Source organism: Macadamia integrifolia, unplaced genomic scaffold (genome assembly GCF_013358625.1).
Source record: "Macadamia integrifolia cultivar HAES 741 unplaced genomic scaffold, SCU_Mint_v3 scaffold2374, whole genome shotgun sequence".
NCBI classification, from domain to species: Eukaryota; Viridiplantae; Streptophyta; class Magnoliopsida; order Proteales; family Proteaceae; genus Macadamia; species Macadamia integrifolia.
In genome coordinates, this window is record NW_024868669.1 from 41,425 (window position 1) to 113,513 (window position 72,089).

General features: G+C 39.6%; 1 non-coding gene across 1 annotated transcript; it reads right to left on the reverse strand.

Annotated features, from left to right (window-relative positions):
- Positions 1-33,558: 33,558 nt before the first annotated feature.
- Positions 33,559-33,665, reverse strand: LOC122066403. The gene has a single exon (XR_006136352.1). It is a non-coding gene; the product is annotated as a small nucleolar RNA R71 (small nucleolar RNA).
- Positions 33,666-72,089: the final 38,424 nt, after the last annotated feature.

Genomic DNA, 72,089 nt, shown 5'->3' on the forward strand with positions numbered 1-72,089 from the left:
TTAGAAATGGTGGAAGACCCGATATATGAGAATTGGATATGACATGAATGTATATTTAATATTCTATTCCTAAAAAAAAAGAAAGAGTGGATGCTACTCCTATGATCGGATTAATACAAGTTCAAGGTTTGTTAGAATTGTTAGAACTATAGCTCCAACCAAAGGGGGTAGATGTAATTTTTATCAGTCCTTGATTGATTGGAAACAAAATACCCAAAACGAGGAATAGTAATGATATGGGAGTAGTATGTACAAGGTTCGAGAGTGATCATCATACATAAAACTTTTAGTTTAAAGTGTTATTGAGATGTTACTTATCATGCATTGTGGATAGATGGGGACTTTGAGATTTGGTGATCGAAATTATGTGCCAAACAAGGCCGAGTTGAAGCACAAAATTTTGGATGAGGCTCATCGTACTCCCTATACGGTGCACCCTAGATATACTAAAATGTATCAAAATTTGAAGACCACATATTGGTGGAACAACATGACGAGAGAAATTTCCCATTATATAGAGAAGTGCTTAACTTGTCAACAAGTTAAGGCTGAACATCAAAGGCCACTTGGGTTGTTGCAACCACTACCTATTCCAGATTGGAAGTGGGAGCACATCACTATGGATTTTGTTATAGGACTTCCGTGGACACCTAAGAAGCATGAAGCAATATGGGTTATAGTGGACAGATTGACCAAGTCAGCTCATTTTCTACCAGTCCAAATGACTTATGACATGGACAAGTTTGCCCAACTCTATATAGACGAGATTGTAAAATTGCACGGTACACCAGTATCCATTGTGTCAGATAGAGATCCTCGGTTTACTTCCAGATTCTAGTAGAGTCTACAGAAAGCTATAGGCACAAAGCTGAATTTCAGCACTGCTTACCACCCATAGGTAGATAGCCAATCTAAGAGGACTATTCAGATTCTCGAGGATATGTTGAGGGCTTGTGTACTCGAGTTACAGGGAAGCTGGGAATAGCATCTACCACTAGTAGAGTTTTCCTATAATAATAGTTACCAGGCTACTATTGGTATGGCACCATATGAGGCACTCTATGGTAGAAGATGCAGGTCAGCCATACACTAGGATGAAGTTGGTGAACGAAGTATTTTGGGACCCGAGATAGTTCAAAAGACTTGTGACAAGATTGCTTTGATCCGTGAACAGATCAAAGTTGCACAAAGTAGACAAAAGAGCTATGCAGATAATAGGTGAAGGGACTTTGAATTTGAGAAAGGTGACTTGGTGTTTCTTCGTGTGGCAACCATGAAAGTGTGATGAGGTTTGGGAAGAAGGGCAAGTTAAGCCCTAGGTACATTGGACCATTTGAGATTCTAGAATGAGTCGGTAACCTAGCTTACAGGTTGACTCTCCCACCTACCATAAAGAACATCCACAACACATTCCATGTATCAATGCTAAAGAAATATGTTCATGATCCTTCACACATATTGAGTGATGAACCACTCGACTTGAAAGTGAATATGACCTATGAAGAGAGTCCAATTCAAATTCTTGATCGGAAGGAGCAAGTGCTTTGCAATCGATTGATACCTCTAGTCAAGGTGCTTTGAAAAAATCATACAATCGAAGAAGCATCTTGGGAGTGAGAACATGACTTGCGAGTCAAATATCCTAAGCTATTTGTAGATTGAGGTTTGTTTTATTTCATTTAAGTATTTATTTATTTTTTTTCTTCCAATTTGCGAGTCTAATAAATTAGAGGCCCATAACCCACTAGTTCATGATCAAAATTGCAAGGTTAGGATATTCTTTCACATTTGTCTTACTTTCAGTTTCACTTTTGGTATAAGTTAAACTAACTTTAAGAGAGTTATACAACCAAATTTTGAGGGTGGAATTTATATAAGGTGGGGACGATGTAAAACCCCAGATTTTAGAAACTCTTAGTCCTAACTGTAGTGTTAAAAAAAAAATTCTTCCTAGGGGTAAAATGATAATTGTACTGGGCTATCATTTTCAAATTCATTATTTACTCAATGAATGTAATTTAAAATAAAGTACTATGTTTAATAATAGATCATCTGCAAAAATTAAATGAGTCAGATGCAAAGGCTTACACCTTAGCATAAGTGATATTCTTCCTTCAACCTCCAGCTTTCTCATGATCTTTGAAAATCGCTCCATAGCCAGAGTAAATAGATACGGTGATAAAGGGTCTCCTTGCTTCCTCCCACAAAATACCCTGATGGACTTCCATTTACCAAGATAGAGAACAATGTGGATGTAACACAAGCCTTTATCCATCCAAGAATTTTTTTTGAAATATCATCTTGTCAATGACAACAAAGAAAAAATTTCTACTGAGAGAATCATAGGCTTTGTGTAAATCTATTTTCATCATTGTAGAGGGTGTTGCTTTCTTCTGGTCAATTCCTCTTATAATATCATGACATAGTAGAATGTTATCCATCAGCAATCGACCTTCCTTTAATAAATGTTGATTGACACTCATTCACTACATCACCAATCACCATTTGCAACCTATTAGTAATAATTTTCGTAATTACTTTATAGATTGCAAAGAGATATAGGTCCAAAACCTACAAATGAAGATACATCCTTGGTCTTTGGAATCAGACAAACGAAGGTGGAATTAATAGAATAAGGCATCAAAGACTTCCTGAAGAACATTTGACAACCAAACACAAATCTTCCCCCACCAATTCCAAAAATGTCTTGAAGAACCTAGCACCAAACCCATCTGGACATGGGGCCTTATGACCCTTCATTGAAAATACCACTTTCGTAATCTCCTCATTGGTCACATCTCTCTTCAAACCAATTTTCTGATAAGAAGAAAGTACCCCATGGAAAGGTATACCCTCAGGGCAAAACCCCTCATCCACCCCCTCATATCTGAATAGCCCCTTAAAGAAATCAATAGCCTCCTTTTTTTATCGTCATTGGATCATTAACTACAGTTCCATCTCTACCTTTAATTTCTAGTATGCTATTCCGATGTTGTCTACATTTCATAGATTTATGAAAATGGGAATTATTCTCATCCCCCAACTGCAGCCATCTGATTCTAGACTTCTCCTTTAGAAAATTCTCCTCCACTCTTAATTTCTCCCATAACTTCCTTTTAGCCTCCTTCTCCATCACTATTGGGGTAGAGTCCCCCTGTGCTAAGAACAATTGTGCTTGTACCTGATTCAACTCCATGGTAGCCTCCTTAACACCTAAAAACACATCCCCAAACTGATTCGTATTCCACCCTTTCAATTCATTCTTCACATTTTTTCAGCCTGGCTGTAAATTTGAGCAGTGGATTCAGTTCCTCCTTGACTGGCCGTCCCCACCCGCTTTTCACCACTTCTCCATACTCCTTATTGTCAATCCAAGCACCAAAAAGCCTGAATGGCTTAGGACCAAAATTTTTTTCCTCCAACACATTCAAGCAGATAGGACTATGATCAGAAACTCCAGGATTAGCCTCTGAACATTTAAACTCACTGATCCAAGCATTATTCACAAGTAGTCTATCCAATTTACAACAAATCCTCTCACTTCCTCCCTTATAAATACTCCATGTGTACTTCTCCCCCTTCCACTTTTGATCCAGCAAGCCAGCATCATAGAGACACTTATTAAATTCATCCACCGCTCCCTGCCTAATCCCATCACCTCCCAGTTTCTCATTCTTCTCTCTAACTTCATTAAAGTCTCCCAACACTACCCATGACCTTGACATACCTCTAGAAATAAAGATAATTTCATTCCAAAATTCCATCCTCTCTGCCATAGTATTATTGGCATATAATGCAGTGAGAAAGTACTCCACCCCTATGCCCACAACACTTACTTTTAAATGAATCAATTGATTGCTTCTTTTCAGCTCTTCAACTTTAAGTATACTAGGCTCCCAACCAACCCAATTTTGACTTATTCCCCCTCCAGCACCATTATGGATCGATCTCCAACCTTGCTTCAACCCCAAAAAGATAGCTATTGTATTCTCGTCCCTAACTTTAGTTTCCACCAAGACCCCTATTACTACTTTCTTTTCTATAAGTAAATTCTTTACCATTCTTTGTTTTTCAGGGGCATTCAATCCCCTCACATTCCTCCAAAATGTATTCATATTAATGGATTCTTAAACCACTCCTCCTCACCTTCTTAGATCCCTTCCCATTCTCACTACTTTTCACCATACTCTGTTTACTATTCCCCTCCACCCGTTGAGAATATAATGAGATATGGTTTACTTTGGGTCACTCTTTCTTATCCTTTCTCTTACAATCAGACCCTTCTCCCAAAAGAAAATGGCCTTAATTAAGTTCAGAATCACTGCAAATAGGTAGAGAGAGTTTCATACCTTTAGAAGTACCTATCGCATCTGATATTCTTTCTCTATTGTTCTCCACCAACAAGGAGGACTCCTCCATCGTTCCATCTTCTTTAACAACATCCACATCAACACTAGGACTTTTTATCAAACAAGGTTCATGTTACACCCGTTCCCTAATCCGGTATAATTTGAAACTATTGTGATAGGCCTCAGATCGAAGATCGGAAGTAAGATCGGATTTTGGCTCGCGGCCACGCATTGCCGATGGGGTAGGGATCACCCCACATGTTCATGCATTGCATGCCTATCTAACTGGAGGGGGTTCGTACCTTTCGATCCCAGATGGTAAGTGACCCGACTCCCCACACTTGATTTTCAACACGCGTCATAATTACCGAAAGGCCTTGAGCATGTCTGAGGGTAGCCACCCATGCGAGGCCAACCATTGGATAGCAAGTTTTCAAGATAGCAGGTTGTCTTGACCACAAAAAACAAGCCACTGGAAGCAGTCTGGGTGTGAATCTGGTGCCTATTTTCATTGGGTACATTGGCTTCTGTCGAGGTTTTGATGCCCGTGAGTCCCGCCACTCACATAATAAATGATTCAAGATGATCCCAAATCATCTTCCACACCTTCCTCTTGATGTGAACACCTTATGGACCTAAATGTGTGGGTCCTCGTGTCCTGAAACTCATTTTAACCCGATTGGTTCAAAAGAGGCCCAAACCAAACAGACCCTTAGGCCTTACTTAAGTTATAATTTGGGAAATGAGGATTCATTTCCTCCTTTCCCTTATGCCTAATGTAAGAGAGGAGAGAAAGAGGAGAGGAAGAAGAAGAAGAAGAAGAGGAAGGAGAAGGGGATTGAAGGCCTACCTTGGTGCCCACTACCGCCTTGTTGCCGAAATTACTACCAGAGGTAAGTACAACCTCCCATGACACTCCCTCTCTTCATTTTGACCTAGAAAAGCTAGGAATGGATGGACTCTTGGTGTACACACCATGTTATGGTTGTAGGATGGGTGTTCCACCCTCTCGGTGTTGTTGTCGAGCTCGAACCAAGCCCAGTGAGCTCCGGCAACATGTAATGCCAAAAGACCAACTAGGGTTTTGATTTCGATCGACGTATCTCCCAAATGGCTTGATGGAATTAGGATTTTATTGACTTAGAATGATGCTAGAAACATCCCCTACAAACTCCATGGAACAAATCCTGGAAATCAGGCCCAAGCCAGAAAGCCCCAATTCGAGTTGGACCTTTATGTGTCCACTGAAAATATGGCACAAGAAGCACTGTAGCTGTTTTCAGTGGAAAAATGAGCCTAATGTGCTCTTTGTCACCTCCACCAGAAATAGGAATGATATTTTTGATGGAAATGCCCTATTTTCGGTGGGTGTTTCTGGTGACAGTACTGTCACGTAAGAATTATGTCTGTACCCTTTGGGGGTGACCTATATGGGTTCCTCCTGATGTTTTTGATGTGTATTGATGTATGATTCCATTGTGTCTAGGACAGTGACACACACATGCCCTGAAGCTAGAATTGAATTGATCGATTGGTGGCCATACTTGAACCCAAAAATAACCGATCGTAAAATAGGTAAGGGATGGACTGTGCTTATTTTTGGATTGATTATTATTTATTTGATTTCTCACATGCTTAGAATTATATGTTTAATTGAAATTATCATTTTACCATCATGATATGAATTGTATGGAAATGTATGATGGGATCTGGTGTGGCCAAGGTGGTACCGGTACCGTGATCGTCGTGTGTTTGGATGTGTGTGTGTGTGTGAGACGAAATTCGACATGGTCGAGGTGGTACTAGTGCCGTGATTATCGTATGTATGTCACATTTATGCATTAATTATATGCATTAGAGTTAGTTGTAGTCACGGGTTACACTTTGTGGCCAAGGTCTCGCTGGTATCATATACCCCGGGACTACATTTGGAAATGGATACGCTTCGTGGCCGAGGTCTTGCTGGTGTTGCGTAGTCCATACTCAACTGTGATATGTATGCTAGATTAGGTAAACGATCTTGGATTACACTTTGTGGCCAAGGTCTCCCTGGTATCGTGTACCCAAGACTGTACTTGGAATGGATTACACTTTGTGGTCGAGGTCTCTCTGGTATCATGTAATCTATACTAACTGTATCATTATGAAGGCACATAGTATATATGTGGTTAGGTATCACTCCTTATGCTATGCACCCTTGTCAATAGGGGTTGAGGTGTTAGATAACCCATTGTGGTATGTTTGATGAGATTTTTCGAAGTGCCACTCCTGCGGTATGATGTGATTGTTACCGGAGGAGGGAACCTATCCGGCATGGCCGATGTGTTACTGGTGCCGTGACTGCCAGGAGGGGGTTATAAGGGATTTTCTAGGTGACCCATGGACGCATACGGGGGCCAACAGGCTTCTAATCATGGCTAGGGTTTGTATCACTGCATAGTCGATGTCGTTTCAGAGACGAGGGATACAAACTAATGCGTCGTAGCAGCATTTACCAGACTTAGTTTGTATTGTTAGGTGGATAATAAATAAATGAACTGCATCACGAGCATCATGGACTATGTGTTTAATTTCCACAATCTTGCATCATAAATTATTACTGCTATTGTCTTGCTTGGATGTGCTTGACCCCACCCCTCACTGAGCAAGTAGGAAAGCTCACCCCACGTATACATCCCTTTTTAGATGATGATGTAGGTATCGTGGTGCCCATGGCGGGTGAGCCAGTATCTTCTAGGTCGGAGTATGGTGTGAGCGACTGGTGGATACCAGGAGCGGAGGAGCATGATCAGGACTGTGCTTGCAATCACTGTGCTTATGCCGCACTGTGAGATTGTACATCACCTTTTGATACTTTTGGATATAGTTGTGGATTGTATATATATTCTTGAGATTATATTATATGTCACGGATGAATGTAACAGAATAACTCGGTTATTGCATTTATATTACCATTAGATGTTTTCCCATTTTATTTGTAATTCTGCTATTGTACTCTGATTCCACTACTTTTATTGACTTGTGATGTGAGATTGTGAAACTATTAAGGTACTGCTATCAGAGATCCTGGTAGGTTTGTAAGACAGGTACGTGTCTTACCCACACCATCGGTATTCCTAATGGTAAGTTGGGTCTGTTGGGAGTGGGGTGTGACAGTTGTAGTATCAGAGCGCGAAGCTCTGCCTTAACTCACAATCTCAGCTAAACCATGATTTTGGGGAAACCAGGATTTAATAAAAATCTCAAGACAACAATAATAGCAATTGCACATTAGGAGACAAGTATATGTGTTAAAGCCATTTCATTACAATAAAGAACTTGAATACACAACTTACACTTTTTATAAAAATTAAAGTACTGAAAGCAGAAAATCCTAACTAGCCTAATTCTAGGAAATTAAACAATTGAAGCAAATGATATAATGAAAAAGTTCAACTAAACCTAAAAACATCAGACTCAAATAAAAAAAGAAAAATGGAAATCCTAAACGCTATAGTGACAAACATGCCACTATTTTTGCTGCTGCTGCTGCTGGTTTTGTTCTTGGCTCTGAGCCTTTTTCAGACCATGCGTTCCTAAAGGAGGCACCGAAATGTTGAGGTGGAAGACCATCGCCTGCATCTATGCCTCTAGGGAGGCCACTATATTGTCCATATGATAATAGATCCTATCCATGCTCTCGAGGTGGCTGTCCATGCTCCTCATTAATGACATAGTGGTATCCAGATGGGCCATAACGTCATTGAGACCATAGGGCCTTGCACCCCTAGTACTCTGGGATGTAGAAGCTACCATCGAACCCATATCCTAGGGATCAGGTGGTGGAGCCCCACCAACCCCAGCAGCTTCTCCTCCTACCTCACCTACACCACCACCCTCTACCTCCATAGGCTGCTGACCCTCTCCTGGAATGCGTGTCACCTCCTGTAGATCTATAGTCATCTTCCTCAGAGAATCTTGGTTGAAGTCTGTGACCTCTTCACCCAAGCATGCCTCGCCCTCCAAGTCCACCCAAAGTGATGGAAGATTTCAGTCAATATCCTCCCACAGCATAGGTTCCCTACTCGGTGATCCTACCTTTTAGACCGAGTTACCATGGTCCACATTAGGAGGTAAGGCATGCGTATTTGCACCCCCCATGTACACGCAGTATGTCACGTAGGCTTGCAAAGCGGATACCTCATTATAATATCCACAGGTGGGGAAGACATTCAGCTGAATCACATAACAGATAACCTTTGGAGTGGCAAAGTAGTTGACTGAAAGGTTCCATCTTGTGGCTTCCTTGGTCAGCATGTCATTGATCTCCTGGAAGGTATTAGGACTCTGAAATTCATATGTCAGAGTCTGAGGTGGGCAGTACACTAGATCACCTGCATTGCTGTTCATCAAAATATTTGCCAGCTGCCCCATGTCAAAGGAGATCTCCACCCCCTTCACATACGAGGTGATCCGCATCTCTTCGGTACCCCGATTCATGTATTCCATGTTGGAGTAGAATAGGCTGACCAGGGTGGGGTAGTAGTATCAGTTGGGTTTTAGGATGCGGCACCACCCTATCTCCTCAAATCGTTGATGAAGATGGAATGTCCAAAAGTCGTTGGTCCTCACATAGACTCCTAGGTCGACATTGTGGTGCTCAAAGAACTCCCAATGGTCTCGCTCAACCACAGAGCGGAACAGGATTGGGTTGAATTGCTCAGCGGCATCTTGCTTCTCTTGTATAAGAGCACATCGGGTACGTACACGGCATCCAGACATTATTGCAAGATGATCCCTAAGGATTTAGAATGGAAAACCTAGTTAAATAGCTTCATGCAAAACTCACAGAGAAGAAAATCACAAAAGCTAGGTTACAGAGAGAGAAAACATACCTTGGATGCGAATGCGGCTCCAATCGATCGCAAAATAGCATGAGGAAGGTAGGGAATGGGTAGCAAAAGACTCCTTGGCTATTTCCACACCTTTCTCACAAGAGCAAATAGGATTTTGAGTGAATAACCCAAGGCCCAAGCCTATTTATGACCAACTTGTTGCCACCGGAAACAAGTCACCGGAAATACTGTGTATGCTTCTAGTGTATGTTTTCGGTGAAAGGGAAAAGTTGATTTTAGCCTCTGTTTTGCCCATCGAAAATACCACTGATATTTTCGGTGGGTTAATCCATATTTTTGGTGGTTTGACTCCCTGTTTCCTGTGGATTCAATTAAAAAATAAATCATGTTAAATTTTGAAACCAAAGTTTTTGTTTGGGTCCTTGATGGTGTGCCTCTTTGGGATGTGTGCGCGATCGGATTTTAATATGTGTGGATCCCACTTATGCATGCCCTAACCCTAATTTTGACTATGGTATATGTGTGGGACCCACTGTGTATGCGTGTGTTCCAATTACATGCAACCTTGTTTATGCATGTGTACTAATCAGATTCCTTCATAGGAATCATGTCGCATCGGAACACCTGATCCCAATCCCGATCCCGATCCCAATCACGCCATCACCTCCCGCTTCCCCTACACGGAATTGAGATAGACCCCACAATACACCTCCAGCTCTGCCTGTACTTACAGCCCAGGATGTGGCATCCATCATGAATAACATGTTGCAGGAAGTGGAAGAAAGACAAAATCAGTTTATGACCGGGATCTATAATAGAATCCAAGCGGCATGGAGGCCCACAATGCACTACCTGCACCTCCTACTCCACCGCCACCCATTTGAATACCCACTAGATTGGCTACCCTTCAAACATTAGGTGGGGCATAGGTTCATGGGCATGTGCAAGATTCGATGTCAGAACAAGCTCAAGCCCATGTAGAGGGCTGGACAGATTTGAAAAAAATGATGGAGAAGTTTCAATGGCTTAGGCCATGTTTCTCCAAGGTGGGGCAAGACCTGTTGTATCCATCAAGATGGATTAGTGGAATGGAGAAGGTTTTTAGACTGATGGGCTACACTAATGAGCAAAAAATTTTGTGTGCGGGCTATCAGTTACAAAATAAAGCAGATAATTGGTGGAGCACCACCGAGCCTATTATGAGGGTTAGTAAACCAAACCTTACTTGGTCAAACTTGAAAGGGGCCTTCTTTGAGAACTATTTTCTGGAAAGCTTCAAGTATAGGAGAGAGAATGAGTTCTCTCAGTTGGTTTAAGGTTCCTGGTCTGTGCTTGAGTATCAGCAACGCTTCGAGGAGCTATTCCATTTTACTCTTGAGCATCTCAGAGGTGATAGAGCCAAAGAAAAGAAGTTTGAGAAAGGGCTGAGGCCAGGTATTGGGTCAACCATTGTGGGGTTAAAACTACATACCTATGCTGAGGTGGTCCAAGTGGCCAAGTCTATTGAAGACATGCAAAGGGATAACTACACGACTCAGCAAGGAATGGGAAAGAGGGCAACGGGATCTACTGATTCTAGAGGAGGTAGCAAACCTTTCTGAGTGCCTTACGTCAACCCAACTCCAGTGCAGTTTAGGAGGCCTGATGCTAGTTAGACTTCCTAATCCTCTTGATCTAGTACAGTATCACAGTCTTCGGGATCAGGCCAGAGATGTTTTTATTGTGATCAGCCGGGCACATGGCAAGGACCTGCCCCCACCGAAGGCCAGGTGATGCACCCTACACTATGCCATGTAGGCCCTGGCAGACATATTCAGCCCCTAGGCCAGCACAGCCCCTACAGAGTCAGAGACAATAGGGCAGAGTGTTTGCTATGACTACAGAAGATGTTGAGGCTGCACCCGGTGTAGTGACAGGTACATTGTTCATATCATTATTGCCTGCACATGTGTTATTTGACTCAAGAGCCTCGCATTCGTTTGTGTCGTCGGTATTTGTGAAGAAGATGGGAATTCCTCCTAAGGGATTGACTCAATGTTTGGCTATGAGCACCCCTACAGGAAGTGTAGTGGGTTTGAACTATGTTTATGAGCCTTGCCCAGTGACCATAGGTGATCATGAGTTGAATGCTCACTTGATTGAGTTGGATATGACCGACTTCAACGTGATTTTAGGAATGGACTAGTTGTCCATATACAGATCCAGTGTTTTATGTATAGAGAAGGCTATCATTTTTAGACCTCATGATGATGATAAATTTGTGTTCTAAGGGGATAAGCCTAAGAAACCCAAGAAAGTTATTATATCTGCACTCCAGATGAAGAAGCTACTGGATAAGGGATGTCAAGGCTACTTAGCATCTATGATGGATACTAAGATAGAGATTAGGCCATTGACCGAGCTAGATGTGGTGAGGGAATTTTCAGATGTATTCCTGGATGACTTGACAGGTTTGCCCCTGGACTGAGAGACAGAATTTACAATCGACCTACTCCTCGGTTCGGCACCTATGTCAAAGGCCCCTTACCGCATGGCCCCCATAGAGTTGAAGGAATTGCTGGTGCAATTTCAAGATCTTTTGAAGAAGGGATTCATTAGACCTAGTGTGTCTCCATGGAGAGCACCGGTCTTGTTTGTCAAGAAGAAAGACGGAAGTATGAGATTCTGCATCGATTACCGGGAGTTTAATAAGCAAACCATCAAGAATCGGTATCCTTTGCCAAGGGTAGATGATTTATTTGATCAGTTGCAGGGTGCTAAGGTGTTCTCTAAGATCGACCTTAGATCGGGCTACCACCAGCTTAGGATCAAGGATAGTGATGTCAACAAGACAGCCTTCAGATCAAGGTATGGACATTATGAGTTCTTGGTAATGTGATTTGGGTTGACCAATGCACCGGGTGCGTTTATGGATTTAATGAACTGGGTATTCCAGGATGTCTTAGTCAATTTTGTGATAGTGTTCATTGATGACATTTTGGTCTACTCTAAGAGTGCAGAGGAACATGCTATTCACCTGAGGTTGGTATTGCAACGGCTGAGAGAGAAGCAACTCTATGCCAAATTCGACAAGTGCGGGTTTCAGTTGTCACAGGTGGCATTCCTAGGCCACATTATTTTAGCCAAGGGTATAGAGGTTGACTCAGGCAAGGTGAAGGCAGTATTAGAATGGGAGACTCCTAAGAGTGTAGCAGATATATGTAGTTTTCTGGGATTGGCCGGATACTACAGGAGGTTTATTGAGAACTTCTCTCGCATTGCTACTCCAATGACCCGACTCACACGAAAGGGTGTAAAATTTGAGTGGCTTGATGCTTGTGAGAAAAGCTTCAAGGAGCTAAGGTAAAAGTTGGTATCAGCTCCAGTTTTGACTATTTCGATCGGTACAGGTGGTATGGTTGTTTATAGTGATGCCTCTAAGCTGGGATTGGGTTGTGTATTGATTCAGCATGGGAAAGTCATTGCCTATGCATCCCATCAATTGAAAGATTATGAGAAGAACAACCCCACCCATGATTTGGAGTTGGTAGCTATGATTTTTACACTGAAAATCTAGAGACACTACCTGTATGGCAAGAAGAGTGAGATCTTCAGTGACCATAAGAGCCTCAACTACTTCTTCACCCAAAAGGAGCTCAACATGAGGCAGAGGCATTGGTTGGAGCTGATGAAGGATTATGATTATACTATTCACTATCACCTAGGAAAGGTCAATGTGGTAGCTGATGCACTTAGTTGAAAATCCCAGTCACTAACTTTGGCATCACTGACCACCAATGAGTATCTCCTAGAGGAGGCCAGGAAGCTAGATTTGGAGTTGTTAGTAGAGGGTGTCACCTTGTCACTATCGGCATTGCTGGTACAACCTAGTCTGGCAGATAGGATCACTGTAGCTTAGGTTACTGATGTAGAGTTGTAGAAGCTGATAGCAGAATGCCAGGAAGGAACCCAAAAGGACCCAGATTTCTCGATGACTGAAAGCGGGATCCTCAAGTTCAAAGGGAAGTTGTGTGTGCCTAGTGATGGTGAATTGAGAGACACAGTTTTGAGAGAGGCACATAGCTCTCCATACTCCATTCACCCTGACAGCACTAAAATGTACAAGGACCTCAAAGGCTCCTATTGGTAGAAAGGAATGAAGAATGATGTGACCACGCATGTGTCTAGATGCCTCACATGCCAGCAAGTCAAGGCTGAGAGATAGAGACCCCATGGGTTATTACAGTCCCTACCTATTCTAGAGTGGAAATGGAGAATATTACCATGGACTTCGTCATGGGCCTACCTCGTACATAGAAGGGTATGGATGCCATTTGGGTAGTTGAGGACCGCTTGACCAAGGCAGCTCACTTTATCCCAATCAAGATCACATTTTTTATGGACAAGTTGGCCAAGTTGTATATCGATAACATCATCAGGTTGCATGGTGTACTAGTTAGTATCATCTTTGATCGAGATCCTAGGTTCACTTCCAAGTTCTGGACCTGTGTGCAGAAGGCCATGGGCACACAGTTGGCATTTAGCACTACCTTTCATCCTCAGACCGATGGTAGTCGAAGAGGACTTTTCTGACATTGGAGGACCTACTCTGAGCATGTGCCTTGGATATGAGTTATAGTTGGGATAAGCACATTTCCCTTATTGAGTTCTCCTACAACAACAGTTATCAGGCCACCATCGGAATGTCCCCATTCGAGGCACAATATGGCAGGAAGTGTTAGACTCCACTCTATTGATGAGGTTGGTGAGCAGCATATTTTGGGTCCGGACTTGATACATGCTACTAGTGAGAAAGTGAATATGATCAGAGAAAGGATCAAGGCAGCTCAGTCCAGGCAGAAAATCTATATAGATGTTAGGAGGAAACATCTAGAGTTTAACGTTGGAGACAAAGTCTTCTTATGGATCTCATTAGTTAAAGGGGTGATGCGGTTCTGCAAGAAGGGAAAGCTTAGTCCAAGGTTTATGGGACCATATTATGTACTAGAGAGGATCGGACTGGTGGCTTATCGGATAGCCTTACCGCCAGAGTTGGAAGGTACAGATGATGTCTTCCATGTATCTATGTTGAGGAAGTACATTTCTGACCCGACTCACAACTTGACTTACATACCCCATGAGCTAGATGAGGACTTTGCCTATGTGGAGTATCCGGAGAAGATTGTTGATCGGAAGGACCATGTTCTTTGCAATCGCACTATTTCCTTTGTCAAGGTGAAATGGATGAACCACCCCGAATAGGAAACATCCTGGGAGTGAGAAGATGAAATGATGAAGCAATATCCTGGATTGTTTGATTTCCCAGGTATGTTCAATTTTGAGGACAAAATTATTGTAAGGTGGGGGGGATGTTACACCCGTGCCCTAATCCAATATAATTTGAAACTATTGTGACAGGCCTCGGATCGAAGATCGAAAGTACGATCGAGTTTTGGCTCGTGGCTACACATTTCTGAAGGGGTAGGGATGACCCCACATGTCCGTGCATTGCATGCCTGTCTAATTGGAGGGGGTTCATACCTTCCAATCCCAGACGTAAGTGGCCCGACTCCCCACACTTGATTTCTGGCACACGTCATAATTACTGAAAGGCCTTGAGCATGTTCGAGGGTAGCCACCCGTGTGAGGCCAACCATTGGATAGCAAGCTATCAAGACAACAGGTTGTCTTGACCATCGAAAACAAGCCATCAGAAAGCAACCTGGGCATGAATCCAGTGCCTGGTTCCAGTGGGTACACTGGCTACTGTCGAGATTTCGATGCCCATGGGTCCTGTCACTTGCATCATAAATGGTTCCAGATGATGCCAAATCATCCTCCACACCTTCCTCTTGATGTGAACACCTTATGGACCTAAATGTGTGGGTCCTCGTGTCCCGAAACTCATTTTAACCCCGATTGGTTCAAAAGAGGCGCAAACCAAACAGACCCTTAGGCCCAACTTAAGTTATAAGTTGAAAAATAAGAATTCATTTTCTCATTTCCCTTGTGCCCAATGTAGGAGAGGAGAGAAAGAGGAGAGGAAGAAGAAGAAGAGGAAGGAGAAGGGGATTGAAGGCCTACCTTGGTGCTGGCTACTGCCTTGTTGCCAGAATCGCTGTCCGAGGTAAGTACAACTTCCCATGCCACTCTCTCTCTCTTCATTTTGACCTAGACAAAGCTAGGAATGGATGGACTTTTGGTGTACACACCATGTTAGGGTTGTAGATTGGGTGTTCTACCCTCCCGATGTTGTTGCCGAGCTCGAAGCAAGCCCGGTGAGCTTCGGCAACATGTAATGCCAAAAGACCAACTAGGGTTTCGATTATTTGATCGATGTATCTCCCAAACAACTTGGTGGAATTGGGATTTTTTTAGCGTAGAATGATGCTAGAAACGTCCCCTACAAACTCCATGGAGCAAATCCCAACGATCGGGCCTAAGCCAAAAAGCCCTAATTCGAGTTGGACCTTTCTGTGTCCATCAAAAATATGGCATAGGAAGCACTGTAGCTATTTCTGGTGGACTTTTTTTGGTGGAAAAATGAGTCTAATGTGCTCTCTGTCATCTCCACTAGAAATAGGACAGATATTTCCAGTGGAAATGCACTGTTTCCTGTGGGTGTTTCTGGTGATAGTACTGTCACCTAAGAACTGTGTCTGTACCCATTGGGGGTGACCGATGTGGGTCCCTCTCGATGTTTTTGATCGTACTGATGTATGATTCCCTTATGTCTAGGATAGTGATGTGTACATGCCCCGAAGTTGAAATTGAATTGATCGATCGGTGGCCGTACTTGAACCCAAACACAATCGATCGTAAAACAGGTGAGGGATGGACTGCGTTTATTTTTGAAATGATTATTATTTATTTAATTTCTCACATGCTTAGAATTATATGCTTAATTGAAATTTTCATTTTACGATCATGATATGAATTGTATGAAAATGTATGACGGGATCTGGTGTGGTTGAGGTGGTAACGATACCATAATTGCCGTGTGTTTGGATGTGTGTGTGTGTGAGAGACAAAATCTGGCGCGGCCGAGGTGGTACCAGTGCCATGATTGTCGTATGTATGTTGCATTCATGCATTGATTATGTGCATTAGAGTTAGTTGTCATCACAAGTTACACTTTGTGGCCAAGGTCTCGCTAGTATCGTGTACCCTGGGACTACATTTGGAAATGGATATGCTTTGTGGCCGAGGTCTTGCCGGTGTTGCATAGTCCATACTCAACTGTGATATTTATGCTAGATTAGGTAAATTGTCTCGGGTTACACTTTGTGGCCAAGGTCTCTTTGGTATCGTGTACTCGGGACTGTACTTGGAGATGGATTACACTTTGTGGCCGATGTTTCTCCAGTATCATGTAATCCATACTAACTGTATCATTATGAAGGCATGTAATATATCTGGTTAGGATCACTCCCTATGCTATGCACCCTTGCCAACAAGGGTTGAGGTGTTGGATAACCCATTGTGGTATGTTCCGAAGTGCCACTCCCGCGGTACGATGTGATTGTTGCCAGAGGCAGGAACTTGTCCGGTATGGCCAATGTGTTACCAGTGCCATGACTGCCAGAAGGGGGTTATCAGGGGTTTGCTGGATGACCCATGGATGCATACGGGGACTGGTAAGATTCTAATCATGGCTAGGGTTTGTATCGCTACGTAGTCGATGTCATTTCTGAGATAAGGGATACAGCCTAATACGCCATAGTAGCATTTACCAAACTTAGTTTGTATTGTTAGATGGATAATAAATAAATGAACCGCATCACGAGCATCATGGACTATGTTTTTAATTTTTGCAATCATGCATCATAAATTATTATTGCTATTGTCTTGCTTAGATGTGCTTGACCCCACTCCTCACTGAGCGAGTGGGAAACCTCACCCCACGTATACACCCCTTTTTAGATGATGATGCAGGTACCGTGGTGCCCATGGTGGGTGACCCAATATCCTCTGGGTTAGAGTATGGTGTGATCGACTAGTGGATGCTAGGAGCAGAGGAGCACGACCAGGATTGTGCTTGTGATCACTATGCTTACGCTGCACCGTGAGATTGTACATCACCTTTTGACACTTTTGGATATAGCTGTGGATTATATATATATTCTTGAGATTATATTATATGTCATGGATGAATGTAACAGAATAACTTAGTTATTGCCATTATATTACCATTAGATGTTTCCCCATTTTATTTGTAATTCTGCTATTGTACTCTGATTCCGCTGCTTCTATTGGTTTGTGATGTGAGATGGTGAAAGTGTTAAGGAACTGCTATCAGAGATCCTGGTAGGTTGTAAGATAGGTACGTGTCTTACTCACACTGTCGGTATTCCTAATGGTAAGTTGGGTCTACCGGGAGTTGGGTGTGACAGTTCAGCCCCTAATTCCCTTCTCACAAGTCCCTCCTACGTGGCAATCGATATCACATGTGATAAACTAGTAGAACCTGTTACCGCATATGAGACAACATCGGGCGACTGCTCCATAATCGCATGCAAATCCACACACTTCTGGTCCAATACATGTTCTGATACCCTTGTCTCTTCCCTCAACAGAGAACCCGAACCACCCAAAGCGACCTCAGCCAATGTACAAGATTTAGTTCCCTTGACAAGCAGACTCCCTCTCATCCCCTCCTTCTCAACCGAGGACTCCTTCAAAACTAAAGTGCCCATAGCACGTCCAATCTCCTTCAAATTAGGAAAATCTCCCAACAAATTTGATTCCCTAGAATCCAGCCCAACCTCCAACTTCTCATTCGTCATAGCATGATTAGGATGATTTAGATCACTAAGGACACTAAGGATATTCGTCCTCAAATTCAAAGTCTAAACCTTATCTGACCTGTCACACATCCGCAACCCCTCATCAACAAAAGAATCATCCTTATCACCAAGAGACCCCCCTCCAAATCAGCCAATACTTCGAACGAATTCTGCACATGCAATCCATCACCCCCTTGTAGATTTAAATTTAAATTTTGATTTGAATTCAGCCTTCCTTCACTCACAATCAACGAATTTTTAGGCCCAGCCTTCTCAGCCAAGCAGTTGGCTACTGTAGCTAGAAGAACCCGCCAAATCTTTCACCCAGGCCCATTCCCTCATACGCTTCTCCCTCCTCCCTCCTTTTCTTCTCCACTCTAGCCTAAAAGACGGGCCATCTACCACCATCTTCCCCTTACACTGAGTAGCTGTATAACCAAAAACCTTACAATATGGACAACTAGGTGTCCTCCAATCATAAGAAATATTCTAAATAAACTGCACCCCCTCCCTATTAGTCACAGAGATTGAATCAGGTAACTCTTGAATAGCACTCACCTCCACACATAAGCTGGAAAAATAAATGTCACACCCGGTTCTCACAGAACCGGACCGGTGACCGAGTTAACTTCGGTTAACCCAAAACCTACCAAGATCATCTGATACAGTACCCCACCATAGCATACCAGCATCTAAGATAAGTGTTCAAAAGTTCAGCGGAAGACTTAAATTACTTGCAAATATCCCCAATATACTTGATACCTAAATTATAGTATATAGCTAAGTACATGTGGGCCCGCAAGCATGATATTTACACAAAAAGAATAACAATTTATATATCAAGTACACAAAGGGGAGGTCATCAAAAATAAAAAATCAAAATCCTGTACAGTGTCATTACTGTGGTCCCACAGCATAGCCCTCGCACATGCAATCAGCACCGTACTCATACTCCTCAGGGACCCACCAATCCTCAATAGGAAACTCGACTGTGGGGCTTGATTTCTGATCTTTAGGTGGGTGACCTGCAAAATCATCTAAAAGAGGTGTGCATATGGGTGAGCTCACTAGCTCAGTAAGTGAGAAGAAAGACCACACAAGCATTCACATCCATATTCACTATATGCAATGCAATTCATTTTAATCGTATCCACCTAAACAACATTACTAAGTCTTAGGTTATGTGCTACTCACAATCACAGTGCGGGTATACCCTGGGTACGAGTTGCAAACTCTATCCCACGATACGCCCATAGGATTGTTGGAGAAGGCCCACCGTGAGTACTCAAAAAGGTAAAGCATGCCGACCACCGGCTCTCAACACAAGAGTAAATGACAGAAATGTAAAGGTACTGACCCTGGCAATTTAAAAGCAGTACAATTGACCCTCTTGAGTATACCACTGAGGTTGCTGATTGTCCTAATGACCAGCCGGGCATATGCCTAACCACCATAGTGACCCGACAACTGTGACCATTGCTTCCCCCTAAGTGATAACCCAACACCACAACCCCTGTTGGGAAGGGCCATAGCACAGGGAATGATAATCCTAAACCGCATGCTCCTATATGACAAAATACGATTGCATAGTACCACCGTGTCCCATACCACGGGCCACCAATGCACTCATTTCCAAACTGACTACGGCGTCTAGTCTAATAATGCATCATGCACAGTAATCCAATAATTCATCACATAAGCACATCAATCATTTAGCATTGAGAATGTAAAGCAAAACACACATATCATAAATCATTTGTTTAGAATGCATAAGCAATGCGTGCGAATGGCATACGAGGATGACTAATCTACACATAATTTACATGATGACATGGCTAGGCTAGATACAATTTACTGATGCAAAAACACACCTTAAAATAAAGTCAAATGTCCTCTCTCCACTTACTTGTTGGGTACAAAAGCTCACGTTCGGTACGGGTGAGATCCTGCGTGAGAAATGTAAGTTTCTAGTGGAACCTATCATAAGCGAATGAGGCTAGCATTTCACCACCTTAGGGTCAAAACTAATGAGGTTTGATGTTAAAATCATAACAGAAGGTTGTCCGCCCATTTTGGGCCCATTCGGGCTCAAAAATCTGATTGGTGGGCCAACAGGTGGGCCAGATACCCACCGGTCTTCGCCCACCGACCCTTGCCCACCTATTGGATCTAAGGTTCTGCCTTAACAGGCGGGCCCCTATAGGTGGGCAGGTTCGCTCGTCGGTCTTCACCCGCTGATCTTTGCCCTCCTGCTGGAATTAAGGTTCTGCCCCAACAGGCGGGCCCCTACAGGTGGGCGGGTTCGCCCACCGGTCTTCGCCCACCTGTTGGTGTGAAAATTGGTTTTCTCTCTTAAAACACTCCTCAACCTTGGGAAAACCAAATGGGACTGTTCCAATCACATTTTCCACACATCTAAGGTCTTATAAGATGATTCTAACATAGATCTAAGTTAGAATTAAGGATTGAAAAGCAATCTTACCTTCTTTGCTCAAGAACTCTTCAAAAACCCCAAAATCACCTCTTAACTCAAGAAATCACCAATGCTTCTCAAATCTTACAAACACTTCTTTAAAACCTTCAAAATCAACACATAGACCATCTATTAAACCTTAAATTCATCATCTCAAGTGGGATTAACAAGATCTTAAGGAACTCTACCCAAATCAAGGGTTTCACTTGGGGTTTTGTGAAAGTTTAAGAAGTATAGCCTTCACTCACCTCAAATCGTAGGTCTCATGTTTGGGATCACTTTTTTGGTGCCGGAATGAGAAGATCAAACCTCGGTGTTGCTTAAAATCATTTCTTCCTCTTTTTCTTTTCCTTTCTTCTTCGTTCTCTTTTCTTCCTTTCTTTTCTCTTTGTTCTTTAATTTTCTCACCCACTCTTTAAGACATTAAATGAGAAAAAGGAAAAACAATAAGTACTATTTATACTAGACAATATTTAGTAAACACATGGGTGGGTCACACTGGTGGGCGGGTTCGTCCACCTGTGACCGCCCACTTGTTGGTCAAAACTTAGCCAAACAATTGAGATTTCAATGGAAATCGACTCTCATCATGTATCTCACTCTCGGCATAAGATATATAACATGTATACACTTTAGGATACGGCTACATACTAGCATTACCCGTACATGGCCTTATGATATGTGCATGTACACGGCTTGGGTACACCCGTCTCCTGAGGCACTGACTCAGACTTGTCTGGCCAACCTATGTTCAAAGTCACCCTTGCCATCATGGTCCACAGGGAACCCACCTTAACCCTCTCTGGTTTGGGTCCTACATGGTTAAACTGGGTCAACCGTATAAGTAAACCAGGTTTAAAAGTAGGATATCACAATAAACCTCTCGTTCTTCATAGTTCGTGCATTAGTAAATAATGGTTGCCCAACCACACTGTCAATGGTACTCAATGCCTCCAAGGACCAATACTAAAAAGGAAGATTAGGCAAGGAAATCCACAAGCGCAATGAATTGAATTCAATTCGTTCCAAAGAAAACTCCGAATCCCATACATGCAAAAATAATGGCTTTCCAAGAACAAACCATGGTCCACCCTCCAACACCTTCCTCATATCCTCCCCTAGACTGAATTTAAAAATAAAGACCCCTCTCTCCAGCAAAAAAAAATTCCATAGTTCCCACCAACTTCCATAAGTTTGAAGAACAGTCTTAGTAAAAATGAACCAAGGTCTCCTACCAACAATAAAGCCCACCAAAGTAGTCCTCAAATTGTCTAATTCCTTCTCCACTATTGTTGATGGGCAATAAGCCACCATCCACCCATCCAGAATCAAAGGCTAGATGAACTTCAAATGCATTCCATCCATCTTACCCAAGGCTCCTTTGCTAAAAAGATGAGTAGCCCACAAAGAGGCCATCAATCTACCAATCACATCCTCCTTTGCCAAAATGTCTTCACTTACCGTAACATCCTTCTTCTTCCCCACACAATGCTCTTGCACCCTCGAGGAACATCCTCCATCACCATGCTGAGCAGCTAGCCCTCCCTCATCCTCCTCCATAACTAGCTCCACTAAAATCTCTCCTTCCTCTATCTCCTCCATCAATTCCCTTGTTCAATTCAATGGTAAGCTTCACCACCCACCAGCTTGATCATGGATGGTAGGGTCATTTCCAAATCTGAGTTGAGTCTAGAGGAGTGGGTAGAAACTCTTGGATAGCTACTGCCATTGTTGCTTGAGCTCTTGTTTTTTAAAGTATTTTTGTAGAGATTTTGATTCAATAAACTTTAGGGATATTGATTTTCATTGATTTTTTTTTATTTTATTAACTAAAAAAAGGAAACACAAAACTACAATCAAAGATTAAACTTCGAAGACTTGAAGAACCTCAAGGGGGAGACTAAGGCAAAGTTTCTCCTACACAAAATGGTCACTCAAAAAAGCAGATGGTTGAAGAACTTCGAAGGCCCGAAGAACACTTCGAAGATCTGAAGAATAATTCAGATCTTATGAAGATCTCTCTGAAGACTTGAAGAACCTCAAGCGAAGGGGAGGAGAGAGGGCAGAGCTTCTCTACAAGGGGTGCTCACTAGGAGGCTTGAGTGTTAAAACCCAAAGGGAGGGGGTATTTATAGATTTTTTGGACCAATCGGGAGGAAAGGGAAATTTCCTTGGCCTATGGGTTAAAAAGTGAATTTTCTAAACCAATGAGGTGACAAAGTGAACTTTTGGACTAGTGGGGTGAAGAGTGAATTTTTTTGGCCAATAAGGTGTAGAGATACTTTCTTGGACCAATTAGATGAAAGATGCTTTTTTGGGCCAATGGGAGGTCATAGTGTAGGTTACGCTAGTGGGGTAATGCAGAGTACACAAGCCGATGAAAAAGGGATCTCTTCATAAATCCGATCATCAGAATGAGGATTCTAATCGCTGACAGGGGCATCGGGGTTTCGACGGGGGTGCCAAGGCCTGGAGGATTCTGGACCGATGCACACGTGGTTTCGATAGGGGCCGTTGGGCTTTGGCAGGGATGTTAAGGCTCACGGGGCTAGCAAAGTCGAATGGTGTGCGTGAGGATGTGCAATGTTAGGCAAGGTTGGTGCATTTGTGGGTGGGGTTTGGGCGCTCATGGGATGGTGTGGGTGCTTGCATGGGCGGGGTTTGGGCACTCATGGAGTAACTTTTGGAAATGGTTACAGGAGATCTGATGGTTCGATTTTGATGTACAATATATCATTGGAATCTTGATTCTGCGTACTATGCATCTATATGGTCACTTTGGACCAAATTCCTTCATATATGAAAGGTCATAATTGCATCCTTCTTTTCTCTTGCAGGAATTTCTGGGAATTTTGGGTGCATATGGAATGTTTCTGGTTAGATTACCTCAGTCAAATGTCATCTCTGTTGATCGAAAGTGAGAGGTCGCGTCCAAGATCTATAAGTCATCATAGCCGAGGGAGGGTGACAAAATTGGGTGTCTACAACCGATGACTGACTTGGGTATCCCCCTTGCATTGTCCTTACTTATAATTCTTTCCATGCACTGAAGACATTGCATGACTTAAGTGTGGGGGAGGGAAACCAGTTCTTTTATTTTTTTTTCCCTTTGTTTGTGTTTTTTTTTTCTTTCTGTTTTTGAGCTTGCTAAAGATGAAGTCCTACTTTGGCTTTTGCCGAATGATCATGCCATTCGGTTGCTTGATGTATGAAAGTAATAATTTTGATTTAGGTACCTATCTTGAACCATAAAAACCCTATTGAGAAAAAAGAAACAAGCCTGTGTCTTGAGGTGGGACTCTCTATTGAAAAAATAAGAAATCCTCATTTTTCGGTGTTGGACCATATGTAAGTCTGTGGGGTCCTTGTGCTCTTGATTTGGAGTAAGACTTTCTATTTAGATTGGCATGAGTGGACAAATACACAATTTTAATTGAAGTGTGGAAAGTGATATAAAATTTGATTTCCTTGGAACTAGACAGGGCATTGCGCCTCAGGAAGCATGGTGTCTTAAACGAAACTCTTAGGGATGGAATTTCTGAAAGAACTCTGGCATCACTGTCTATGTGGGCATATGCAAAAAGTGAAGCTACATAGTTACTTGGGTGTATGATGTTTGCTCCACCATGTCATTCAGGCCAATAGTAGTGGAGTAGGATAGAGTTTATAATAAAGAAAAAAAGAAAACCACACAGCAGGAAAGTATATGCAAATGCCATCAATGCCTTGGTATCATGTTTGGTCGAAGAGAAATTAAAATAGCAACTTGTTAGAAACAAAGCTAATGTCAAACTTTTCTTGACAAGAAAATTCCAAGGTTTGATAATATGGTTTTAAAAAATAAGAATTGAATTGAGTGATTCAATCTTTTTAAATACGAATCAGCCTGAGTCTAATCATGATTTTAGTCAATTCCTGCAAATCTGCAATCATCTTTTGAATGGTCCATTATTAATGTTTAATCTTCAATTGTAGTCATGTTTCTTTAGATCTTCGAAGTGTTCTTCGGGCTTTTGAAGTTCTTCAATCATCTACTTTTTTGAGTGAGAATTTTGTGTAAGAGAAACTTTGCCTTAGTCTCCCCCCTTGAGGCTCTTCAAGTCTTCGAAGCGATCTTTATAAGATCCTAAGTGTTCTTTGGATCTTCAAAGTGTTCTTCGGTCCTTCTAAGTTCCTCAATCATTTAAGTTTTGTTAAGCACTCCCATAGCCTATTCCTAGCAGAAGCTCTGCCGAAGTGCCACTTCATCCTAGCCCTCCCATAGCCTATCCCCAATGGAAGCTTTGCCGGAGTGCCACTTCATCCTAGCCTTCCCAAAGCCTATCCCCAGCAGAAGCTCTGTCCGAGTGCTACCTCAGCCTAGCCCTCCCATAACCTATCCCTAACGAAAGTGCTACCGAAGTGCCACCTCAGCCTAGCCCTCCTATAGCCTACCCTAGCGAAAGCTTTGTCAGAATGCCACCTCAGCCAAAATCCAAAAGTAGACCATCCGTAGCGAAAGCTCTGCCGAATTGACACCTCTATCTAATCCTGAAAGTAAACATTCCTAGCCGGAACTCTATCCGAATATTACCATGTTAGCATCTCTTGAAAAAGGAAGTTGGAGGTCAAGACCATCTTCCATTGAGCTGGGAGAATCCACAAGAAGTTCGTGTCAACATTAATTAGGGGGTCCACCCCTCTTGACCCGAAGCAGGGGTCAAGTTCAAGTATAATTTCTCAACCAAAGTACCATAATGTAGACTTTATATTGATCTTGTTTTAGTGTACATAATTATTTAAATTCAGTCAATGTATATATGTGTGATAACTTAGCCATGCATGCAAAATAGGAATAATTGTGGAAAATGTTCTTTCTTAAGCCTCTAGTAGGAAGATCGGTTGAACCCGGTAGATTGGGTGCCTAACACCTTCCCACCTCTAGAACTTGACATGTACCCTAAATCTCTAGAGTAGACCAAATTCCGGGCCCTTTTCTCAGAAATTGGCTCCACCCTCGGGTCCTAGGCCCACAATCCTAGGTGGCGACTCCATTCCCTTTTGTATGCTTCCAATCCCTCGTATGGGACCATCATCAAATCCCTGTCTCAATGACAGCTTTTACACTCCTATAAAATAGGCCACCACGTATCTCTGAGTGGTGGTATGGTGGTGCGCGAAGCACACATGACACACCCCTCCTTAAGAAAGAGAAAGAGAGGAGAGAGAGTCGAATGCACAAAAGTCTCTTCTTTCTACCCACAAAGGAGAAGAGAGGTCTTTTTTTGGCCACTACGCTCATACTGGCGACTTTGCTGGGAATATGTCAAGCTTCTAACACTAGATGCTACCATTAAATACAAGAACATTTTCCACCACATCTATTTGAAAACATGTTTGGCTAACCCCATGTTTGTAATTGTATTCGCTAACCGTATCATGCATCATGCTCGAAGTGAAATTATTTGACGAGGGACTCCCTATCATACCTGCACCTTCAGCGAGGTTAGCGCATGTCATGGAGAGTAATCTAAGAGCAAATGGTAACCACTTCCTGTACAAGGGTGTGGGGTATTATTAAACGATAAGGATGTTTATATTTGTGCCTGCACCCTCAGGGAGGCCTGAGCACTTTATGACATTCTAAGATCAAATAATGATATTCCCACATTTCACTTTTGCACACAATCACTCACGGTTCCACCACCCCGTGGTCAGTTGCTTAACCTCATGTGTAGTCACAAGTAATGGACAAGGAAGTCACCCTCTTGATCACGTACCTCTTGGTATGTGAAAAGGATCACGTACCTTGCATATATACATCCTGTCAAGGAAGCCTTGTCGATCCTATTGGATCCACTGCATACTCGCATTATGTAGGAAATAGAGGGAGAACGCTAGGAACGCCACAAGCTGATTTGTAGAATTTGTTTGAGGTCTTGAAAAGGAATCTTCCTATAATGCATTCTAGTCATAAAGAAGTGCTCTCCTAAGTGGGTTCTGATGAAAGGTGTCCTTCCTCCTTAGAAATGAGATATCGATGATTTAGTGTATATGCGACTCGAGGGTGATTTCGAAATCTCACAAAATGCCAAATTATCTAAAAGACCAAAGGAAACTAGGAGGAAGGTCACCTAGTGGGATAAGATTAAGGAAAGCATGACCTTATTGGTAGAGAATGTCTTATAGGAGTGTTCTGGTCAAACCATTCGTGTGTATCTCCCACTTATGGCATTGAGTGGACTAGGGGCATCAACCCCTTTCCACTCCCTGTCATTAAGTAGACTAACTTTGGATGAATCATTGGTTGACAATTGAATGGATGAATGAACAAAGGGTTAGGAATACAAGAATCTGAAAATAAGCCACTTTTGTTCAGGCACAATTCCATATCTCAAGGATTCTCTGCGGTCTATTTGGACACGTCAGGGTAACCAATTGACTCATTTAAGTTCAGTGTCACCTCCATCATCTCTCTGAGATTGTCTGCTTCCAAGTGGCTACAACCTAGTTCACATGGATCCACACAACCCTAAATCACCTAAGCAAGCATGGGTCCACCTCGTAGAAACTTTGCAAATGGAAATGGCAGAGGTCAAGAGAGGATGTGATGAAGATAGGGGGTGGAAAGATGATGATGAGGTTCCCTCTCCTTGATGGTGGGGTGAAGGTTGATGATATGGAGGGGGTTGATGGTATGGTGGAGATTGATAGTGTGGTATAGATTGGTAGTATGGTGGAGGTTGAAGGTACAGTATGGTGGATCCTCCTATTGATGATGAAGGAGTGGATATCTAATTTTCTGATTCTTCTCTGATGACTCTTCTCTTTTGGGAGTCTTCATGACCTTGGCCCTTTGACTCATGACTTTCCTGTAGGCACGGGAATTCTTGTGATTCTTTCGAGCTTTGAGTGTGATAAGTTGAGTGGGATCATTCTCTCTTGCTTCTTCTTCTAAGTTGTACACACGACTAGAATGAAGATCCCCAAAATCATAGAACATGAGATGACAAAAGTGTCTATCTGTGTAGTACATGTAGAGGGCCATTCAAAAGAGTTGCACTCCTTTCGACAAGCCTCCTTAACGAAGTTGATGCGGAGGGAGGGACAACTTTGCACAAGCAAAAACTTCTCTTTCCACTCATTATGCCTCCTGATATGGTACTTCTTGGAGTCTCTAATAAGATGAGTTGGATCGAGGAATCGAGGATCCCAATCTAGCCAATCATTTACCATTGACAATAGGTTTACAGTTCTATGATCTGGGAGTGGATTGGTATTGACATTGGGAGGTTGTTTGACCTTGACATCAATAGTCCCATTGTCTACCAAATCCTGGATTGCGAGTTGAAGGCCTAAACATCTTTCAGTGGTATGCCCCTTCTGAGTGTGGTAAGCACAATATTTATGGTCCATGTACCAAGCTAGGGGAGGGTTGTTGATTACCCTTAGAGCCACTATCCCTAGGAATCCTTGTTTCTTTAGCTTCTTATACACTTCAGCCATTGGCATTCCCAAATCAGTGAGCTGTCTCCTTGGGCGAGGAGCCTTCTGAACAAGAGCATCTTCTTGTATCACAAAAGGTTGTGAAGAGGTGACGAGTTATACTGACTGTTGGGCCGCGCCTACCACATTGGTTTCGGGACCCTTTCCTCATCCAACTTTTCTTTCCCACATCTTAAGAGGACCCTTGATACTGGGCATCCCTTAGAATTTTGTTTTCCACACGTGTACCGGTGGCTATCAAGGCATCAAAAGTCTGTAGATGTTGGTAGTAGAGAACATTATAATAAGGCTTAGACAAATTTTCAATCAACATTTCTACTTGTTCTGCTTCAAAAGTTCGGTCTGCCATCTTAGAGGCCTTGTCTCTAAACCTCATTAAGAAGGCAGTGAATCCTTCTTTGGGCTGCTGTCCCAATGTCTCAAGTTCGCGACGCTTCACATCCACTTCGGTGTTGTACAAGTATCACTTGGTGAAAGCTTTCACCACTGTTTTCCAATTCTGGGTTTGGGCAGACTCCAGCTGTGTGAGCCACCTTAGTGTTAGCCCTGATAGGGTTAACAGGAAGGCTTAACCCATCTGGTTGTTAGCAAGCTACCATAACTTGGCGATGCTAAGAAAGACTTTGTGATGAGCCTTGGGGTCTCTGACTTGTCAAATCTATCGGGGGTGCACATGGGCAGGTGGGGGCACACAATGGCAGGCGAGGGACACAAGGGTAGGCGGGGGTACCTATGGGCAAGTGGGGGCACGCATAGGTAGGCAAGGGCATGCAGGAGTAGGCAGGGGCACACAAGGTGAGGACACGCATGTGTAGACGGGGGTGCATAAGGGCAAACGGCGGCGCGCAAAGGTAGGTAGGGGCACGCATAGGAAGGCGGGGGTGCACATGGGTAGGCGGGGGCATGTGCATATGGGTCGCACGAGGTATGCAAGGTTGTGGGGGCTAGTGTAAGCGGGACATGCAAGGCTATGGCGGCTGGTGCATGCAGGATGCATGAGGCTGTGTGGGTTAGTGAATGCGAGGTGCGTGGGGCTGGGGGCTTAGGTCCTTGCATGGCGGGGTTTGGATGCTTGCATGGGCGGGGTTTAGGTACTCATGGCTAGGTGTGAGTGTGCATGCTCTATCTTCTAGGAACGATTGCGGAGATCTGATGGTCCGATTTTGACATTCCATAAATTGTTGGAATCATGATTCCGAATACTATCCATCCATACGATCATTTTGGATCAGATTCATTTGTATATGATAAGTCATAATTGGACCCATCTTTTCTCCCACACGGGGTTTCTAAGGTTTTTAGGTGAGTATGGAATGTTTCAGGGTTGGGTTACCTCAATCAGTTGTCATCTCTGTCGATTGGAAGTGAGAGGTTGAGTCCACAATCTATAAGTCATCATAGTCGGGGGAGGATGACAAAATTGGGTGTCTACAAAATGCCCCTCTTTGGCTAAGGCCTGTGCCAACAGCTAAAGGGCAAAGAAAAGAACGATCATTTGTCACCCGGAGCATGTACTTCTGTCATCTTACTCCATTAACATCTTGACTTTCTCCTAAGGCATTCACTGAACCTATTGATGAGGTCATCTTTAGAGATTTTGGTAATATAAGCATATCTTTCCAATTGTACCCGCCAATCCATCCTTCTTTTGGGTTATCCACCAAACCTTGAGAATGGGAATGGCATGAAGGTGATCAGGGATATGAGGTGGGGTAATATGAAGGTGATGTGATGTAGGAGATAGGGTATTCTGATGAAGATAGGGGGTGGTAAGATGATGATGAGGCTCCTTCTCTTTGATGGTGTGGTGGAGGTTGATGGTATGGTGGATGTTGATGGTAGGGTGAAGGTTGAAAGTATGGTATAGTGGATTCTCCTATTGATGATGAAAGAGGGATGGTAGATGCATGATCTTCTGATGACTCTTCTCTTTTGGGAGTTCTCACGACTTTGGCTCTTTGCCTCATGATTTTTCTATAGGTGCAGGCATTCATGTGACATTTCCGAGCTCTAGATTTGATGAGTTGAGTGGGATCACTTTCCATCGTTTCTTCTTCTAGATTGTACACTTGCCAAGAGCGAGAACCGTCGAACAAGGGATGATAGAAATGCCTGTCCGCATAGTACATACAAATGGACCTTTTGAAAGAGTCACATTCCTTCTGATAAGCCACCTTGATGAAGCTGATTATATGCCTTACTATTTATGTGGGGAGAGACAATCTTTTCACATGCAATAATTTTTCTACCCACTCATGTCACTTTTGGAGATGGTACTTCTTGGAGTTCCTGATGAGACAAGTTGGATCATAGAACTGAGGATCGAAATCTTTCCGATCATTCATCATTGACAACATGTTGACAGTTCCATAATCTAGGAGTGGATTGGTAGTGTGATGAGCACATTTATGTGTGAAATCTAGGGTAATAAAACATGCATTTTATATATTTAGAATGGAGCTACCTTGGGTTTAATCTCTTTTCGCAGGTTTTGTATTTTAAAAGCTTTAAGCATTATCGTGCTTCATATCTCTCCAGCAACAACTACCAAGTACAGTTAGTGAGCTATGGTGTGCAAAATTCCCTTATTCACCAGGAGGTCTCAAGTTCGAATCTCATGGTTGTCTTTTTTTGAAGAATTTTGTTGAATATTTCCTACTTTTCACTAACTTAAAGCACTAAGGGCATGGAGGGGATTTTCACATCAAATGAGAAGCAAGGAAAATCGTGGGAGGGGTTTCTGCGCAAGAAGAGAAAAAAAATAAGGAAAGAAAAAAAAGGGAGAAATAAATCTTGTCCAAATCTTCTCTCTCCTCCACATCATCACCAAAAGATTGTCCAAATCACACAAAGCAAGAAGGAAAATCATCCCTTGTAGGGAGAAAAAGAAGAGACAAATAAATTAAAAAAAATATATAGGAAAGAAAATAAGCAAAAAAAATTATAGGAAATTTCTCAAAGTTTATTTTTCTCTTCTCTCTCCTCCACCTTAGCACTTTTGGTCTCAAAAGATCTCACTACCAATTGTGGGTTTCTCCCTTTTAGGAAAGAGAAATTTGTTACCCTACCTCCCCATTCCCTATAAATACAACTCATGTAAGAGGAGGGGAGACACTTCATTCTTCTTCTAGGTTTTTTTTTTTTAGTTGCACTATCTCTTTCTCTAGCTCTAGTTCTAGGTTTATGCTTTAAACACTTTTGTAAGTTCTTTTTATTCAATTAATGCAAACACTTTTGTTTTTGATTCAGTCTTTTATGTTTATGATTTATGCAATTGAAGTTGTAATTTTCAAGTTCTAGTTCTAGGCTTAGTTCTAAGTGACAAGAACAAGCTATGAAGCATGTCTTTCAAGTTCCATTTTTTTTTCTTTAGATTTGTTTTATCTAGTACTAGAAATTTCAGATTTTGTTTATTCCAGATCTGGTTTTTAGTATTGGTAGTATCTNTCTCTCTCCTACTCATCACTTAAAGGAGGTCAGCCGAGATGGTTGTACACAAGTTTGAAGAAGAGAAAGAGAAAAAAAAAAAAAAAAAAAAAAAAAAAAAAAAAGACAAGGGCATGGATGGAATTTCTCATTAAAATAGAATATTGTCCAAATCCTAGCAAGAAAAATCGGTCAAAGGGGGTTTCTTACATTTTCTCTCTTCTCTCTCCTCCACCTCATTAATAAGATAAAAAAAAAATTTAGAATCTAAAAGCATTAGCTTCCCTCCCCCATTCTCTATATAATAGAATTAACACAAGGGGAGGAGCACTTCATTCTTCTTCTAGGGTTTTTTCTTAGTTGCTATATCTCTTTCTCTAGTTTTCTTTTTCTCTAGCTCTAGTTCTAGGTTTATGCTTTAAAGACTTTTGTTAGTTCTTTTTATTCAATTAATGCAAGCACTTTTATTTTTTATTCAGTCTTTCATTTTTATTGTTTAAACGATTGAAGTTGTAATTCAAGTTCTAGTTCTAGGCTTAGTTCTAGGTGACAAGAATAAGCTATGAAGCATGTCTTTCAAGTTCAATTTTTTTCTTCAGATTTGTTTTCTCTAGTACTAGAAATTTCAAATTTTGTTTATTCTAGATCTGGTTTTTAGTACTGGTAGTATCTCAAATCGATCAAGTTTTCAGTTCAAGGGTTGAAGTTCAAGTGAGTAGGCTCCTTCAGTAGTCTTCTCTCCCCCTTCTCATTCCTTGTTCTCACTACCCTTTCTTTTTCAATTTAGGATTTTAATTTCAGTCATTACATTATTGCTTTCCCTTTCCTCCAAGATTCATGGCTAGTGTATGTGTTGGCTTTGCCCCTCCTAGCCATAGAACCATCATTTTATTATTTTTATTTTAAAATCATTTTATTATTTTTATTTTAATTATCTCCATTTCCCTTAAGCCAAGTAGAGTAACCCTTGTAAGAGTGACTCTCTGATCAAGTAGGGAAGCTCATATTATGATGCATCCCTCGGGCTAAGTAGAAAAACCTACTTGCGAGTAGCTTTATCCCATTTCTTTTACTTTATTATTATTTCAGTATTTTTTTTCCTTCATTGCTTTTAAATTGTGTGGGATGTTTATTTTCAGCTATTTATTCATTTAATTTTAATTGCATGACTTGCATATTTAAATTCTTAGATGACGAATGGGTAGGACTTTGTTTTAGATACATATGTTTAGGACGGTAATTAGAATTAGATCACAACTATTAATCGGTTCACTTTCGCATCATTAAAAAAAACAAAAAAATAAAGTGGTTGTTCTCTTTGTGTTCAACCCGTAGCTACACTGATCCATACGCTTGCGGTTATATTTTAAAATCTCAAACAAGTTTTTGACACCGTTGCCGGGGAGACAGTTCCATATTATTTTTCACTTTCTTTTGGTAAATCAGAGTGCTTTGTTTGCTTTGTTTTGTTTTTCTTTTTTTTTTATTGAATTCCTGAGAAGAACAACTTGCAATAATAGTTGTATCGGTAGAGGTTGCCATACTTCACAGTATGATAAAGACAGGTTTCACCCTGTAGCAGTACCTCAGGATATGACTTGAGCAACCCCAGATCCCTACTGGTAAGCTCCTAAAAAGTTTAAAAAAAAAAGTCAAAAAAATAAAAAATCATAAAAAAAAAGTTTTGTTATCCATTCTTTTGTGCTTGTCTGACTCTAGTTGTGGGTAGTTTTTTGTTACATGAGTGTTAGGTGGGTACGTAATACTAGGAATTGATTAGAAAGAAGAGATCCAAAAAGTGGTGACCCTATACATTTGCTCTCTTTAAAACTTTTCAATATGGGTGACCAACATCAAAACCCTTCACCTAAATCTCTGAAAGATAGGTTCTACCCTGCTAGAACAACCAACCTTCCTACATAGTTGTACCACAAGCCGAGGGAAATAATTTTGAACTCAAATCTCAATACATCACTATGTTGCCCCACTTCCATGGGTTGACTTCTGAGGATGCATACCTATTTCTAAGGAAATTTGAGGAGGTATGTGTTCTAATTAAAATCTATCAGCTTTCTGATGATACTGTTAAGCTTAAGTTTATCATTTTTCCGTTAAAAGACCAAGCTAAGAGGTGGTTGTATGGGTTACCCATAAATTCCATAACCTCATGGGAACAGTTCACAGTTGTCTTCCTTAAGAAGTTTTTCTCAACTCACAAGACCAATAAGCTTTGAAGTGATATCCTTCAGTTTAGGCAAAAGCTTAGTGAGTCCTTTTCTAAACTTATGGAGAGATTCAAGGATCTACTCCAAGAATGCTCTCACCATGGCCTAGACTTATGGCATTTATGTCAAATAATTTATGAGGGTATTGATTACCCAACTAAACAAATGATAGAGTCTATGTGCCCTGAGGGATTCACATCCTTTATAGATGAAGGAACGGCATGGGAATTCTTACTTGACTTGGCTGACAAAACCCATGAGTGGGAATCAATCCAAGAGAGTGAAAGAACTATAGGAGGGAAAGGATATTTTGTGGATGGGATAGTAGCCAAGGAAGCCCATTTGGATAGCCTAATCAAGAGGATTGAGGCTATTGTTCCTAGAGAGCCATCATCAGTCAATTTGGTTAAGATTTATGCTTGGTGCCAGTCCCCTGGATATGTCATAGAAGAATGCTTCAACACCTCTGGGGGCACTTCTAATGATAGTATTAATGCCTTATACTAGAATAATCTATACAGTAACACCTAAAATCTAAGATGGAGAAATCACCCAAATTTCTCTTGGAATTAGGGCAACCAAGCAGGGCCTTCCAATTTTCATAATCAAAGTCAACTGAACCCCAAAGGCCTCCCTTTGCACAACAATTTTTTTTTCCAAAATATTTTTCCTAGGTCAAATGTAGGACCTTAGGCTAGTTTTTCTAGGGCCCCTCTCCTATCATCTTATCAGCAACCCCCTGGGTTTACCAGTACTAGAGAGGCAAGTAGAATAAGTGACTTGAAAAAAAATATGGCCCTCCTCATAAAAAACCATCAAAATCTTACGAGAGAATTCACCCAAGTTATCTCAATTATGTGTGAGAGGGAGAAAAGAATTTTACCCAGTCGACCAGAGTCTAACCCTAGGCATCATCAGCCTATTAGTTCACAAGCACCAACTAATACACCACTGAATATAGTACAAGGTTAGGCCCAACAAGGGCCCTTTAACCAATGTAATGTTGTTTATGTCCTTAGGAGTGGTAGAGAGTACCAACAGAGCATTCCTAAATCTTCTTCATCTATTACTCTTGTTAACTCTTCTTCAGTTGAGGACACAAGTGTGCCTCTTGTTCCAGGTTCATCGGATGAACCTAAAGATTCTTTTGAAATTAAAGATGATTTGGTTAAGGAAATCAAAAATGATTCTTCTGGAAAATGACAAATCCCTAACAGTCCTTATGTTCCTCCTGTCCCATTTCCTAATCGCTTAGTAAACAAAAAGAAGATTGCTTCTATGGATAAAATTTTAGAAGTCTTTAAAAAAGTAGAAGTGAACATTCCTCTTTTGGATGTCATATCCCAAATCCCCGCCTATGCAAAGGTACTGAAAGATTTGTGTACTCACAAACGTATCACTAGTGTGCTTAAAAAAACATTCTTGGCAGGTAACATTAGTTCTATAATTACTTAGCCTATAGCAGTCAAGTATAAGGATCCAGGGAGCCCTACCATATCTTATGGCATAGGCAACACCTACATTGAGCATTCCTTACTTGACCTTAGCACAAGTGTGAATCTTTTACCTTATCATGTGTACAAGCAATTAGGATTGAGAGAATTGAAAGCTATTGAAACTACTCTTCAGTTGGCAGATAGTTCTGTTAAGATTTCTAAAGGGATGGTTGAGGATGTCTTACTAAAGGTGGAGGAATTTATTTTCCTTGTTGGTTTCATTGTGTTAGATACCAAGCCCTTCTCAACCAAGGATGAGATCCAAATAATTCTAGGAAGACCATTCTTGGCTACTAGTAATGTATTAATCAACTGCCGAAATGGTTTCCTAAGGTTATCTTTTGGCAACCAAACTATTGAGTTTAACATGTTTCAAATAGGCAAGCAACCACATATGGAATAAGAGATCAATATGCTTGAGGATTTTTTAGATTTTTCTGATGATTTAATTACCAACTTTGATATTGATTTTGATTTAGAATTCCAAGAGTGTATGGATGAGTTGGATGTTGATAGTGAAATTTTTTTTTCTGAAGTCTTGAGTCTTCACACACCTGTGGAGCCCTCAGGACCCCTTTCCAATTTCATTCCCAAACCTTCCATAGTTGAGCCCCCTAAGCTAGATCTTAAGGAGTTGCCATCTAATTTGAGCTATGCTTTCCTAGGGCCTGACCAGACTCTTCCTGTAATAATTTCTTCAAATTTGACTTATAGCCAGGAAGAGGAGTTACTTAAAGTGTTAAAAGATAATAAAGAAGCCCTAGGTTGGACCATGGCTAATATAAAGGTTATAATTCCTTCTATTGTGCAACATCATATACATCTTATGAAAAATTTCAAACCATCCACGGAACCCCAAAGAAGAGCAAACCCAGTGATGATGGAAGCCATTAAGAAAAAGATCCTAAAGTGCTTGGATCATGGAATAATTTATCCTATTTCTGACAGCCAATGGGTAAGCCCAGTTCACGTAGTGCCTAAGAAGTCTGGGGTGACTATAGTTCCCAATGCTAATAATGAACTAATTCCAACCCGTGTCCAATCAAGGTGGAGAGTGTGCATAGACTACAGGAAACTTAATTTGGCAACTTGAAAGGACCACTTCCCATTATCATTCATTGACCAGATGTTAGAGAGGTTAGCTGGACATGAATATTATTGTTTTCTTGATAAACATCATGGCTATAACTAGATCCCAATTGCTTTAGATGACTAACATAAGACAACTTTTACATGCCTATATGAAACATTTGCTTACAGGCGTATGCCCTTTGGGCTTTGCAATGCCCCTGTCAAGGATTAAAGTATCGGTATCGGTCGTCGTATCGGTGGGCCAAAATTAAGATACGTATCGGAGGGTATCGTATCGTATCGGAGATACACTAAGATACGCTAAAGATACACACATAAATGGATAGAAAACATTTTTTTAAACACTTTTGCATAAAGAATTTGTTAAAAAAAGCTATTGATAACATGCATTATGCATAAACACTAAATTGAGGGTATCGTACTAAGAATTCAACGTCTGTAGTTGTCCCATAAATGTAAAATCCTTATTCCCAACCTTGATTTCTACTTTAGTTAGGGAAAAATATGACTGACAACAACTTTGGAACAAAAACCCTTCAAAAAATCATTTTTTTTTCTGAAAAATTACCCATATTGGCCATTATATGACCGTAGCACCGATACGTATCGATACTCACCGATACGTACCAATATATATATATATATATCGATACTCATCGATACGTGTTGATATATACCGATACGTACTAATCGATACATACCGATACGTATCGATCGATACATACCGATACTCACCGATACGTACCAATACATACCGAAACGTACATTTTACCTCAATTTTATATTTTTCATAGAGTCGTATCGAGGCATGTCGTATCGTATCGATGTGTATTAGTGATGTATTGATGCATATCGATATGTATTGTAGGATATATATCGATACGAAATGATTTAAAAAATTCAATGTATCGTATCGGTGTGTATCGTATCGACCGACTAAATTTAAGATACGTATCGGAGAGTATCGTATCGGTATCGGAGATACTTAAAACCATGGCCCCTGTTATGTTCCAATGATGCATGATAAGCATCTTTTCTAACATAGTCAAAAAATTCTTAGAAGTATTTATGGATGACTTTTCAATTCATGGGAATTCTTATTTTGAATGTCTTCATCTTTCCCTAGTTTTGAAAATGTGCATATCTAAGAATTTGGTTTTGAATTGGGAGAAATGTCATTTTATGATTAAATCTGGTATTGTTTTAAGCTATGTGATATCCAAGGAGGGAATTAAGGTAGATAGAGCCAAAGTGGATTTAATTGATAATTTACCACATCCTCAATCTGTTAAGGACGTCCGATCTTTTCCAGGGCATCCAGGCTTCTACAGAAGGTTTATTAAGAACTTTAGTTAGTTATCCCGACCTCTTACTTCATTACTTGCCAAAGATTAAGCTTTTAAGTTTTTTAAAGAGTGCCTAGAATTCTTCAAACAACTTAAGAAGGAGTTGACTAATGTATCCATTGTTCAACCACCTATTTGGACTGAACCCTTTGAACTAGTGTGTGATGTTTCAGATTTTACCATAGGAGCGATTTTAGGTCAAAAGATTAATAAGTCGCCTACTATCATTTACTATGCTAATAGGACCTTAAATTATGCACAACTCAATTATACAACCACTGAAAAAGAATTTTTAGCTATTGTGTTTGCATTAAAAAAGTTTCGGTCTTACTTAGTTGGTTCACATGTGGTGGTGTATACTGATCATTTTGCTCTTAAATACCTAGTTCAGAAGAAGGATGCCAAAGCCCATCTCATTAGGTGGGTTTTACTTTTGCAAGAGTTTGATTTAGAAATTAGGGATAAGAAATGAGTTGAAAACCTAGTTACAGACCATTTATCCCGGCTTCCCAATTCCTTAACTATCGATTCTCCAGTCAACGAGAACTTTTTAGATGAACAGTTATTTACAGTGTCCAGTGAACCATGGTTTGCTGACATTGTCAACTTCTTAGTTTCAAGTGTAACTCTGTTGATCCACCCAAGATAAGTATAGGTTTCATTCCAAAGTTAAGCACTTTTTCTAAGATAATCCTTGTTTGTTTAAGATATGTCCAGATCAGATTATCCGATGATGGGTTCCTAATCATGAGCAATATTCTATTCTCTCTTTTTGCCATGATTATGCATGTGATGGATACTTTGGACCTAAGAAGACTGTCGCAAAGGTTCTCCAAAGCGGATTTTATTGGCCCACTCTTTTTAGAGATACTTTTGATTTTTGCAAGGCTTGTCCCGCCTGCCAATCTTTTGGCCGTATCAATAAGAGGAACATGATGCCCCTCAACCATATTTTGGTAGTTGAGATCTTTAATGTATGGGACATCGATTTCATAGGACCATTTCCTAATTCCTTTAGAAATTTATACATACTTTTGGCTGTTGATTACGTTTCTAAATGGATAGAGACCATACCTTGTAAATCTAATGACCACAAAGTGGTGGTCCAGTTTCTCAAAGAGAATATTTTTTCCCGCTTTGGTGCACCACGTGCAATAATTAGTGATAAGGGTACTCATTTTGTAATTGGCATTTTGAGGCCTTAATGAAAAAGTATGGGATCACCCATAAGTTATTTACCATTTATCACCCCCCAAACTAGTGGCCAAGTGGAGGTGTCTAATAGACAGATCAAACAAATCTTAGAAAAAACTATTAATCCCAACCATAAAATTAGTCCCTTAGGCTCATTGATGGCTTGTAGGCTCATCAGACTACATTCAAGACCGACTTTGGTCAGTCTCCTTACCATTTGGTGTATGGGAAAGCGTATCACTTACTAGTTGAGTTGGAGCATAAGGCCTTTTGGGCCATCTAGAAGCTCAACTTTGATTTTTCTGATGCGAAAATTCATCGTAGGCTCCAACTATCTAAGTTGGAAGAACTTAGAAATTATGTCTATGAAAGTTATAGGATTTACAAGGAAAAGATTAAAGCTTTCCATGATAAACACATTCTGCGTAAATGTTTTACAATTGGTGATAAGGTCTTATTGTACAACTCTCGATTGCATCTTTTTCCTGATAAGCTTAGATCCCAATGGGATGGACCATTTATTGTCCATGTTGTATATCCCCATGGGGCGTGGAGATTCTGAATACAGGAACAGGGGTAATTTTGAAGGTTAATGGTCAACGTTTGAAACCATTCCTCGAGTTTTCTACTACTAGTAGTGAAGAGGTCATGGATCTCCATGAACCTTTTTTACACTGATAACTAACTTTTAATCAAGTATGACCCCTTACATTGTCTTCGCTTTTAATTCTTTCCATGCATTGAGGACATTGAATGACTTAAGTGTGGGGGAGGGAAACCAGTTTTTTCTTTTTCCACTTTGTTTTGTTTGTTTTTCTTTTTATTTTTGAGCTTGCTAAGGATGAAGTCCTACTTTGGGTTTTGGCTAATGATCATACCATTCGGTTGCTTGATGTATGAAAATAAAATTTTTGATTAAGGTACCCATTTTGAACATATAAAAGCTCTGTTGAGAAGAAAGAAACAAGTTTGTGTCTTGAGATGGGACTTTCTTTCAAAAAATAAGAGACCCTTGTTTTATGGTGTTGGACGAAATGTAAGTATATGGGTTCCTTGTACTTTTAATTTGGAGTTGAGACATTCTTTTTAATTTGGCATGAGTTGATAAATGCACAATTTTAAATGAAATGTGAAATGCGGTATAAAGAAGAATAAGAGTTACCTCCCTTGGAACTAGACAGATTATTGCGCCTCAGAAAGCGTGGTGTCTTGATCGAAATTCTTAGGGAGAAAACTTCTGAAAGAACTCTAGCATCACTGTCTTTATGGGCATATGCAAAAAGCGAAGTAACATAGTAACTTGGGTGTTTGGTGTTTGCTCCACCATGTCATTCAGGCCAAAAGTAGTGGAGTAGAATAGAGTTTATTAAGTAAAAAATTGAGAAAAAAATGTGCAAATGTCATTAATGCTAGGTAACATATTTGGTCAAAAACACTCCAATGCCTTAGTCATTGGTTTTCTATTTCTTCATGAGTGGTTTTGCCTTAAGATAAGGATTTTTGGAAGAGACGGAATGAGTTCCAAATTAAGAAATATGCTAATGCCTGGAATTGATAAAGGGTAATAAAGTTCAAGGACTAGCAAAGTCTAAGTGTGGGGGAATTTTGATAAGCATATTTATGTGTGAAATCTAGTGTAGTAAAACATGTATTTTACATATTTAGAATGGAGCTACCTTGGGTTTTACTCTCTTTTGCAGGTTTATATTTTCAAGGCCTTAAGGACTATCGGGTGCTATATCTCTAATTTTACACATAAAGATGTCCTATTTCTTTTCATGGTTGCGAAGAGGATGAAATTCTGAGCAAGATGAATGTGTTCAACTGTAAGTACACATTCATTTGGTCAATCATACAAGTGATTATTCTTTTCAGGCCAGAAAAAGAATAATGGATCAGAACTAAACCGAGATGCAGAACCAGCTCATCTGCAGTTGTCCCAATGGTATAAGGAAAATTTCAAACACCAACAAGGATCGATGGACCACATCCTTAAGTGATTGAAGATTCATTTTTGGTAACAACAACTACCTAGCGTAGTTGGTGAGTTGTGGTGTGCAAAATCCCTTCCTTATTAGGAGGTCTCAAGTTCGAACCTCTTAGCTGTCATTTTGTTGAGTTTTTTTTATGCTTTCTCTCTTCTCTCTCCTCCACCTCATCAACAAGATAAAAAAAAGAATCTTTTTTTTAGAAGCTAAAATAGTTAGCTTCCCTCCCCCATTCTCTATATTATAGAATTAACACAAGGGGAGGAGGCACTTCATTCTTCTTTTAGGGTTTTTTCTTAGTTGCTCTATTTCTTTCTCTAGTTTTCTCTTTCTCTAACTCTAGTTCTAGGTTTATGCTTTAAACACTCTTGTAAGTTCTTTTTATCCAATTAATGCAAGCACTTTTATTTTTTATTTAGTCTTTTATTTTTATTATTTAAACAATTGAAGTTGTAATTTTCAAGTTCTAGTTCTAGGCTTAGTTCTAGGTGACAAGAATAAGCTATGAAGCATGTCTTTCAAGTTCAATTTTTTTTCTTCAGATTTGTTTTCTCTAGTACTAGAAATTTCAGATTTGGTTTATTCCAGACCTGATTTTTAGTACTGGTAGTATCTCAAATCGATCAAGTTTTCAGTTCATGGGTTAAAGTTCAAGTAAGTAGGCTCCTTCAGTAGTCTTCTCTCCCCCCTCTCATTCCCTCTTTTGACTATCCTTTCTTTCTTAATTTAGGATTTTAATTTCAATCGTTACAATATTGCTATCTCTTTCCCCCAAGGTTCATGGCTAGTGTATGTGTTGGCCTTACCCCTCCTAGCTATAGAACTATCATTTTATTGTTTTTATTTTAATTGTCTCACTTTCCCTAAAGTCAAGTAGAGTAAGCCTTGTAAAATTGACTCTCTGGTCAAGTAGGGAAGCTCATATTATGATGCATCCCTCAGGCTAAGTAGAGAAACCTACTTGTGAGTCTCTCTCTAGCTCTATCCCCTTTCTTTTACTTTATTTTTATTTCAGATTTTTTTTCCTTCATTGTTTTTTAATTGCGTGGGGTGTTTATTTTTAGCTATTTATTTATTTAATTTTAATTGCATGGCTTGCGTATTTAAATTCTTAGATGACAAATGGTTAGGACGTTATTTTAGATACATATGTTTAGGACAGTAATTAGAATTATATCACAACTATTAATCGGTTCACTTTTGCATTATTAAAAGAAGCAAAAAAATAAAGTGGCTACTCTCACTGTGTTCGACCCGTAGCTACATTGATTCGTACGCTTGCGGTTACATTTTAAAATCTCAAACAGTGGGCATGCCAGAATCCTTCTTGATCGAATTCATTATTAAACTTGACTTCAATCAAGCGACTTAGGCTCTCCTCTTTCTCTGATAGCTCCAGGGACTTTTAACAATCAAAACCTCCGAAAGATGAGAGAATAAACTATATTATATTCCTCAAAAGGGGTTTCTGAATACAAATCACTAGAGCCTAATGGATAGACTCTGTGGGTTGAAAGTTCAAAAGAAGTGAATGTAGAGTTCTACTCCATCTCTAATTCTAAATACTGAAAAGAAAAAGCATAAATTGAAATAAAGAGTTACATTATAGTTGGGTTATATTTGATTTGTTGATTCATTTCCTTAGCCGATTTTCTCTCCTTAAATACTTTGAGAGTTAACCGCTCCATTACCCAACTCATCCGCTCACTTCTCCCATGAAATGACGCGTCCAGTGTGCTGTTGCCACATGTCCCATTAACATCACCTTATATGACCGTGCCTTAATTGTCTTGGTGCGCTGGTATTGTATCACATATGGGTAACGGACCAATACGGTTAGCCCACATTTTCCCTTTATACACCCAAACTGCCCCTGCCACGTTACTAGGTGCGTATTTTGAATTTTTTGGCACCAACAATTGGTTGGGGTACGATGTTTTGTATTCCATTGTAATTTAATCCAAGAAGTATTGGTGTAATTTTCCTAAATAATGATGGTCTCACTTGTCGGTAATTGGGCTGGGGGGTTGCAAGAGGGCAAAAGGCCCCTACGCAATGGGAAGAAGCTCCTCCCTTGAATTTTTATTTGGGTCTCATTTACTGAGGGCAATTTGTACTTTCTGATATTAGGGTTTTGTTATATATTTGTAGAGAAGTTTTCTTCTCAGTAAACAATCAGAGAAAGGTGAGAGGATGAGTGTTGTAACCTTATTCTCCATTGATAGTGAAGGAGGATCTTATCACACCAATGACATAGACAATCTTACTGAACCTCATAAATCTTTGTGCATTGATTGTTCTTATTTTTTTATTATTTTTCTGCATCGTTTTAGGGTTGCATTTCTACAATACAATAAATGTAATTTTTTATGGAACTCTCTCTCTCTCTCTCTCTCTCTCTCTCTCTCTCTCTCTCTCTCTCTCTCTCTCTCTCTCTCTCTCTCTCTCTCATATGTTATTTTTAAGAACTAAAATTTTTGATTATTTATTTGTTTTGAGGGAAATTATCTAGTACCACCCCTAAAATCGAAAATAACTAGGAGTAACCCCCAAAAATGAAAATAATGTCTACCGCACCCCTAATTTGTAACACCATTAACTGAAAATGAGAAATGTCTCTTTTACCCTTATACTTAAACTCTAAATAGAGTCCATTTTCTTTCAAATCATTATATGGAAGGTCCAAGTATCAATATATATGCTAAACCAACCCAAATCGATAAGAAACCATTTCCAAATCAGACCGATTGGTTTGGTTTTAGATTCAGTCTTTCCTGAAACTGCCCACGACCATAACGTCGTGATGAGGACGCAAATGGAGCTGCTGCAAACTCTGGCCAAGCTAATCTTAGGATTAGAGCGATTATAATCAAAGGGGGAAAGTAGAAATTAAGAGCTCTGATTATTGCAAAAACCCAAACTGTAATCCACAGGAAACATATCCTAAGCTTCAAGTTTATACGGTGATCGATTTTGCAAAAACCCAAACTGTAATCAAGTTAGAGCGATCATAATCCATGCTAATTTTATACGGTGATCGATTCATGTAACTCCTTGAATTCAGATTTGGCAATGTTGCTGTATCAATTAAAAGAACCCACAAATGAGTTCAAAGCCTCCCGGTTGGGCCTCATTCTCGCTTCTCTTGATACCCTTGGCTCTTTCCCTCGAAATTCTTCATCTTTCACAACTCCTAGTTTCTCGGCTCAAATTCCATCTTCCATCGATTGGAGGGAGAAAGGTGCAGTCACGAAGGTGAAAGATCAGGTGAGTTGTGGTATGTCTCTGTGGCTCTTTGTTTCTCTTTACTTGCATCTTAATTATGATGTCTGCTTTGAGTACCCTTTAGAAAATATTTCTGGCTTATGCATCCATGCTTGATTCCTTACTTCATAAACAAGTATAATTACTAAGGAAAGCATTTAATTGAGTGGTTGGCTTTTCAGTGTCTCCACAAACACCAAACTAGTCCAAAAACTGAGTTGTTCCTCCTTTTTAGTCATCGATAACCCTAACAAGTTCAGTTCCTCTAATGTATATTGCATCTGTTAAACAACTTCTCATACCGTATAACAAACCATCTCACTTACTCCAAGAGTTGTAGAAAGAGGCGTTGAAGAAGGGGGCTGTGCAGGAGGTGGTAGTGAAGGAGGAACTTGGGAAGGAGTGGGAGCTTGAACACGAACAGGTCAAACTCCTTGAATTACAATTCTCAAAGGGTTCGACGGGTTCAGATTCTGCAGCTTGGAGGTTGTAAATTCCATCGGTGATGATTCTGGAACCACTTTTTCCTAAAAACCCATATTCCTTCTCCTTCTCGCCTTCCTCTTGTCTCATTGCAACTTCTTCGTTTTCTCACTCCAGTTTCCATCAAATTTTACAGAAGAATGTCTACAACATTACAAACTCTAAATAGAAAAACAGAATCACGAACAAGAGAGAATTCAAAAACAAATTCTTAGATGTTCTTAGGTGTAGTCTACGCAGGTGAACGGAGAAGAGCAGCAGTGGCAACCAGAGGTTAGGGATATCAAAGCAGCGGTTGTCTGCTTTACTAATTGGGGTGAAGGTCATTATAGTAACTTAACATATCCATAAGGGTAGATTGGTCATTTAGCTAAAAAATAACTGATGACATAATCACTTAACGCCTTAAACCTAGCGGAATGGGTTTTTTAGATATAATTTTATAAAGGTTAGGGGTCTACTCGACATTATTTTCATTTTTGGGTGTTACTCCAAATTATTTTCAATTTTAGGGGTGGTACCAGATAATTTCTCTTGTTTTAATGATTTATTCATCATTTGGAGGTGTGTATTTTTTCACAAAGGAACAAATAGCTTTAGTGGTTCTCTTTCTATTTTGTAAAACTCTTTTCACATTTAGCTGTTGTAATCAATGTTCTTTAAATAAAAAAATAGATATATAATTAAATTAAGGGCCCCATTTTCTATCTGTGAGAGGCCCGAGCACCACAAACACCAGTGCGCACAATAATCACTATATCTCTCTTATAGCAAATGCCTCTATGTGTGTCTGAGTACAAGGACCTCTCACGGATAAAAAAACACTTTCCATTAAATTAAAATCTCACATTTTTATAAACTGTGCCTTACGTTAAGCATGAGGCATTTTGCTAGTTTCTAAAATCAACAATTCAAATGAAACTTAGGTGCTACCTAGGTTGCAGCCAAGTACCTGCAACCCTTGGTACCAGCCAGAGGAATGGACTCTCAGGGGTATGGGTGGAAAAATATATCATAAGTGGGTATTTTCAAACCTATCCCTAGGATTCCATTTCTTTGGCTGTTACTATGGGGTTAAAGCTACTAGGCTGTAACCCGAGTATTAGGGAAATTTTTTCTGTTCCTTAAGGCTTCGTTTAACTAACCAAAATCACTCCTTAAGGATGGACCGCAAAACGAGGCCTTTTACTTTAGATAATAAGACAGTCACAATGTTTCAAGTACTTTTACCGTCATCAACGTCCGATATGTTTCTTTTTTCTTTTCTTAATTTCAATTTCTCATATCTTTAATATAAAATATAAAATAAAAAAAGCTTTATTTGTCTCTTTATCTAAGTAGTTGAGTGGATAAAAAAGATTGGGTATCTATTAATATACGTATATCATAAAACGTGGCAGCATGTACAGATTGCGTACTTCACATCATGAGTTCGGCTCAGCTTCTCATACGTGATGAGAAATTTCTCTTCTAGTATGCTGTTCTTGTTTTCGTTTCTTTGTTAAACCCGTGGGTACGTTTCACCTCATTTTTTATACGAAATTAAACGAAGGTGCCGTGTTTGTTAGAATTCACATGAGAGCCACCAATGTACAAAGAAAAAGAAATTTCTCCTTCGTACGAGAAGCTAAGCTAGCTCTAAAATCACTGTCTTTATTGTTTTCCTCATATAATTAATGACGTAGCAGTTTCTTTTAATATGGATAAGTAAGTTCTTTCAAAGATTAACCATATATCAAATTATGTGTAGAATTCAATCACATGTGCAACTTATATTCAATTTTTATAATTTGAGCGGTTCATAATTTTTTTTTTTTTAATACATGTTTTTGTTTACTTTTTTCTCATATATAAAACTTGAATTGAATTAATAAAAAAAAAAAAAGGTAGATAGAAAATGATTGAGTCTACAAGTGAGGCAAATTTTATGATGAAATGGATTGTCAAGTGGCAGATATCAGCGGGGATGTTTTGTTAAGCTTGGCAAAATGTATGTGTGGAGAGAGAGAGAGAGAGAGAGAGAGAGAGAGAGAGTACATGGGTAGAGAATCCCGGTCTGTGTGGATATTTTATATTTTAAAACGCACCAAAAAATTAAATCCATCATTTCCTCCAATCAGGGAAGTCATTGTTGGTCCACTTGCTATGCTTCTTTTTGTTTGTCTTTCAAAAAATATAAAATTCAAGCACAGATCGATGGAGGCAAAAATGATTGCCTGACTCCTCATGAATGGCGGAAGTCATATCTCTGTTGATGCTTTGCATATGCTCCCACTAGCTCCATGCTAACGTAGGGGTTCTGCTAGGAAACTCTCTCCCTAATATTAATAATCCTACCAATTTCTTCCACATTACGTCTTGTATATCCTCCTACATTAACTATCAAAATCACACGTTAATACCGCCTCAACTGTTCTACTGTCCCCCCCCCCCCAACCAAACCCCCTCCCAAGAAAAAATTTTGCATGTCTAGGTCCATCAGCATAAATAGATTTCTAAGTCAATGGTTCACATGTCAAGTTACCGCACGCAAGGAGTTGAGCCCATGTTTCAATTAAATTGGGATCGGATAGAATTAGCTTGACCGTCAAAATTACATTGGTCGGCCCACTTTGAACTGCCAAAATCAGGATTGAGGCTCGGCCAATTATGATCCAAGTTTGCTGATTCAATCGATACTTAATTTCGATTCCTTGAACCATGGTTGAGCCACATGATAAAGTAAAGCATTGAAAAATTAAACTATCAAATTACACAATGCCTGAACTACTAAGGGATTGATGGACTGAAATAGGAGGATAAATAATTGAATTTTGGTATAAAATCTTATATATGGATACCAAGACTACCAATTAATTATTAGACCAAAATAGGAGGATAAATGATTAAATTAATGTATGAATTTTTATATGTGATCCATCCAAACAATGCCTTATGTATCTCATGATCAAAATAGTTGACCTTTGCACATGGAAAAACTACATACGTCCATCATAAAAAACACCACATGAACTTGTTAAACCAGAAAAACTTTTGCCATAATTAATAGAAAGAAACTATGTATTTTTTTAGATCTTATTCACTACTTTAAAACACCATTATTTGTTTTTCATTTTTTAGTCATACTTTTATAGATGATCTTGTTAGCGGTCGAAATGGCTGAAAAAAAAATTTCTGACAAGAATGATCTTCATGTATGTTATTGTATTCAAAATGACAAAATAACAAAGAAGGATTAGGGTTACCTTGAAATTCATATGAATAGAATTTATCTTCTCTTTGTAATCCTCACTCAATTCTGAATTTTCAATTCATTAGTGTAACTAGGGTTTCACATCACCATCATATTTATAACATAACGTCTTCAAAACTAGCATTTGCGATCGGGTCAAGTGGTATGATCCACATTAGTGGGGACAATTAATGTGAGATGTAACCATTTAACCATAAAGTGATAGCAAATTTCCCTATGTTTTAGTCCTTCCACTTAACAACATTACATAAGAGACTTTTGGGTTTGAAAATGGATTACGCCAACAACCTTAATCCGTTAAAATATCATTATTGGAGAGTCTTAACCAATGATTAGACATAAAATATTTTAAAATAATTGTAAAATATAATTATATATTATAATATTTTAAAACACTTTGTAAACACTTTGACCAATGGTAAGGTTGCCACATCACCACATAGTGGTCGCAAGTTCAAGTCAGAAAACAACCTCTTTGTTAAGTAGGGGGTAAGACTACATATATTGTGACCCTCTCTAGGCCCTGGTGAGAGCCCATGCACTAGATATATCCTTTTTTAGAAAACACTTTGTAATCTTAGTCCATCGAACGCCTTTACTTGAAAACTTCAAGTCGGTTTGATTGAAACTCAAAATACTTGAAGTTTCGAAGCTCGAAGTAGATTTTTGAAAATGCACAAAATCCTAAAAGGCCTTGATGCAACCCAAAGAACGCCTAGAGAGATCCAAGTGGCTAATACACTTCGTTACTAAGAGAGCCAATAGCTTACTTTCAACTACAATGGAGCAAGTTCTACAACTTGGGAACAATCACGGGATCAATCAAGGCCGATATTCTTTCAATATCGTTCTGAAATGGACTGGATCAGACCATAACAGACAAATCTATTCCTTTTTTCTTTTTTCTTAAAATTAATTTTTTATTATGATTTTACCATTGAACCATACACGTGAAATGGGATCAGGAAGATCAAGATTGAGAATCAATCAAGGCCAATATCATTCCAAGCCAACCGATACTGAGGTTGCGTTTGGTAATGTTTCTGTTCCAGATTCGACATTTCGTGTTAAAAACAGAAATTTTAGTTTCTGTGTCAAAATGCCTTTTTTTTTTTTTAAATGAAACTGGAACAACAGAACTGCCTTTTTATCGTTCCGTCAATTTCCTTTTTTCTCCTGTTTTGTTTTGTTTTTTTTTTTTTTTTTTCTTTTTTGTTCCAAAAAAAAAAAAAAAAATGAAACACATCATAAATGCATCAAACGCTTTATTCCGAAAAACTCTGAAAATATTTTTCTAGAACGATACCAAACGCAGTCCTAACTGTTCCGTTTCGTTTTTTTAGAACCATGCAATGGAGTCTTATAAGTAGTTTAATAGTTTGATGTGAAGAAGCTCAAAACCCTATTTTAAAGATTTGCCTCTAAGCTTTGTATTCAATTTGTTCAGGCCCTCTTTGTAATATGGATCTAAACATGAAATACGAAGATTTCATCCCCTCAAGGGTGACAACCGACGACACATTAAAAAACAAAAAAACTCAGCTCAGTTGATGACGCATTCAAAAACTGAGGCCCCGTTTGATAACGTTTCTTCTGTTTCTGTTTCAAGAAACGGCAGAAACATAAATTTCCGTTTCTAGAAACAGAAATGGAATTGAAGGTGTTTGATAAGTCATGTTTTAAGAAGTTGATAGTAACTAATGAAAGAATGGCCACAAGTCGTTTCTAGAAACGGCGAAACAAGTGAACTTGTTTCGCCTAGGTCGTTTCTTGAACCATAAATAAGTAAAAATTTCTATTTCTATTTCTGAAAATAAGTTAAACGGAACAGTTTTATCAAACGATTTTTACTCCATTTCTGCTGTTTCTGGAAACAGAAACAGCAGAAACGCGTTTCTTGAAACGTTATCAAACGGGCCCTGAATCTCCTCTTGAGACTTGACCTGAATCTTATAATATGTGGCACGCATTGGTTGGGTACTTAATTTCATTAGTTAATACAAAATCTATTTTCAATTTTCAACGGAAAATGATTTGAGAATTTAGTGCCAACCAGAGAAAGAGAAAGGTATATGCCCACCTCTCTCTATTTTGTCCCCATATATAGGAACGATCGCTTTCTCTCGGGCCGGTATGGGGTTAGGGAATGGGTCCCACCTCTATCCAGCTCGGACTGCCGCTGTCCGTACGGTGGGTCCCATCACATTCTCATTTCCCATGTCATGTCCCTCTCTTAAATCATGTCCTTCTCTTAAATTGTTCGGATTTGATATCAGTGGCTCTTCTTTCCTCCCTTTACCAAAAGAAAAAAAAAAATTCCTATTTCTCTATCCTCATCCTTTCTGCAAAAGACCCTACGTAACGTATCTCTTCCCTAGTCCGCCGTCACCCGTCCAGTGTCGGTGGTTCATAATTGAAATCGCCTCCAGCATCCAGCCTCCAGAGGCGTGCGGCTGTCTAACTCCAAAATTTAGAAACAAACAAAATTGGGGTCCAGCATCATTTCAGAAAGTAGAAAGGCAAAAACCTTCCCCCAAATTGAACTCACAATGGGCCTCCAAAGTCCCAATATTAATACCCACTTTTCCTATACAAGGAAAAAAAAACACCTAAAAGTAGATAGAGGTGAGTGTTCCATGTATAGTAGCATGGTCTATGCTAATGCTCTTAGGTCTATCTTTTTCATCCTTAATGGGAATAAATATGTCATTTCATATGGAAGAAAAGAGATAGAAACATGAAAACACCACCGAAACAAAGTTTTTCAATAAAAAATAGCCACTTGAGAAAAACCTTGCCAATCTGATGTTGTTTATGCCTAGATATTGGTGGGTGAAGAAAGATCATGTTACCCCCCACTTTGTGCATTGAAGATGCTCCCGCGCTTCCTCCTATTGGCCTTGTGTGTTGGTGTTGCCTAGACCAAAATTGCAAGATTCTTTCACTATATATATATATATATATATATATGGAGAGAGAAAAGTGCACTCCCTTATGTAGTAAATTGTGGTGTGCGACACCATGGGGGCACAAGACGGGGCATCATGCATGAAGGGTAGGGGTCATTACAACATATGGGTGCTAACTTGTGGTTCATGAACAATGTTATATAACATAGTAGAAATCACACCTCTGTTGGTGCTACGGCACATGCTCCCATTGGTCCCAATGCTGGTGCAGGGACCACAGTACTCATTTATATGTATGAAAGGCAGCATGACCATTGCACTAGAATGCACTCAGAAGCATTAGTAAGGGTAGGATTTCTACCTTTAAATGAGGGGTAGAATGGACATTTCTCATGATGCCTTTCAGGCTTCTTTTTCCATATATATGGGAGAAGGCTCCTTAAAAGGCAATGTGGCCCCTGCAATAGGGGTGGAATTTCCACCTTTCATTAGGGGTAGGTGGTCAATTGGCCCCTCATTGTGTCCAGGCACAGCAGTCACACTGCATTTTAGGTTTCTTTTATATATATATATATATATATATATTTCTTGGAGGAGAGAGCGATTCTTGCGCATGTACAATTTATCAATAGAAACGCATGAGGAAACATCCATAATATAGTCTTTCCATTTCATGGGAGTAGGCTAGTCATTTCAACCCCCCCCCCCCCTGTGCCTAGGCACAGGGGTGATACTCCCTCACAAAAAATATTTTTCCATATATATATATATATATATATATATTGCAAAACAGGCTAACACACCGCCAGTGTATTTGATGTTTTCATTTTAGATTTATAAGTTGGTATATAGTATAGACTTAATCTAAATTGCCATATGTCACACTCAAATCCTACATGAAACTCGGAGGGCATTAGCACATATGCTCTCTGAAGATGGATTAAGGTCTGTCAGGATCCATATATCCAGAGATAAATAAGTGATATTCCTTGCTTTGACACCTCATCAAAAAAAAAAAAAAAAAAAAAAAAAAGAACTATCAGATTATCAATTATTGGGTTGGTAATATGGTAATGGCTGAGGAACCCATTTTGGCATTTACCTGAAAGCTGATCTGCTTGTCACTTGATGGTTTCCTTTTCATTTCTGCCAGGATGTTGGTTTGGAGTGAGTCAAATAAAGACAGACTCATTTGGTCGGAGGTGTAGTGCAAAAAGGCCAAAGGATAAGGGAAGCTTTCAATGGGAGACAAGTGTCCTTTTGAAAGTGAAAGTGGGAATTTTTTTTTTTTTTTGGTTCCACTTCACTTTTGGTTGTGCTCACTCAAAGTTTTATTTTTTAACCAAACAGAGAAGTGAACGAATGAAGATTTGGAAAAGCCAAATTACCAAAATTTATATGGAAATTTTGCTTTCCACATACTTAGCTAATGCAACTATACAATGTATGTGGTCTTCACCTTTCCTTTTCACTTTATGTATAGCAATATTTTACTTATATATGATAAAAACAATTAATTTTCACCCTTTACCATCTATGTTGTAGTATTCACACGCTTTTTACCAAAAAAAAAAAAGTATCCACACGCTTTTTGTCTGTAATTTTACATAATTAAAAAATAAAATTGACTTCAATACTAAGCAAACATTTTCATAGAAGTTATTTATTTTATTATTACTAGTATTCTCCTTTCATTTCATTCTAATCTACTTTAACAATAAAAGCTTTTTCTTAGTAATTAGAAAAAAAAAAAAATCACGTCACTCTTAATCAGCCATAACCTTAGGAAAAAAAATAAAGTTAATCATAAAGGAGAAAGGGCCATTATGATGTATCCAACTTAGATTGGAGTATTGGCCATTTAGAAAGGGTGATGTCACCCTTTGGTAGATAAAAAATGGGTTGATGTTTTCTGTCCAGTATCATGGTCTATGCTAATGTTCTTGGTATTCATCTTTCTCTCTCCTCGTCAATACTCATTAGAGGGGCATATATCATTTCTCATAAAATATTATAAAGAAAAGAACGTTATCTAGTTGTGTGCTCCACACCTAGATATAGGAGTTCCAAAATAACCATCATAGCCCCTTACTTTTGGATGCAAGGGCGCATGCTTCTATTGACCCCCAAAATCACACAGGAGCCATGCAATCAGGTAGTGATATAAATTATATATATAAACAAAAATAAATAAATAAGGGAAAGAGAATGTTACTAATTTGCGTTCTTAGGCTCATAAACATGGGAAGTGGAGATGGGGGTAGGGCTTCTTTTCACAGCCCACCCACACTTCCCCATGTGGCTCGGTGTGGGGAAAACAAACGGGAAGCAGCTTGTAATAAACATGAGAGTGAGATAAGGTAAATGCCATTTCTCTCTCTTAAGAAAAGCATGTGTTTTATCACTTGGTCACTCACCACTATGGATGTAAAAAAATAGTCGAAAATAATAATTCGATTCACATTTGTGTCTGTTTTGGGGTATACGTATTTGGTCAAAGGGCATTTGAATCCGAATCCAAATTTATCAATATATATATATATATATATATAATAAAAAAAAGTAACTATGATAAAAAATTAACTAATTAATTATTTTAAGGGTTCTTGAAGTTTAGATAGGTGCTAAAGAATGAGGAAAATAGCTAAGCCAACTTAGAGATATGGATTGAGAAAAAATTGTATCCACAGATGAAAGAAAGTCTAGGTTACACAAGTTAGGAATATAAACAGATAATAAAAATTCAATTTCAAATTCGATTCGCATCCATATCTGTTTAGAGGAATCCTTTCCCATATCCAATTAGAGAATATTCAAATCTAATCACTTGCAATCCATATTCAATCCAATTATATCCCTACTCACCAAGGAAGGAGTGGATATATAGTACTAATCAATTTCATTTTTTCGTGTATATATAATTAGGGATTACACCAAAAAGAAAAAAAAAAAAATTTATAAATATATAATATATATATATTTGGGGTGGGATTCCTACTCCTCCTCTGTTTTTTTTTTTTTGAAAATTGCTACATCCTATTGAGGGTATATAATTAGGGATTACACAATATATATATTGGTGAAAATTCCTACATCCTATTGAGGGTGTCCATATTCGTTATGGGTTTCTCCTTCACATAAATACGCAGCCCCTCTTTCAAATTTTTTTCCTTTTTTTTTTTTTTTTTTTTTGAGGGGGTCGGTGTCTTGAAACCTTTCTTCTCCTTTGCACTAACCTCCTCAAAAGATAATGACAAATCACCAACTCGCTAGTACCTAGCTGCTAGCCACTCTTTAATTAATAAGAGAGGCTTTTCTATTTTTCGATCCACGAGTTCATTTTCCATTGGCAGATGATGATCTCACTTTATATATATTGGCTTATCAAACGATTGGTCATGAAGACATATGGACCACTACCCACGGTTCGACATCTGTCATTATTGTCATGTGTGCACATAATATTGAACCAATGCAGTGAAGCCATCTATGTGTAACCCCTAATAATTAATGTCCCAAGGGCTTCTCAATAAGATAACATCAATAGTACATAGCATGCTCGCTACTTAATTTGAGTGGTTGAAGAAAACTCAACATTATTCCATAGGTCCCCCTCCCCCCGCCTCTCTAAGAATTCCTTGAAAATTTAGGTTTTGGAATTGGAAGGTCAATTGTTAGGGATTTGGATCCTTTCCAACCGGGGGTGCTTGAGAGAAGGAGACAATGATGGAGAGTATCCCAATCCAATTGTTAGATGTAGAAATAAGTAATAAGATAATATGCATGAGATTGAAAAATTAAACTCAACCCTAATGGGTTGGGGATAAGGTTCTAATTGAGTGGTAAGCTGCTAGACATTTGGGTCATAGCACAAATTCAGGGAATGTCATTACTTTACATTCCGCCTTTCTTGATGTAACATTAATACTAATATTAATATTTCAATAAGTGTGGCCTAATGAGATTCCATGTTGACCTCCTTGTTGGTCTCTTTGTGGCCTATAGTGGTCCTTGCTTGACCTATCGGCCCTTGAACTATCATAAAAAAAACCATAATAGGTCAAACGGGTTTGGAAAAAACCATAAGCTCTATATTTCTAAACCAAGTTCTATCTCAATTGGCAAGCAAGCAATTGAGATAGAGAATATGGTTGTTACGGGGTCCCATGTCCCCAATCCCACTTTTGTAATTATATCACAGCTAAAAAACTGGCTGTCTAAATCTCGGACTTATAATATTGTTCGGCCCAAGGTAAAGGACAGAGAACCCTTGTGTATTATGGAGAAGCCAATTCCTCATTTTGTAGACTTTGTGCTTATGGTCACTGCAGTGTCTAACACTTCTTATGGCATTTCTGGATGGGCCATCGTTCTTTTTCAAAATACCAATGCTTATTTTCTCTTACTGACTTTGCCATTTCTGATTCAACGGCAATGAGATTGTTGATTGGGTTGCGGGCAATTGTTCAGCATGAGGGGAAGTGAACATGATTGTGACTGATGTGGCTGGACTGGAAAATTTGTGGATGAAAGAGAATTTTTTGAAGTGGCCATGGGCCACTTTTTCTTTTAAACTTGAATTAGATTATCTACTGAACAAAATTCTTTGCGTACAAAACGGAGATATGACTTTAGGGCGCTTAAGCTTGAGGCTTACAAGGCTATGCAGGACAAATATTGTTTTGTAAATTTCCTTTAATATTTAATCTTTCGAATAAAAAAAAAATTGGCAAGCAACCTCCCTCCCCCGTCAATTTATTTTTTCTTTTTTAAATAAAAAAAAAATTCTATTCAGGGAGTGTAGCGGTTGTACCCAAACATAGAGATGGACAAAATGATCGTCTTGCCCTCTATAAAAGATGAGAATGCCCAACCTATTAATACTTCTAGGTTCCCTTGGCCCTCATGCTGATGTAGAAATCACACTCTAGACAACGAACTCTTCCTCATTTTCCTTTTTCATGTGTAGGGTATAGTGTATCTTCCGTGGTTAATGGACATGGTTCTCATGATGTAAATAAAATAGAGAGAGAGAGAGAGAGAGTCATGCAAGCACCAACCTGGGAGATTGTTGGTGGACGATGTCGTCTGTTCTGTCACAGTTTAATCTAGGGAGTACTGGTACAATACCTCGATAGGCAGGACGGCGGTCCCACTAACCGGTTAGCTGGCCATGGGGGTTGCAAGGGGGTAGGAGGCCCCCTGCATAATAGGGGGTGTCGCGCCCCGCTCGAATTTTTTTATTTGAGGGCAATTGTGTACTTTCTAGATTAAGGTTTTTCGCTATATATTTGTAGTGAGAGTTTCTTTCTCTGTAATGCAAGCAATACTGAAAAGTGTGAGGACGAACACTACAATTCTATGATCCATTGATAGTGAAGCAGGATCTCATCTCACCGGGGACGTAGACAATCTTGCCGAACCTCATAAATCTGTATGCATTGTTTGTTCTTGTTTTTTCATTATCTTCTGCATCGTTTTAGGGTTGTGTTTTCTACAGGTTGGTTTGTCAATTAATGACATAGTAGTTAGATGTGTAATACTTCTACCAAAACAAGTTAGATGTGTAATACTATTGGCATTACCACTTTTAGCAAAAATGAGTTTAAAACTTCATTTTAAACACGTTCTCATTTTTTACCGTTTAAAACACGTTTTCCTATATGCTTCTCAAAGATACTTAAAAAAAAAACAAACGGCAAGCATTTTCATTCTAAACACGTTTCCGTTTTTTGGCATTTTTTAAAACTTAACTTGTTGAACATAATGTCTACTTAATTGACCATATCTTTCTCTTTCGAACTCTGATCCACTTGATTCTTTCGCCGACTTGAAGTTAACTCAGTGGCTTATATTTCTCATGATATCACATACAGCTCAATATCAATGTATGGATCCCGAAATTGATATACAAATTGATGCATTTACTGAAAAAATTTTCTAAATTGATGACTCATAATTCAAACTGAACATACATTACTCTAAGAGTGTATTGATTATGTTGACAACAATAAACAACATCATAGCCAAACCACATTGCTCAATAAAACTTGGACATGTGTGATGTATGAGTTTAGAATTGGTAGTGGATGATATTTAATTATATATCATAAAACTTATAATGAGACATGAGATGTATATGCATTAGTGTTAGATACTGTAGTTATTTTAAACATTAGATGCAAGTATTCATGTAATAATTCCTTAATTTATACGAGTATAGTACTGTTTTTTTGGTCTTGTTTGTTTAAAATCTGTATCGTCCGTTTTTCGTTTTCCGTTCATTTCCTTTCTCTGTTTTTTTGACCTTTTATTTGATCATATCATTCAAAAAAATTTACTGTTTAAAACTCGTACCATCCGTTTATAATTTTTTACGGTTCCCATTTTTGCTGACAGGGAGCATTACGCATTATAACTAACTCTTCTTTTATTGTTTAATTTACTTCTTTATCAAAATAAATAAAAGTGTAACTGTTGGTAATGCATGGAGTGTGGGCCCATGTGTGCAACGCCTGTTCGACTATTCTTGTTCTTCTTCTAAAAATATGAACAAACCCACGAGAGCTGAAATGAAATCCTAAGTAACAGCTAGCAAGCATATGGGAAGGCCGTGTTTATATATATATATATATACTCATTAACTCTAGAGTGAGTGGAAATCAATAGCAACTTGGACCTTCTTCTTTCTTTTTCTTTTCTCCCACTCAATCAACTAATTAACCTCACATACAAGTGGAATCACAGCGAAGCATTTAGCAGTTAAGCTCATAAAAATGGATAAAAAATGGGTTTTTTTTTTTTTTTTTTTTTTTTTAAATTATGCATTAAGAACAGTGTCTTGTGTCGGTTAATAGTTTCAGTATTAGAGAATCTCTTAAGACAAAGTTTTGATCGTTCTGTGAAGATTGATAGAGACAAAAAGGAAGGCACTCATAAGAGGGTTGGTGTCTTGTACCCAAAGAAGTCTCTTTTGACCGAATAATCTTATCAGAAACACAAATCAGTAACAAAAGGTTAATAGAAGAGATCACAATTTCTAACATTGTTAATTTTGGGTTTCCTTTTCTTCTTTACCTTATTTATTAATATGTTACTTACCACTTGCTTCATTACTTTCCGCGCAAGCATTTTCTGTTTCATTTAATTTATTTGACTCTTTTTCATAGGAATCATATGGCCATTGCTTTGAACATAGTAATGGAATCAAGAAAGTGAGTGCCGCTTTGCAATCACAGCTCTCAAGCAATCAAAAGATACAATAGCACATGAGATGGATTGGTAGTCCTGGAGTGAAAGAGTGAAGAGTAAGCATATTCTGAGCTAGGGGTGTCAATTTGGCGCGCCAACTCGAGCCCGCCTAAGGCTAGATAGGGCTTGGGTTGAGCAGGCATAGTTCAGCCTGATCCTATGTATAATGTATCAAAATAAAGGGCAAGAGAACGCTAAAAGCTACCCTATTGGCACAAGTACTCGGCAGTGTGTTAGCCAATGGGAACGCGTGCTGGAGCATCTTCAACGTGGGGGTCGGGGGTCAGGGGAGACACGGTCTTTCTGCACCTACTATATCTAGTTATAGATAGACATAAATAGGTAGCGTTTTCTTTCTTCCATAAATAAATTAGAAATATATACTAACACCATCCACACTCTTCATTTTTTTAATCAATCCACAACACTCACACTCTTCATGGGTCTACTTTTTCTTGATTTATCATGACATGGTTAATAATATTTTTGTAAGAATGATTGGCGTTGGTGATTTTTCATTTTTATTATTTTTTAATTTTTTTTTAAATGCATATAAGGACAAAATTTGCAAAATATGGGGGCATACAGAGTCAATCAGGGTCAACCCGCCCGAACTTGGCCCAATTAAGGTCAATTAGGACCAGTCTAGGTTAGGCTGAGCACGATAGGGATGTGCTTGGACTAAGATATCCCAATCCAACCTAATACTAGGTTGGCCTAGGCCGAGTTAAGAGAACTTAGAGTTGACTTGTGGTTTTCAAGAGTGCTCAACATGAACTTGTGTGGATACAAGAGTTCTAATGGGGTTGGGGGTGGGATGATGTTGCTGCCGAAAATCCGTATGAGCTGATCCTACACAAATACAGAAGGCAGAGGCCTGGATGTTTATCCGGGGTTAGTCCTCCGACGCCCAAGTTAGAGATCGGCCGCACAGCTTTTCAGAAGGGTAATGGTGAGGGTTTTTCTGCATACATTTTTTCCTCCGCTCGGGCCCTCTCTTATATTCCTTAGGGTTTAGGGTTTCTTTTTCCCTTGGAGGAGTCCTCCTCGGGTCCACCTCCTTTTCTCTTCGAGTCCTACTCGGATACGTCTTATCCCCTTCGTGGGGAATATTCTCTTCATGCGATTGACGCGGTCAGACTCCTTGCAGCCTCTATCAGGCGAGCGACACGTGTCCTCTCCTTAGATACCACGTGTTTTCACCCTACTGGGCAATCAATTTGGCCGTATCAAATGAGAACAAGTTAGCTGGTCCTACACAAGATTAGACCACACAAGGGATCATTGTATATATATATATATATATATAGAGAGAGAGAGAGAGAGAGAGAGAGATCTTGTAAACTGATGGCATCTAAACCAAAAGCCCGAGTTGTTGATAAGTTCAGTAGTCACACACTATCTGATCAATGAGGGCGTCCCCAGGCCTCATGTTCCACAATAAGGAAGAGTGGATATGATAGCAATTGAGGGAGCTAATAGATCCAGGGGCCTGCCTAATATGACCATAGGAGAAGTTATGAAGAATGGCATATAGAGTTTAGGTCTTGACCTTAATATGACCTCAGATAGAACATATTAGAGGATCAGGATCCATGTAGTCAACCCCATTTAGCTGAGTTTTTCTTATCTTGCTGGGTTGTGCCACTTTCCTCTTACTCTCATATTTTATCTCTATGCCATATCTTTTTATCTTTTCCTTTTCTTATTTGCTTCATCTCTCTTTTTATATTTAGATCTTATTTTTCCTTATTTTATTTTACATGGTTTTTTATTACCGTCTCTATTAAGTTGGGATAATTAAAGTTGAATTTATTGTTGTTGTTGGTGGTTTAGATTCATGTGTTCATGGGCTGTCAGGTTAACTTACAAAGAAGCCCGTTAGTTGGCCGAGCTGAGAAATGTCACAATCTATTTAATAAACTGAGCTTAGGCCCCAAGTACGAGGGTCTATATATGCCCCTTCATTCACAATCTTGATTTGCAAGGCCATATTTTTCTTCCTATTGAGTCAAGGCCATATTAATCTTGCTTAGGTTTGTAACTGGTAAGCTTACCAATCAGTAGATTGCAACTTGGGATGGGCCACATGGAAAATATTGATGCCGATGCTCATTTAGAAGCCCAAAATTGCCTTAATGTGTGGGTTTTGGGTGGGCTTGTCAAAGAAAGATACCTATTAGTATGTGTTTACAGCTAGATACAGTGGGTGCGAAAAGATCGCATTGTCTCATACTGAAGATGTTCATGCATACCCTTCCATTGGTTGCATCCGTTGGAGTGTACCTGCACCTGCATATAGCGTTCTCTCGCTCACTAATTTATTTTTCAATCCCTTCCCTTTACCACCACACCCCTCCCCCACCCAAAAAAAAAAAAAATCCTGAAGGAAAATGTTTTCAACATGCCCTCAGCCCGTCACCAAATCCTTTCCACCAAAGAGGTGTACATTTTTCACCATGTGAGCTTGTGATTGGCAATATGATTGTTGGATAGATGTGGATGCTATAGAATTTCCGCCAAATTTGATGGCTTAACTCAACCATATAATCTGTTTTTTTTTCTTAAAGTGGTTCGTATTGACTCACTTGCTAGTGACTTGCAAACATTTTTCAGACTGTACTAATAATATAGAGATGCTACTTGGGCAGGACTGGGCTGACAAATTTATGAGCTATGAGCTTGAGCCCAGCCCAGCCAGATTTATTTCAGAGGTGAACCCCAATTCAACTGTATTAGCAGCCGTAAGTGCCATCAATCCTTACACTAGATTTAGTTCACAGGGCCATTTACAAGGATACATGTTGGGTTGGAGAAGGAAGTGACAATATAGTCCTCCAGTGAATCATGTTTTGGATAGCATTCTGCTAGAATCTTAATTGCGTTGGGGAGTGGGGATTTAATTTTGGGCAAGAGATTACTGCCTGGTCATGTGGCCCTTGCACCAGCATTGGGCGATTGAGAGTGCACGCAAGTCATCACTATATCACCCAGACAGGGTGGAGATTTTGTGCAGTCCCGTGTCTTGGCACGAGGGCCACACGACCAAGTAACCTTTTTTTTTCATATTTTTTTATTAAATAAAATTGAGAGCTGGTCTAGCGGACTATAGGTTGTGCAGTCCTGTGTCTTGGCACAAGGGCCACACGACCAAGTAACTTTTTTTTTGTTTTCATATTTTTTTATTAAATAAAATTGAGAGCTGGTCTAGCGGACTATAGGTTGTTTGGTGGCTGGACCAAATATGTGCCTAGAAGATAGGGCCTAAAATTTTGTGTCCAAGTATGGACTTGTACCTTGATTATTCATAAAATTGGAGATTAATCAAGGTTGGCCATGCGTTAGTGTAAAATTTAATTTAAAAATAAGTTCATTGTTAAAATTGACTCATGGCCAATTTAAATAATAACCTTCCTATTCAATGGTTTGATTCATCAAATCATCCTTCCAAGAGTGTGGAGTAATTGTTAGATCAGTATAATAGGTGTCCATGGACATATATGAAGTGCATGACAATACAGAAGATGATTTTTGATTGAATTAGACCTTGAAATTCAAAAACATGAGTAATCCAAACCATGAACTCTCAATTCAATGGTCAAAATTATCACATCTTTAGTTATCAATGAGGAAGGGCATGTAAGAAAGATTTCTATAACGGGCCTAAATGTATCCTTTTTTCCCCCTAATGTGGATTATTTGTTTCACAAGGTCATATTGGTTCTTGATGGTTTGTATAGCAACTTGCAGATTTACAGTAATTGGATTAGCTTATGCTTGATGTAGGATAATGATTATAATTATTTATTTATGTTTGAAAATTCTACTTTCCTTTCCTTTAATATCCCTTGCAACCAAACAAAACTATAATGAGCAACCACTATAAAGGAATTTGTTAGAAAGGGAGAAAGCCCAACAACTTTAGGGTTGGATTAGGGCCCTTATGTGTTTTCATCAATGGAGGAGAGACATATTCTTCTGTTGAGTCATTATTTTCGTTTACTTATCTAATGAAAGATTATCTCTGCTCTAGTGTTGAAGAGTCAGATATAGGCTGTAATGGGCCAGATTAAGCTCGTGACCATTCCATAGAGCTTAAAATTTCAGTGCAAAGATAAATGCTGATCGGGTCATTGATACATTAGTTAGCTTGATTGGCTGGGTCTGCTCTGAGCCCAAAAATATAGGGGCTGCTGGATTAGGGCTCTCCTCTGCCAGTAATTAACATATGGATATATTCATATACAATTTCAACTGAATGTACATTCATTGTAAATAATATTATCAATCCGTCACTTGTAAAATTATAAAAATCCATCTTTGTTGATGCCCTGCGTATACTCTCATTGACCTTTGCATTGGTGCAAAGACTACACGATCAAATAGCAATCTGTTACCCTAATAATGTGAAGGTTCAGTGGCCTTTCATTTCTGCTAGTTAATTAGTGTCTTTGAGAGAGAGAGAGAGAGAGAGAGAGAGAGAGAGAGAGATTAGCTTTATCCTCTATATCATCTACGATTGCACAGTACATGTATATACCATGATAACACTGAAGAAAACGTTCCCTTCTTAACCATCATGGGATGTCATATTCTCGATCTGCCACTGATAGTGATGCTTGATATGAAACCTAGTATGAAATTGTACTTTGAACAACTGTAACCTTGAGATTTGACAGCACACAGGTCTTAATTTGTGATCATAGAATCTTTGATTTAGTCGTAGGTGATTTGCAAAAACAAGGAAAAACAGGGATGTGATCGTCATCAACTGCTATGGATGTGATGGGCTCGTGAAGTTAAAAAGCCATATCCACCTGCCTTATGTTCAGAAGTTGGGTTGGTGAACGGTGAATACTACCGTAGCTGACTTCAATTAGTTGCCATAAGGCTGAATTGTTGTTATAATATAGATTGACTAATAAACGACATATCTCCAAACACCATTGCAGTTGGTTGTGTGTGTGTGTGTGTGAGAAAGAGAGAGAGAGCCCATATTTCCACTTGGTGAAGCATGTTAGGTTGTTGTTAAGTGGATGACATGGCAGTCCAATTATTCTTAACATTTTCCTTCTGTATTGTCAAACACAAGGGACCATCAACTAAAACTGCCATGTGTAAGATTCCAACCCATTCTCTCACATGGCAACCATGACAACCAAACAAAGCAGTGGAGCCCTAATGCATTCCAAACAACCAGATATATATATTGAGCTACCCAGAATAACTCCAACATGATAAGAGGTTGCAGTTATTCCAAATGGTGTTAAACAAAACCTTATATAAAAATCTCTGACGTGGAAGCATTTGGTAACACCGTGTGTTTCATATGGTAATTTTTAAACTCTGATGAATATTTCACCACGTGGCAACTGGATTAAAAGGCCTAGAGATTTTTAAAGATATCAAAGAGGAAGAATCCAAGCAAAGCTCCAACCCCCACAAAAAGGCTTGCAGTAACTGTTCTGTCCAGATTTTTGGAATTATGAGAAGTAGTTGGTGGGATCATAGTTAGCGAATTCGGGAATTATTCGGGTGAAGAATTATTCGAAATAATTCGATTGATTAGTTTAAGAATTCGGTCAAAAAAGTGGTCAAAAAACCTATTGGGTTTTTTTTTTTTTTTATTGTTTTTTTTTTAAATACTGTTTAAGTGGACCGAATAATTCGGTTTAATTCGGATTCGGTCCGAATTATTCGAGTTTTATATTCACTTTTGAAAAAATCGCGAATTTTACTGAATTTTATTTTTAATTCGGATTCGGTCAGAATTTTTTATAAAATTCGAAAAAATTTGATTCGGCCGAATTGATAACACTGGGTGGGACTGGGAGTCCACTTTGGTTTTGTTATATAGAGGAGGAGATGCCATGTGGTGGTGGCAAAGACCAAGAAAAGACTTTTAAGGTAGTGTCGCCTCTGTCCCTATAATCAATCAATTTTGAGGCCTTTATCCTCGAGACGCCTCAACAATTACAATAAAGAAAGGGCAGAACATAACATGGGAATTGCATGACATGTCTTAGATATGCCTGATAGAATTTATAACATAATGATTCCTAAATCATAATAAGGATATTGTCAATACACTATGAATCATTTTAACACAAAAAGAGAAATGACATACCATTCACCGTCGATAGCGTGTTGTTTCTAGTAGAGCTTGACGTAGCCATTGATACCATCTTTGCATGAATGAGCAACATTCTTTTTCTTCAATGAAGTAGGTTTCTTTCCTTAGTATTTTCTCAATGCACTTCACTAATGTGTGAGATTAGTACGTAACCATACAAGGGGAACATAGTCTCCTTTAATAGCACAATGTCTATCTCCCATTAAGGTAGACCAATCAATTAGAGAGCAAGTTTTCCCTATTTGCAACCAAACTACTATGATGGGTATCCTTAATAGAATCCAAGATAATTTGGAATCAAATCAGATATTAAGTTTCCATAATAGAACCCAATCAATGGTCAATTGAGATAAATAAGGAAAATAAATCATATAATCTCCCCCTTGGACCATTTGACCAGTTCATAGCAACCCAAGTTTTATTTATGAAAAACAAGTTAAAAAAATTATTTGTTTAAATGACAATTCTTGGATTCCAACAATTTTAGAAAACAACTCAATGTGGCCACTTTAACAAAATACCCTATCCGTTGGTCGCATTAAATAATACCTTGAATGAATGAAACTATTGATAAGAACTATGGCGATTATGCATCATTTATCAGTCGACACACTTCCTTCCATAATCACAGTATCAACAATCTCATTTATATCAAAGAAATGTGTACATACAATATAAAATAAGAAACATTCAGAAACCACATATAATGTGATCACCATAAAGGAGTGTCACGTACAAATACAAATGACCAAATACATTAATTCTTAATCAGGCTCATGTCTGCAATAAGATTCGTGTAAAAACTTTGGCGCACTTATGCCTTAGTCATAATCATTATATTAGTCATGATATGTACAATATACACTCTTGTTTCTGAATTATATTTATAAAACTGTATTAAACTCCAAAAGATTTCACTTTATAAGAAGAAAAAAAAAAATGCTTATCATTCTTAGAGTAATTCACTGTTGCAATATTGTCTCAATATATTCTCAGCGACTCCAAATGGTGTTGACAACCCGAAATCCTGAGATAATGACAATATTGCTATAGATGTGGCCTCAAAACATGCCACGAACTCCGCTTTCAAAATAAAAGCAGATAGTCAATAATGCTTCTTAAACTTCAAAGAAGCTGTCTCACCATTAAGTAGAAACTCATGTCTAGATATAGACTTTCTGCATCGAGGCATCATACATAATCAAAGTCCTTATATCTGATCACTTTCAAATAATCAGATTCCTTGCAAGTAAACATGCAATTCTTAGTTCCTTGAAGGTATCTTATTACTTTCAATCACATAGTTTCCTAATATGGAACTAATGTCATGACAAATGCCAAAAATATTACATACATTCTGAATATTCTATGGGCACTACCTTAAACCAATTTTATCATATTAGATTATAGATGCAACACTTGATCAATAAATCTACATATTGTATCCCTTTAAAACTTTATCAATATAGGTTTCCTATGATAGCCTAGATAATTGGCGAGAACTATGATAATATATATCTTTAAGCCGGTAACAAAATAGGTTAAATCCATATCTTTCATTTAGAAGTTCTTGAGAGAAACAATTTCGTATTGCTCATCTACATAAGATTATTCATATATAAAATAAAAAATATAAACATGCTCCCATGGAGTTTCAGATATATACATCTATAAAGATGTTCCTCCATGGCTTTCTGACTGAGGAAGTGTACATGAGGCAGCCCCTTGGCTTTCAGGATGCCTCCCATCCCAATCATGTCTATAAGCTTCAGCGTTCCTTGTATGGTCTCAAGTAGGCCCCTCACGCCTGGTTCCATCACTTGTCTTAGTTCCTTATTGCAACAGGATTCCATACTTCATAGATGGATCCCTCACTGATTATTTTCTCCCAGGGGTAGGCTGTGACCTTCTTGGTTTAAGTTGATGATATACTGGTCACTGGCAGTGCCTTCACTCATGTTGATATTCTTCTTGATCAGCTCTCTAAAGAGTTCTTAATTAAGGCCCTTGGTCCATTGCACTATTTCTTGGGTGTTGAGACTATATCTCATAGCAAAGGTCTTCTCCTCTCCCAGCAACACTACATTAAAGATCTCCTTCAGTGTGCAGGTATGACGGAATGCAAGACTATTCTTACCCCATTCACTAGCTCTACTAACTCGTCAGACATAGAAGGTGCTCCCTTCTCAGATGTCATTCACTACAGCTCAATTGTGGGTGTGCTCCAGTATATTACACTCACCAAGCCTGACGTATCCTTTTCTGTCAATCGTTCCTGTCAATATATGCATTCACCCACTGAGACGCATTGGGCACTGGTCAAGCGCATTCTATGCTATCTAAAACACCCCTGCTCTCACGGCCTCCTTATTGATTGTTCTTCTCCATTACAACTGCAGGCATTCTCTGATGTCGACTAGGCTGGTGATTCCTCTAATAGAAAGTCCACTGGGGGTTATGCTGTTTTCTTGGGAACTTGTGATACCCTACTTTCTAAACCCGGTCTAATTGCCCGATTGGTTCGGTTTGGTCTTGTAGGACCTGAACCCGAGCGAGCTGAGGTGAATACCTTATGGAACATGGTGGCAAGGGTGACTTTGAACTCAGGTTGGCCAAATGAGTTGGAGTCAGTGCCTAGTGAAGTTCGTGTACCCAAGCCGTGCACTTGTACGTATCACAAGACCATGTACGTATAATAAAGGTTCGTAGTCGTATTTTATACCAAGTACGCATGTTAATCAATTACCGGGAGTGAAATACGTGTTAAGGCTGAGTCCCGTAAAAAATTCCAATGTTTGGGCTAAAGTATTGGCCGACTGGTGGGTGGTCATTGGTAGGTCGGACCCACCAGTGTGACCTACCACTCTGATCATGAGATATTTTGACCCCACTATAAATAGCATTTATTACCTTCTTTCACCTCATTTATTGTTTTACAAAGTGGGTGAGAAAAGTAAAGAAGAGAGAAAAAAAAGAAAGAGGAGAGAGGAAGGAAGAAGAAAATGGGGAAGAAGATGATCGTTGTGCGTAGCCGGGGTCAGATCTCTCGAATCCAACACTGGATTAACGATCCTCATCTCGAGATCTACGATTTGAGGTGAGTAAAGTCCATATTCCTTAACCCCTCATGAAACCCTAAGTGAAACCCTTCAATTTGGGTAGCAATCCTTTGGATCTTGCTATTATTTCTTGAGAATGTGAATCTAAAGTTTAATAAAGGTCCTACATGTTGTTTATAAAGGATTTAGAGGAAGACTTGCAAGATTTGTGAAGCATTTGTTGATCTCTTAAGCTAAAGAGAAGATTTGGGGTTTTGAGGTGTTCTTGAGCAAAGAGGTAAAATCCACGCTTCAGACTTTGGATCGACCTTAGATCTAGGTTGTAATCATGATTTGGAGCTTTAGATTTGTAGAAAATGTGATCGTATCTGTCACACCCCGTTCACACAGAACCGGACCAGTGACTGGGTTAACTCCGATTAACCCAAACCTGCCAGGATCATCTAATACAGTACCCACCCACAGCATACACACATCTAAGATAAATGTTCAAAAGTTCAGCGGAAGACTTAATTTACCTGTAAATACCCCCAATATACTTGATACCCAAATTGTAGTATATAGATAAATACATGTGGGCCCGCAGGCATGATATTTGCATAAAAAGAATAACAATTGACGTATCAAGTATACAAAAAGGGGTCACCAAAAGAATAAAAAAGTAAAACCCTGTACGGCATCAATACTGCGATCCCGCAACATAGTCCTCGCACGTGCAATCCGTACCGTGTTCATACTCCTCGGGGACCCACCAATCCTTATCGGAAAACTCAACTGTGGGGTCCGACCCTTGATCTTCAGGCTGGTGACCTGCAAAATCATCTAAAAGAGGTACGCACGTGGGATGAGCTCACTATCTCAGTAAGTGAAAAGAAAGACCACACAACAATCCACACAACAATCACATCCATATGCACTATATGCTATGCAATTCATTTTAAATCTCATCCACCTAAACATTGCTAAGTCTTTGGTTTGGTGCTACTACAACCACAGTGCGCGTATGCTCTGGGTACGAGCCACGAACTCCATCCCGTGATACGCCCATAGGGCTGTCTGAGAAGGCCCACCGTGAGTACTCAAAAAAGTAAAGCATGCCAACTACCGACTCTCAACATAAAATTAAATGACAGAAAGTAAAGGTGCTGACTCCGGCAATTTAAAAGCAGTACGATTGGCCCTCTTGAATATACCACTGAGCTTGCCGACTGTCCTAATGACCAGCCGGGCGTATGTCTAACCGCCACAGTGACCCGACACCCGAGACCACTGCTTCCCCCCAAGTGATAACCCAACACCTCAACCCCTATTGGGAAGGGTCGTAGCATGGGAAGATGATAATCCTAAACCGCATGCTCCTATATGACATAGTACGATTGCATAGTATCACCGCATCCCATTCCACTGGCCACCAATGCACTCGTTTTCAAGCCGACTACGGCATCTAGTCTAATAATGCATCATGCACAGTGATCCCATCATTCATCACATAAGCACATCAATCATTTAGCATTGAGAAAGTAAAACACAACACACATGTCATAATCAAATGAGGATGACTAAGCTACACATAATTTGCATGATGACATGGCTAGTCTAGATACAATTGAATGATGCCAAACAAGCCTTAAAATAAGGTCAAACGTCGTCTCCCCACTTACTTGTTGTGTACAAAGACTCACGCCCGGTACGGGTGAGATCCAACGTGAGAAACGTAAATTTTTGTGAACCTATCATAAGTGAATGGGGTTAGCATTTCACCACCTTGGGGTCAAAACTAACAAGATTTGATGATTAAATCATGTTTAAAATCATAAAAGAAGGTTTCCCGTCCATTTTGGGTCCATTCGGACACAAAAATCACGTTGGGGGCCACTCGGGTGGGTCAGATGGCCCACCTGTCATAGCCCACCGATCTTCTCAGGTGGGCGGGTCGGCCGCCGGTGGGGACTGAGGGTTGGTCCTCTCAGGCGGCCAGGTTAGCCCATCGATAGTCCTGCCGGTGAGGACCGAGGGCCTGCCCTCTCAGGCGGGTGCCCTCAAGCGAGCTGTTCGGCCCACCGGTCCCGGCCCACCTGAGAGGGCAAAAACTTGCCTTCTTCCTTGAAACTTTTCATAACTTTTGGAAAATCAAATGGGGATTTTCCAATCACATTTTCTACACATTCAAGGTCTTATAAGATGATTCTAACCTAGATCTAAGTTAGATTTAAGGATTGAGAAGCCATCTTATCTTCTTTGCTCAAGAACTCTATCAAAACCCCAAAAATCACTCCTTGCTCAAGAAATCGCCAATGCTTCTCAAATCTGGTAAACACTTATTCAAATCCTTCAAAATCAACACATATACCCTCTATTAAACCTTAGATTCATCATCCCAAGTGGGATTTACAAGATCTCAAGAAACTCTACCAAAATCAAGGGTTTCACTTGGGTTTGGTGAAAGTTTAAGAAGCATAGCCTTTGCTCACCTCCAATCATAGCTCTCGCATTGGGGATCACTCTTCCGGTGTCGGAATGGAAAGATCAAACCTTGGCACCGCTTAAATCCTTTCCTTCCTCCTCTTCCTTCCCCTTTCTTCTTCTTCGTTCTCTTTTCTCCCTTCTTTTCTCTCTCCTCTTTACTCCTCTCACCAAACTCCTTAATGTAATAAATGAGAAAATGAAAAACACAATAATGCTATTTATACTTTTTAAAACTAGTAACCACATGGGTGGGTCACTCAGGTGGGCGGATGTGCCCTCCTGTGACCGCCCACCTGAGAGCCGAAAATTTGCCAACAAGTGGGATTTTGATGGAATTCGACTCTCAGCGTGTATCTCACTCTCGGCACAAGGTATATTCTACGTATGCACTTTAGGATACGGCTACCTACCAACATTACCCGTACATGGCCTTATGATACGTGCATGTGCACGGCTTGGATACACCCGTCTCCTCTGACATTGACTCGGACTTGTCTGGCCAACCTGTGTTCAAAGTCACTCTTGCCATCATTGTCCATAAGAAACCCGCCTTAACCCACTCAGGTTCGGGTCCTGCATGGTTAAATCGGATCAATCGTGTAATTAGATCGGTTTTAAAAAGTAGGGTATCACAATATCGAACCGTGGTGGTTTCCCCAAGGGGGGATGAAAAATGGGAGAGAATAGCAAAATCCCGATTCTAACTGCTTGGTGCCCTGGAAATGGTCTGACCCACCAATCCAACGCCCACCTATCCTAGGTAGGTTGTTGGCTCGACAGGCAAACAAGACCGGTGGGTGACCTGGCCCGCCACTCCTGGCCCGTCGGTCCAGGTAGAGTCCCTGGGTCAAACGGCAAGCAAGGACTGGTGGGTGCCATGCCCGCCGGTTGACCCACTAATCCAACTTCTCAGGTCCTGACTGAGCCTAAATTTGTTGGGTATCCTTCTTTAGTGATTCGAAACACATTGACATCATCATACCTCATTGGTCATAAGCCTAAAATGGGGTTATACTAAACTTGACTTCATTTATGATAGGTTATACTAGAAGCTTGCGTCATCACACGTCGGATCTTCCTCGTACCAAGGGTGATCTTCGTACATAATTAAGTGGGAAGAGGACATTACATCATGTAATTCTGATTGTAGACTAGCCATGGTATCATTTCATTATTGTTGTAGACTAGTCATCCATGTGTGCTGTGTGCAGTATGAAATTTACTTATGACTTGACATGCTGATATCTTTAATTATTAAATGCATATTCTTGCTTTGTGATATGAGATGGATGACTTTAAATTATTGAATATGATGCTTTGCTAGACTAGATGCCTTAGTCGGTTTGGACACGAATGCATTAGTGGCCCATGGAATGGGACGCGATGATATTATGTAGTCGTACTATCTCACATAAGAGCATGTGGTTAAGAATGACATATCTCTGTGCTACGACCCTTCCCAGCAGGGGTTTAGGTGTTAGGTATATCACTGAGGGGAAGCCCGAGGTTGTAAACCAACGGTGGCGGTTAGAAGTATGCCCAGTTGATCATTAGGACTATCGGCAACTTTGGTGATATAACAAGAGGGCCAATCGTACTGCTTTTAATTTAATGTCGCTGTGGGTCAGCATTTTACTTTAATGTCACCATGGGTCGATAATTTACTTTTTCAGTACCTACAACTGGCCTTCTCTAGCAACCTTATGGGTGTATCACGGGATGGAGTTCGCGGCTCGTATCCGGAGCATATGTGTACTGTGGTTGTGAGTAGCACATGACCTATGACTTAGAATTGTTGACTAGGTGGACTAAGATAATAAAATGAACTGCACACATATAGGTTCATTTGTATTGCGCATACTTGTTTGGTCTTTCTTTTCACTTACTGGGCTAGTGAGCTCATCGGACATGCACACCATTTTTAGATGGTCTTGCAGGTTATCCGACGGAAGAGCTAGAGTCGATACCCACTGTGAGATTTCTAGTCGAGGACTGGTGGGTCCCTGAAGATCTCGGGTACTGGGCCAAGTGCCTGTGCGATAGCTGTGTTGTAGGTCGACATTGATACCATATTGTGATTCTTTTTTATTACTTTAAATGCAACCCCTTTTATGCTTTAGATGTTTAAATTGTATTTCTTGTGTATATAACATGACTACGAGTCCAAATGTAAAGTTATTATGTAATACAATTTGGGTATCAAGAGTATTGAGGTATTTACAAGTATGTATGTGTAAGACTTTCGCTAAAATAAAGAAATTTCTTGACATAGTGTGTATGTATGCTGTGTTGTGGTTGCTGTATCAGATGATCCTGACAGATTTTAAGTTAACAAGAATTAACTTGGTCACCGGTCCGGTTCTGTATGGAATGAGGTGTGACAGAACCAATCTTCTGTCCTGTGCTCACACAAGCAGCACACCATGGCTCGCTCTTCCACAGAGGCTGAGTGCAAGGCCTTAGCTGACACTGCGGCTGAACTCACCTGGCTACAATCCCTTTTTCGTGAACTTGGTGTCTCCTTACAATGCTCTCCTATCCTCTGGTGTGACAATATTAGTGCCACCTATCTCTCGGCGAACCCAGTATTTCATGCC